The 72,089-nt window shown below is 36.9% G+C and overlaps 1 protein-coding gene and 1 pseudogene across 1 annotated transcript; both read right to left on the bottom strand.

The window, feature by feature from the left end:
- Positions 1-53,860: 53,860 nt before the first annotated feature.
- LOC131051795 (probable methyltransferase TCM_000168) lies at positions 53,861-55,464 on the bottom strand (annotated as a pseudogene).
- Positions 55,465-56,929: 1,465 nt separating this feature from the next.
- On the bottom strand, positions 56,930-59,949 carry LOC131051788 (probable methyltransferase TCM_000168). Its single transcript, XM_057986393.2, has 4 exons — positions 59,875-59,949; positions 59,356-59,793; positions 58,202-58,483; positions 56,930-57,109 (listed from the first exon to the last, which is right to left on the bottom strand). Exons 1-4 carry the CDS (start codon positions 59,947-59,949, stop codon positions 56,930-56,932), a joined length of 975 nt encoding a protein of 324 aa, XP_057842376.2.
- Between the last annotated feature and the right edge of the window lie 12,140 nt (positions 59,950-72,089).

Below are 72,089 nucleotides of genomic sequence, written 5' to 3'. Positions count from 1 at the left end.
GAATTCTTGATTCTTGTATGATCATGGAGAATTATTTGATTCATTATTAGGTCATAGGAGTCATAGATTGAGTCTAGATACAATTTGAGAAAAAATTATCATTATTGTCAAAAAAGTTGTCAAGCAACTTCTACATCGCATCGGTAGGGTATGGATCTCGACATTCCAGTGCATTGGGATGCATGAGAGGAGCATGCCTAGTGTAAACCTACCCACCCAGACACATTCATGATGTTGATTTGTGCACTAGATTAACGAAATCAATTCTAGCCTATCTTGCAACTTTGCATTGCATGCAACTGACGATTTTTACAGCAGGCAAAAAAATGCTACCAATTGAAAATCGTTCCGAGTCATCAAAAACCAAGATAGGCCATTGTACAGGAGCCTCACATGACCCCGCAAGTTCAAATAGATTGATCATATGTGTCTTGGATTGGAAGAAATAGTCCATCAAAGTTTGATAATTTTTTGGACTAAGGGCACTTGAGAGATCGCGTCGATAGGGTATGACTCTCGATGTTCTGGTACTTTTGAGAGATCGCGTCGGTAGGGTATGACTCTCGATGTTCCAATACTTTGGAATGTATGAGAGGATCATGCCTAGCATAAACCTACCCACTCAGACATGCTCGTGATGTTGGTTTGTGCACACAACGAACGAAATCAATTCTAACCTATCTTGCAACTTTGCATTGCATGCAACTGACAATTTTTGCAACAAACAAAAAAATGCTACCAATTGAAAATGGCTTAGAGTCATCAAAAACCAAGATAGGCCATTGTAGAGGAGCCCCACATGACCCCACATGTTCAAACAGATCAATCATATGTGTCCTGGATTGGAAGAAATAGTTCATCAAAGTTTGATTATTTTTTGGACTCAAGGCACTTGAGAGATCGCATTGGTATGGTATGACTCTCGATGTTCAAGTGCTTTGGGATGCACTAGAGGAGCATGCCTAGTGTAAACCTTCCCACATGGATGCGCTCATGATGTTGGTTTTTGCACATGACGAACGAAATCAATTCTAGCCAATCTTGCAACTTTGCATTGCATGCAACTGATGAATTTTGTAGCAAGCAAAAAAATGCTACCAATTGAAAATGGCTCTGATTCATAAGAAACCGAGATAGGCCATTTTAGAGGAGCCTCAGATGACCCCACAGGTTCAAATAGATCAATCATATGTGTTCTGGATTGGAAGAAATAGTTTATCAAAGATTGATAATTTTTTGGACTCAAGGCACTTGAGAGATCGTGTCGGTAGGGTATGACTCTCGATGTTTCATTTCTTTGGGATGCACAAAAGGAGCATTCCTAGAATAAAGATGCCCACTCAGCTGCACTCATGATGTTAGTTTGTGCACACAATGAATGGAATCAATTCTAGCCTATCTTGCAACTTTGCATTGCATGCAACTAACGATTTTTGTAGCAAACAAAAAAAATGTTACCAATTGAAAATGGCTCTGAGTCATCAGAAACTGAGATAGGACATTATAGAGGATCCTCACATGACCCCACAAGTTTAAATAGATAGATCATATGTGTCCTAGATTGGAAGAAATAGTTCATCAAAGTTTGACAATTTTTTGGACTCAAGGCACTTGAGAGATCGCGCCAGTAGGGTATGAGTCTCGACGTTTCGACGCTTTGGGATGCATGAGAGGAGCATGCCTAGCATAAACCTACTCACTTGAATGTGCTTGTGACATCAATTTGTGTACACGATGAACGTAATCAATTCTAGCCTATCTTGCAACTTTGACAACAACTGAGCAACATTTACATCTTTTATCCAAATGAAGCCAAACTTTGAAAACTTTGACAACTTTGACGACAATTGAGCAACTTTGACAATACTTGAGCAACTTTTACATCTTTGATCCAAATGACCCCAAATACGAGAACCAAAATTTGACCATTGTGAGCATGAGGGTGCTCTCACACCACACACATATTGTTGTTTATATTCATATTGTTGATTACATAGGCAAATATTCATTTAAATTTATAAAAGGGAAGCCACCAAATACAATGAATAGACAATAATGAACTGAATACAAGGCATTTTGTAGGGTTAATTCAACATTCAAAATTTTTTATTAAATCATATTCCATGATTGCAATGTTTTATATCATATATTTTTATCGTTTATATTGATATTGTTGATTACTGTGTAGGGGAAAAAGTGAGACCGAGTATGGAAACCCTAATCCCACTCTCATACACACTCACATAATACAAAAGAGCCTAGGGAGGTGACACACTTTGGGCTACTTGTTGTGTGGAAGAGAGAGTCAAGGATCACCTCTTAGGTTTTATATTCCTTTGTTGTAAATGAGAGAGAGGAATGATGCAAATATGCAATCTAACCTAGATTGCAAGTAAGAAAACAAACCATAATCTGAGAATGCAGATCAAAGGATAACTGATATCCTACTGAAAAGTATAGATCAGAAGGCAAAATTAGAGGTGCACATGTGTTTGAAATCTGAGCAGAAATGTCTGGGACTAGGGTTCCATGCCATAGTCCTGATTCTGCAATTCTTGAGCTGCAACTGATAGGATGGAACCTAGAGCCTGCAAGACATTGTTCTACCAAATCCTGCTGACAAAGGGTAGGACCATGGCACCATGCCACTATCCTAGGTCTACAACCAAGAATTGTCTCTGTGTTCTCTTTCGGTCCTAAAACTTTTGATGCTCGAATCCAAACCTGTACCTGAAGCTAAAAAATAGGGTTTGGGGTGGCTATATAGGGTTTTGCCTTAGTCAAACCCCTATGTTGGAGATTTACACCCCCACACATAGTCGATAATGTACTGAAAATGTGTGTGCAAGAACCTTCTGTACATGCAAGATCCTAAAATGAAAGCAAACAATCTAGAGTAAACCCTAATTGCTTGTAATTGACAAAGTAAATTCTCTAAATCCATGAGGCAAAGTGATCTAAAGCATGAATATGAATCAAAATAAAGATTATGAAAAGACATGAAAACAACATGAAACCATACCCAACCCCAAGGGAGAGGTACAAGCCAATCATTAGTCAGTGATCTCCTATTGTTCTTCTACATCTTCAAAAGCCCCCAATTGATAAAATGATGCTTGATGAATGTTTGATGGATGAATGTTGAATATTGTTGAAGACTTCAAAGATCTACTCTTTTGCTGTAAAGAAGGCTCTTATGCTCCAGATATCTGCTCTTAGATTCTTAGCCAAAGACCCCTTCAAATGAAGAAAGAGAACTCTTAAGTATGAAACCCTAGATCTTAATTTCATGTTTAGGCCGACCTAGCATTTGAATTTACTGCCGATCTTTTGGGGTTAAGTATTATTATATCATAGGATTGTGCTCTCAAAATTTTGGGGAAAAAGTCGAGGACCATGTGCATTTCGGCCACGGTCCGGACAACTTTTCACCAAATTTTTGGGGTTGTTAGATATGATGATATTAGAGCGCATCCCAAAGTTATAGTTGATTTCGAGATGTTTTGATATGTGAAATCGGGCCTAAATGGTTGAAATAAGATATAATTAGGGTTTATGATTAAGTGATTCATTGGAGGAATAAAATAGAAAGGGGCATGTCTAGGGTAAAGGGTCCAACTTTATAACATGTAAAGTGATGAAACATGCCTAAATTTAATTAAATTCTTAAAGGGGAGTTAGAAATGCAAGATGCAAGACACACTATGGTGGGTGCTAACCTAAGTGTGAAATTGTACCACCCTAGAAAGGGTGTACAATTTATGACACTACATTTATCCCACTTTAGCGATCATATGAAACTACGTGCATATGCAAGCTAAAGTATAGAAAAGTAAACATCTTTTGAAAAAGGATATAGTCATAAGTTGTCGGACGAAGCCCCCAGTGGTATCTCCAGTACACAGTTAGGAACCACACCCTACAAAGCCACATTTTAGATCACAAAATCACCTAATGCTTGCTAAGGAAGGTGATGAAATTTGCGGGTAGCTATATGCCCCACTGTTTCATCTTGCTTATTAGTGAGGTGAAAAAGGGTATCATGTTTACCACAACGAATTGTGATAAAGAGTTTGATGAAGAAATTTCACAACAAGGCTTGATTACTCATCCAAACACATTATGGAATTAATGCAGAGCAAGAGGGAAAACTCATGATTCCAACGCCTCCAACGGTGCGATAATCGAAGCTTCCTAGATCAAGATACGATAGATGGAAGAAAAAGTGCAAAAATTAGGGTTTTAACTTAAAAACATAAAGTGAAAAAGTTCATAACGCATAAATATGAAAGTGACATCTTCATTTGTCACTTTTTGTCTTTTTGGCACTATTCACTATAGAGGAGCCCACATATTAGCCATCATGCCTTGATGCCGACCCGAGCAACCTATGAGGATGGAGATCTTGCACCAATCTGTACTCGTCGACCGACCACTCGATAAGGTGAGTTGACCTTTCATTTACTCTTGTTTGACTTTTTTATGCTTTCACTGATTTAGGGATGGTGATGTCATCGCAAAGACCAGGTTTGTGTCACCTCTTCAGGCACCTTGGGGTCTTAGGGTGCCTTGGTCCTGCTAGGGTACCCTGGTCCCAAGGAGGAACCCTAGTCCCACCTGGGCACCCTAGTCCCAGTACGATTCCCTGGTCCACTCAGGGCACCTTGGTCCTAGTCCAGAGCGACTAGTGGCAACATGAGATTAGGTGATTGAATGTTAGAATAGATAGATTGAATGCTTTGATTAGATGATGATGATGATCGATTACTCATGATAGGATGTTTCTCTTTTTGCAGACATTGTCATACATCTGTGAGCATACTACCAAGCTCACCTTCTAGAGCCTTTGGGAGCAGACCCCAAGGCTGATAGTGGGGAAGAGGGAGTTGTTGTATACAATGGGCTTGTAGTATGCAATGACCATGTCGGCCGTCAGATTCCATTCTGTGATGTTGATGGCATTGATGGAGAGATGGGATGCAAACACCTCAACATTCTTGTTACCTGTGGGGGAGATGATGGTCACCCTCGAGGATGTATACCGCATCTTGTGCCTTCCCATCAAGGGGGATACCATGAGATATCGATCCGATCATACTAAGGAGGATTATAGGAGAGAGCAAGTGTATACTATTGGGAGAGTGATGCTTGGTGAGACAAGGGGTTGTATCATGGTCAGCTGGATCCTACACCCTATCGGTGAGGTTCCATTAGTGAGGTGACTCATGATCATGACCCTTGCATTAGCTGTGTGCCCTAATGGGCATGACACAAACATGCATGGAGGACTCATCTACACTATCTGAGTGATGGAGAAACATAGGAGGGTATAATCTTGGGATCGGAGCATGCTTGCACATCTCTATCATGACCTTGGGGAGTATGTATTTGGAAAAGGATGCAGCCTAATGACATGCATGCTACTATATGTGTGGATGTCTGAGCATATTACCTGCACTAGGCCTGATGGAGCCCCTATAGACTTAGTCCCAAAGAATCCTAGGGTATTTTCTTATCCACTTACCCATGAGTGGCGATTTGGTAGTTTCCTACATTGGAGGTTGAGCTTAGACAGATTGACAGTGAGCAGAGTCATATGGAGACCCTACCTTAGGATGCACATGTGGGTAGGGATACATAGGCAATTGTTTAGCATGTAGAGCAACTATCTACTAGAGGGATGGTACAGCCACATAGTCATTCCCTTCTACTTTGACTGAGTCCTGCGGTAGTCTGAGTTTGAGCAGTACATTCCTACTATTGTGCTAATGTACATCCGACACTCATGCATGATGCCAAGGCTAGGAGCCATTCCTAGGCCTACCACTAATGAGATCGACATCATAGAATCAGACAGGTTAGATCAGGACATTGCAACAGACTACAAAGATGATATGGGTGTGCACTAACAGTACATCAGATGGTGGGGGAGGACATACCCTAGAGCCATCTTCTTAGAAGAATTCCCTAGAGGGAACCCTATACCATGGAGATAGACAGGCGATGGAGAGGGATCTGATACATCCAAGGAGGGCTTAGATGATCAGGCTAATGAAACAAGAGAGCAAGAGGTAGGCAGAGATGAAGATGATCCTGACACTAGAGAGGGATATCAGGATGGATATGACGAGGAGGATCGAGAGGAGAAGGAGGAGGCGGATGAGGAGGAGAAGAATGAGGAGGAGGAGAAGGAGGAGAATGAGTCAAATGCAGCTCCTCATCCATCTGGGGAGGAAACCATAGCCCTAGACCCACTGAGCCTCCCATTACAATCGGAGAAGGACCCTATAAGGGGTTTTGATCCTAGTCTCAAGTGGTCTCTTTCCATGATCCCTAGTACCGAGAGGGAGATCCAGGAAAGGTGTCTTGTCATTGATTAATTTATGTATCTTACTTGTTCAAATTTGATGATATAGAATGCTACTGAAAAAATTCTCTTTCTTGCAACTACCATCCAAGAGTGGCATTCTCTTATTTAGAATGCAGTAATAGACCTCATCGTGACTGCACACATTCCTAGTACCTCACAGATAGTGCACAGATCCCAGAAGAGTGCAGGATGACATGAGGACCTTTTCTCCCCTATTCGGATGGAGATGGAGGTCCTACGAGAGAGATTACGATAGATAGAGCATGACCTAGAAGCGTCTTAGATAGAGGCAACCACCTACTATGAGATTATGATGGAGAGGGATCATAGGATCTCCTCATGGAGCCACTCATAGTTCATATCATGATACACCCCCATGGGGCCACCCCCATGGCCAGATCAAGAGGGGGCATCTAGCCACCATCCTCCAGCTACTAGTCCCAGGGATAGGAGATGATCTTGCTTTATTGATGTATATATTATGATACTCATGGATATGTTATTTTAATACTTAAAAAATATATGCATTTCTTAGATTAGAAGTAACATATTCAGTGATGAACATGCATGTCTAATTTAATTTCCATGTGATTGATCTCTCAATGCTTCATGATTAAATTGATACATGTGTGATTTAATGCTACTTTGACAGTGTAAAAGAAGAATGTATTAAGCCTAAGAACTATATGACTAATGTGATTTAATTAACTCTAATTAAACGCAACATGATATAATTCTACTAAACACATAAGAAATGTAAATCCATTACAATTTACTTAAAAGAATCCAAGACAAACAATAAATTAATGAAACATGCTTGTCAGGAATGAAGTAATGTAGACCAAACAATATAACATCATTTAATCTTACATACTTTAATGAAGACATGCTAACATATTACCCAATTTTTGAAGAAAGAAAAGAAGAGAATAGAAAGTAGACTAGAAAGAGAAAGAGAGAGAGAGAGAAAAATAGAACTAGGCATAGTATCTACAAAGGTGCATAACATTTATGGATTCCTTGGGAGGTGTACCTTCCACATCTTCTATCTTGTAAGCACCTGATCCATAGACTTTGATAGGAATGTATGGTCCAAGCCAATTAGGGCTGAATTTTCCTTTCACCTCAGGTAAGGCATTCACGTTATGTTGATTCTTGTAAAGGACTAAATCACCTACTGAGAAGGAACATTGAATAACCTTATCATTGTAGCTTCGTTGCAAATTTTTATGATATGCTTGAATATGATTGAGGGAATTTATGCACCATTCATCAAGCATCTCAAGTTGTTGAAGTCTTTTCTCTCTATAGGAATCATTATCCACTATACCCCTAAGAGAAACTCTCAAAGAAGAAATGTATAACTCCAAAGGCATAATGGCATCAACACCATAAACAAGATTATGAGTACAACCCGTAGAAACATGTACACTCGTGCGATAGGCCCAAAGAGCATACGTTAATTGAGTATGCCAATCCTTACCATGCCTGTTTATAGTCTTTTGAAGAATTTGTTCAATTATCCTATTAGAAGACTCAGCTTGACCATTTTATTGAGGATAATAAGGTGTAGAAAATTTATGTTGAATATGATATTTCTTTAGAAACTTCTTCACATCCTAATTTTTGAATGACGTTCCATTATCTGAAACTAAGGCGGAAGGTATCCCGAATCGAGAAATAATGTTTTTCAAAATGAATTGACAAATTACTTCAATGGTAGTGGATCAAAGAGTAACGACTTCCACCCACTTCGTAAATTAATCAGTTGCAGTTATGATGAAGGTATGTCCTTGAGATGAAGGAGGAGATATTTTACCAATGAGATCCAAACTCCATGTAGAAAAGGAAAAAGAGGCCACTTGAAATCGAAGTTCTTAGGAAGGGGCATGGATCAAATTGCTATGTTGTTGACACCGATGACATTTTTTAAGAAACACAAAGGAATCATTTTCCATGGTTTGCCAATAATATCCCATTCAAAGCAATCTATGAACTAAGGATCTACCCCCAAAATACCCCCCACAAGCACCTGAATGTGCTTCCTCAAGAGCATTAGGGATTCCAGCCTTGTTTAGGCATCGAAGGAGAAGACCATTATAACCCCTCCTATAAAGAACATTAGAAAGGATAATGTATCTAGCAACCAATTTGTGAACCCTATCCCTAGTATTCTTATTCATGGAGTTAGGAAAGGTACCATTACTCAAATATCTTATGATATGTGAGTACCATTCATCAGACTCTATCATGCAACAATACACCACATCACCAGAATTATCAGCATTAGCTGAGGTAGTGAGGCTGTGAATAGTGAATTTAAGATCTACCAAGGGGTCCTCTAGAGACACAAGAGAGGTAACACATGCCATCACATCAGCATGTCAATTATCTTTCGAGGAACAGGCTCCATGGTATAAGAATCAAATTTTTGCAAGAAGGATATAGCTAGATCTCTATATTGTGATAATTTGTCTTTCTTATCTTGATAAACTCCTGTCACTTGTCTTATGATTAGTTGAGAATCTCTATAAATATGTAGATGTTTCACATTCAACTCCAAGGCTGGTTTAATTATAGCTATAAGAGCCTCATATTCAACAATGTTGTTGGTACATAAGAAATTGAGATGATATGATAAAGGAATACGCTTCTTTTTAGGAGAGATTAAGACCACCCCTACCCTTGATCCTGTAAGACACTTAGAGCCAACAAAGTACAATTCCCAAGTCTCATCAACCTTAGTTGAAAAAATGTATTCGTCGGGAAAGAACTCTAGATTAGGTAGGGAGAAGGGTGAAGGGCATCAACTAAGTGGTCAGTCAACGCTTGACCCTTTATTGCCTTTTGTGAGACAAACTTAAGGTCAAACTTGGTCAACATCATAACCCACTTTGCTAAGCATTCGGAAAGGTCAGTTTTGGAAAAAAGATGTTTAAGAGGATCAAATTTAATGATAACATGGATCTCAGCATTCAAGAGAAAATGTCTCAACTTTTGGGTTGCGAAGACGAAAGCAAGGCACTATCTTTCTATTGCAGAATATCAGACTTCGTAACCGAGTAGAGTGCAACTTATCTAATAAATCGGGCATTCTCTACCATCCTTATCACATTGTGCCAATAGGGCTACAAGAGCTTGAGGGGAAGCAATGGTGTATAGAAGGAAAGGCTTAGTAGGATCAATAAGTTGAAGAATAGGAGGATTGGCCAAATAGGTTTTTATGTCTTCAAATGCTTGACGACAATCCTCATTCCATTGGAAAGTGATATTCTTTTTAATTTTGTGAAGGAAAAGGTATGATCTACAAGTTGAGAAACGAACCTACAAATAGCTTGGATCTTTCCTTGCAAACTTTTTAGTTGGGAGATATTCTTAGGAGGTGGCATGTTAACAATAGCATCTATCTTCTTCGTATCCACCTCAACACCATGATGTGAAACTATGAATCCTAATAGTTTTCCACTATTCACACCAAAAATACATTTTTGGAGATTCAAACACATGTTATACTTACGAATTCTCTCAAAGATATGACGGAGGATCTTAACATGATCTGTACAAAGAATGGATTTGGCTAAGATATCATCAACATAATCTTCTAAGGTCTTATGCATATAGTCATGGAAGATGAGAGTCATAGCACGCTGATAGGTTGCGCTTGTGTTTTTTCAGTCCAAAAGGCATCACAATCCAACAAAATGTACCCCAAGGGGTGGTAAAAGAAGTTTTATATTGATCTTGAGGATTAATGAAGATTTGATTATATCCTAAGAAACCATCCATAAAGGATAATAAGGCATGACCTGCTACCGAATCCACTATCGTATCGATATCCGGGAGAGGAAAGTCATCTTTTAAAGAGGCCTTGTTTAAATCACAAAAATCCGTACACATCCTAATCTTATTTTCAGCCTTGGCCACAACCACAATGTTTGAAATCCATGGGGAATAATCGATAGGATGAATGAATCTAGCATCCAACAATTTTTCAATCTCAACTTTAACAAGTAATGCCACTTTAGGGTAAATCTTTTGAATCTTTTGCTTCACAGGTTTAGCATAAGGAATTAGAATAATGTTATGAGTGACAACCTTAGTATATAAGCTAGGCATTTCAGAATATATCCAAGCAAATATCTTAGGGAATTCATGTAACAACTTAGCATATTATTTTTGCTCTTCTTCATCAAGACATTTCCCTATCTTGATGATTTTATCTTCAACACAAGGATCCATCTTGATATCAACGGTGTCATTTACTAGGAGACTACTTTGTTGAGGAGCATCTTTTAATTGGGGAAATTATTTAACTATCTCATCATTATTTCTTTCTTTCCCAAAGTAAGCTTCTGCATTTAGACAATAGGGAAAACTATGGTTATGGTGACAACGAGGAAGGTTGTCATAAGCTCCCAAGAATTCAGCTAAGGAATCATTGGTAGAAAAATCATCCAAAGCAAAGACACAAGAAGGGTCACAGTCAATATATTCTGGATATTTTAGTGAGGGAGAAGTAGAAATGACATTAACACTAATAGATGGTCTCTTAGAAGCTTTAGTACACTTGAAAAGATCATAACCAATCCTAAATGTCATATCACGAAAGTTATTTTCCAAGGGAACCTTAATCCCTTGTTCTTGAGCACCACATCCATTATATCCACACATAGCTAGAATGTGAAAACTAAGATCATAAAGGTTAGTCATTTTCGAAGAAGATGGAGGATTTTAATAAAGTGAAGAATCAAAATCCTCTAGACCAGAAACTAAGGGAGATGAAGTCTGAGAATCTGCCACAAAGTTATTACTCAATGGCCCAGATAAAGTGGATTGCTTTTTAGGTCCTTCTTCTTCTTTCTTCTTTTCAATCTTAGGTTCTCTAGGGGGAATTTTGTATTCCCCTACAAAAGTAGGATTGAAATAAAGGGATCTCCAATCATCTTCTGCAATAACCTTTTTCAAGATTGAAAGTGTCCTCAATAGTAGAGTCAGGCTGAGAAGACTCTTCCTCAAGAACCTTAGGTGCACTTGAGGAAGTATTGGGAATCGATTCAGATGTAGGAGATAGGTTTGATGAAGTGGTCACACTAATTGGAGTAGAAGCTTTATAGGAATTATCTAAGATATTTGGGGAAGAATTGGTTGAAGAGGATTTAAAACTTGATGTTTGTAAACAATCCTAGAATCTTGTGTCACCTAGCAAGGTATATGTTGTATTGTTGTAAATAAATTTAATTTTCCTATGCAATGTAGAGGGAACATCTTGCATGCTATGAATCCAAGGTCTCCCTAGCAGTAAGTTGTATGTCAATTCTCCAAACATGACATGGATAGGTGTAGGTAAAGTAATAGGACCTACCTTAACAAGAAAGGTGATGATACCTAATGAAGATTTAGCAACAGTATCTAAGCCACATATAGTGAGAGAATCGGGCTTAATAAGAGATGTATCAACATTGATCCTATGCAAAAAGTTAATTCTACAAACATTAAGGCCAAAACCATTGTCCACTAGTGTTCTTCTTATCACACTATCATTTATAATAACCACAATCATTAAGGGATCATATTTTTGTTGAATTTCATTAGAGGGCAGATCATCTTATGTAAACACAATCTGAGACTTGGGTGTTGTAATTGAGTTAATCAAGGAAGCCATACTATTGGATGTCAGTATAGATGGGACATTCAATGTTTTCAAGGAATCTTGTAGCATTCCATGATGAGTTGAGGAGGTTTCAATCAAATCCCAAAGGGATATCTTGGCAGGAGTAGCTTTAAGTTGTTCAACAAGATCATATTCCTTACCAAGGGTTTGTGTAATACGAGGTGCTTGAGGAAGAATGAGTTGAGGACCAGGTAGAGAAGTTGGAACAACCAGAGGAGGATTAGGTTTCCTATTGTTTCTCGTGTTAAAGGTATGGGCAACTACATTATAATTCTCCTTAGTTAGTTGTCTAGTATTTCTATAAGGAGTCTTAGTGGGATTCCTTCCTTGAACTGTAATGATAGGTTTGTTTGGAGTGCTAAAAGAATCGTGATTATATCCACCTTGAACCATGAAAAGAGGTTGATTAGGAAGAGGTGAAGTTGGAGAAGGACAAGCACCTTGGTCAACAAAAAGTGGTATTCTATGTTCATTCACATTGATCATATTGATTAACCTTGTGGATGCATTATTCTTGTTTGAAAGTTTAGGCAAATACATAAAGTCATCAAGGGCATCATCCAATAAAGCATGATCATAGTGATTGAAAGGATTATCTTTGGACTCAAAAGGAGACATAAACTCATAAAGGGAATTACGAAGGTCAACCATGTCATTAGATTAGTGGATGAATTGATAGGAATGTACCCATGAGAGGAATCATTCAACTTATCTTTCTCATCACCACGAAATGGCATAGTAACAAGGTTGATTAGTTTTCAGCAAAATGAGGGTTTAGAAGGCTTAGGGTTCAAAAACTCATCTATAGCTTCATCTATTTCATCCTTACTAAACTCATAATCAAAAAAATTGCATACATCATCAAAAACATGAACATCTTGCAAATAGAAATCTGACATTTTGAAATGAAAATTGAATGAAACTTAAACACAAAAAAATGAAAGAAATATATCTTCTTTTTTTTAATATTTTGAAAGAAAATGAAATAAACTATATCTAGATCTGACAATGCAATCCAATGAAAATGAAATTGGATTCATGTCAGGTTTACCAAAGATGTGTAGGGGAAAAAGTGAGACTGAGTATGGAAACCCTAATCCCACTCTTATACACACTCACAAAATACGAAAGAGCCTAGAGAGGTGACACACTTCAGGCTACTTCTTGTGTGGAAGAGAGAGCCTAGGATCACCTCTTAGGTTTTATATTCCTTTGTTGTAAATGAGAGAGAGGAATAATGTAAAAATGTAATCTAACCTAGAATGCAAGTAAGAAAACAAATCCTAATCTAAAAAATGCAGATCAAAGGATAATTGATATACTACTGAAAAGTACAGATCAGAAGGAAAAATTAGGGGTACACTTGTGTCTGAATCTGAGAAGAAATGTTTTTGACTAGGGTGCCATGCCACTGTCCTAATTCCGCAATTCTGGAGTTGCAACTGATAGGATGGGTTTTGGAGCCTGCAAGACATTGTTCTGCCAAATCCTGCTGATAGAAGGCAGGACCATGGTGCCACGCCATTGTCCTAGGCAGGACCAAAGTGCCACACCCCTATACTTCGAGTTTTTTTTGATATCTACAACAAGGAACTATCTTTGTGTGCTCTTCCGGTCCTGAAACTTCCAACGACGCTCGGATCCGAACCTGTACCTAAAGCTGAAAATAAGGTTTGGGGTGGCTATATAGGGTTTTTCCTTAGTCAAACCCCTATTTTGGTAATTTCCACCTCCACAAATAGATGATAATGTACTTAAAAATGTGTGTGCAAGAACCTTGTGTACACGCAAGATCCTAAAATGAAAGCAAACAACCTAGAGCAACCCTAAAGATTAAGCCCTAATTGCTTATAATTGACAAAGTAAATTCTCTAAATCCATGATGAAAAGTGATCTAAAGCATGAATATGAATCAAAATGAATCTCATGCAAAGACATGAAAACAACATGAAATCATACTCAACCCCAAGGGAGAGTTACAAGCCAATCATCAGTCGACGATCTCCTATTGTTCTTCTACATCTTCAAAAGCCCCCAATTAAAAAAATGATTTTTGATGAATGTTTTATTTTGTTGAAGACTTCAAAGATCTACTCTTTCACTGCAAAGAAGGCTCTTATGCTCCAAAAACCTGCTCTTAGATTCTTAGCTGAAGACCCCTTCAAATGAAGAAAGAGAGCTCTTAAGTATGAAACCCTAGATCTTAATTTCATGTTTAGGTTGACCTAGGATTTGAATTTCCCACCGATATTTTGGGTTTAATCATTATTATATCATAGGATTGTGCTCCCAAAATTTCGAGGAAAAAGTTGAGGACCATGTGCATTCTCACCACGATCTGATTAACTTTTGACCAAATTTTTGGGGTCATTAAATATGATGATGTTAGAGCTCATCCCAAAGTTCCAACTAATTTTGATATGTTTTGATATGCGAAATCAGGCCTAAACGGTCAAAATAAGACATAATTATGGTTTATGATTAAACGATTCATTGGAGGAATAAAATAGAAAGGCGCACGCTTAGGGTAAAGGGCCCAACTTTATAACATGTAAAGTGATGAAACATGACTTTAGATTCAATTAAATTAATTAATTAAATTCTTAAAAGGGAATTAGAAATGCAAGATGCAAGACACACTAAGGTAGGTGCTAACCTAAGTGTGAAATTGTACCACCCTAGCAAGGGTGTACAATTTACAAAACTACAATTATATAGGCAAATGATCAATTAACTCTATAAAAGGGCAGCCACAAAATACAACGAATACACAATAATGAACTTAGTACACATTTATTGGATCGAATATCAATATTTATATATATGTATATATAAAAAAAAGGCATTTTTGCCAAGTCAATACAAGTATTACAAAAATGTGGCATATACCATGTCCAAATCAATATATAATAAAAATGTAGAATATATCTACATGTATTAGTCATTCTATGACCACATTTAACACTAGATATGATCCTAAACTTGTCATGGATCATCAAAATTGAGCCTCTTTGATACAGTACACGACTTTGTAGATGGCTGCAAAACCACAATTCAAAAGCCAAGTTAGGATTATTTTGTAGAAAATAGTTCACAATTAACAACATAACTATGCATTTAACTATAATTTCTTTGCAATTGAAATGTATATTACCTCATCGGCTGATCTCAGATCTAATGTCTTCTCTCTCCTTGTCAGTCTTAGGAGTTTTCTTGAAGACAAACTTAAAAGGATCCACATTATGGTCGAACCGTGAAGGACGCTATTGTAGATTAAATGTATAATTAATACAATGTACTAACATAAATACATCAAAAATACTTAAAAGCTATAATATAGAGAACAATGATGTACCGATTCCTGAGATGCTTCTCCAATGGACCGAGGATGCCTCACCATCGATGGAGAAACTATTGCTATTACGTATACAAAAAATGATCAAAGATTAAATACAATTAATATAATGATAAGTATTGTAGGTTAAAAATAATTAATGTAATATATCAAACAAAAGTGTACCGGATCCTAAGATGCTTCTACAGTGCACAAAGGAGGGCTCACCATTGATGAAGCAACTATGGATATTTCATGTATGAAAAAATTGTAAGATTATAATTTATCACAAGTTGACATGTACACATGCATATAATCATGAAATCAAGAAAAGAAAGTAGAGATACATACCTCTTCCCTCTCTCGATCCATGGGCGAATCAGGTGCATTCAACAAATCCACATAACTCAATGGCCCTTGTACATGTAAAATAGACAAAAAACACTAATCAATCTACAAATCCCAACTAAGACAATTTCAACATTTTCAAACAATTGTACAACTAAAAATATGTTCAATTACCTTCTTCCCATGTTTTGGCATCTTTGAGGAATTCTTTTGCTTAGGACGAGGCCTAGACGTAGAGGGGGTACCCTAAAATAACAAATTAACATGAGATATTAGTACAGATAATATATTAAACATAATTTTAAAAATCTACAATGAAATGACTTGCATATTACATTAAAACAATACATAAAAAGGGTGTACAAAATATGATACTTTATAGCCTTGTAGGCCAAAATTGATTGTTGAGAGCGTGATGTCATGAATCTGGCACATTTGGTCCCTTGTCGACACCTACAAACCAAAAATTGGATCAAGCATTAAAGATAGTTAGTATATCTTGTAATTTTTTGGAATTCAAAGTGTACTATTCTATTTTAACATGTTACAAAATTTATACCTTAGGCATTGAAGTTGCAGCCGTAGTAACTGCAGGAGGAGTATAGGATATTGTTGTTGCATCTTGAATTGCATATTATTTGTATCAATTTAAATAAATGTATAGATGAAAATTCATTTATGTGCTTATAAATTTAAAGTGGCTGATAAATAAAATGCTATGAATTCAAATCAACACACCTGTGTCTGTAGCTGATGGCCAAACAACATGTCCATCAAATCATCTATCAGCACCACATCCTTAGCCATGTGGGTTTGACATCTACTCCTGCAAATCATGCACGAATGAGATTTGGATCCATCTGCAATGGCCTCGTCGTCTTTTGCTATGCATATCCCCAAGCAACTGACACACATATGTTGAATGGGCTCTCGGTCGCCACCTGGAGCAACTAATGGCTCATCATCTAGTATAAGAGGGTGTGCTAACTGTGTCCTATGCTAGATGATGGCACCAGTCAATATTGTGGCCACCTGAAGAGTCTATAGATCCATCGACTCTTTTAGCTATACTAGGATAGCCTGATGCACCTTGGGTTTGGGTGCTAGTGGGTGGCGATTCTCCAAGGCTAATCACTTACGGGCTCCAAGTCTATCTTGGGCAGAGCCACCACCTCTACCATGAAACTCTCTCATGTCAAAATAGTTTGGTCGCACATTGAGGACAAACTCACACTATACTTTTCTCAAAAAATACAATGGCACCTCATAATTATTACAAGGGGGATCATCAAAGACCATCCACTACCTCTACCAAAAAAGATTCTTCATCTACACATTGGTACACCAATGTATGGGAAACCTCTTTGCATTAAGAGGTAACGACTGACCAGTTTTAGGATCAACAAAAAGGGCACATATTTGTTGTTTACTAATATTTTCATTTTTCACTCCCTCGTATGATAACCCAGTAGCATAGTATTGATGACACATATCCCTAAAGTTTTTCCATTTTGTAATTTGTGTAGAAACGACTGTGGCACCACTAGATAATGTTTCTAGGCTAGTGGCGAGGGATTTATGATGCTCAAGCTCAAATATTTTCAATGAATTAATTAGTCTATTTATTTTAGACATGTTTTGCCTTAACTTATTAATCAATTGCTACTATGTATCAGGTGTACGGTCAAAAGGAGGAGCAGGAGGTGTATCTTATGGATTTTATTTGAGGTTTTTAGGAGGTGCATCTTGTTGTGGATTATCAGAATTTGGTTTTTGAAACAAAAAATTAAAAAACCTGATCAAAATAAATGAAATTAAATTCAAAACGTAAAAAAATTGAATAAATGAGAAAGAAAAACAAAAGTTAAGAAAAAAGTAACCTTGATCCATAGAGTTTGGTGGAGAAATGTGGGAGCCCGTTCGCAGTTTCATGGGGAAAGTGAAGAAAAAAAACTACGGTTGCGGGGAAAATAAGACCCAGTCATTTTTTTTATAAATTGACAGGTGCCACGTATGCGGTCACTTTCCTAAAAATACCACGTATGTGGTATCTTTGTTTTAGGCTCGGGGACAAAGGACCTAAGTGAGTAGGCAGTGATTTTAAATTTTAATACCACATACGCTGCTTGTTTTTTCATGGTTTTTTTAGGTGGTGTCCACTTTTCTGACCAACATCTTTGTGCACATACCCTTCACTCTTTTGTCAGTTCTTCTCTTCTCCAACTGGAACTAAATATTCATTTCTTCTCCTCCTTAGGCTAATATATTTCTTCTCCCCAATCATATATCTTATTCTCCCCTTTGACAACAATGCCAAAGCTACATATGCATCACCAATCATCAAATCTATTGTTTCTGTCTTCCACATCTCTACAAAACTCATCTCAATTGCTCCCTCTGTGGAGTAGCCATCATTTCATCAATCCACAGGGAAAAATTATTCATTAATCCCACTGGATTGATGCATCTCCTACATCTTAGTTCTTCTTATGTAGGGGTCTGACCCCTAATTTACCTCTGAGGTACTCAAAGGTAGTCTTCGGCAATGGTTTTGTGAAAATGTTTGCTAGCTTCTCTTTGCTTGTCACATACTCCATTCTGACTTGTTTTTCTTGTACTCTCTCCCTTAGAAAGTGATATTTCAATTCTATGTGTTTAGTTCTTGAATGTAATACAATATTTTTTTGAAATATTAATTGCACTTGAATTGTCACAATAAATTGTTATGAGTTCAAATATATCAAGTTTAAAACCTTCTACAACATGTCTCATCTAGATTGCTTGCATGCAATTCATTGATTCTGCAACATACTTTGCCTCTGTTGTTGACTATGATACATATGTTTTCTTTTTACTTGTCCAAGAAACCAATCTACCTCCAAGAAGAAAAGCTCCACCGGTAGTGTTTTTCCAGTCATCAATGTTGCCTACCCAATCTGCGTCAGTAAACACTTCCAAAGAAAAATCATTTTTATAAGGATACCATAAGCCATAATCTAATGTGCCTTTCAAGTATTGGAATATCCTTTTCACTGCTACCAAGTGAGTCTCCTTGGGATCTTTCTGAAATCTACCAACCAAACTAGAATCATGTGCAATATCAGGCCTACTGTGAACAACATAACACAACTTACCAATCATGGACCTGTATTCTTTTTCATCAAAAGAGGGTGAATCATCCTTTTTAGACAAATTACAATTGGTCACCATCGGAGTACCAATCGGTTTACAATCCTCCATGCCAAATGTTTTCAACACTTCCTTTACATACTTACTCTGACAGATAAATATTCCACCATCCAATTGTTGGACTTGCAACCCAATGAAAAACTTAATCTCTCCAATAAGAGACATCTCAAATTCTTTCTTCATCTACTCAGCAAAATCCATACATAAATCATCATCACCTCCAAAACTTATATCATCTACAAATACTTTAGCTATCAACACTCTGTCTCCATCGGTCTTAAGATATATGTTATTGTCCTCACTGGTATGTTGAAATCCTATCTTGATCAGGTATCCATGCAATCTTTCAAACCATGCTCTTGATGCCTGCTTCAATCCATACAGTGCCTTACGTAGCTTGCAAACCATATCTTTATCCTCAGACAAAAAAAATCCATCCGATTGTTCTATGTACACTTCTTCGTAAAGGATGCCATTAAGAAAAGAAGACTTCACATCCATCTGGTAGACCTTAAAGCCTTTAAATGAAACATAAGCAAGTAAAATTCTCACTCCTTCCAATCTTGCCACCAGTGAAAATGTTTCTCCTTAATCTTCTCCTTCTTCTTGTGCATAGACTTTGCATACCAACCTTTCTTTATTCCTCACAACATTGCCTTCTTCATTCAACTTGTTTTTGATGAATACTAAGAGGGGGGGTGAATTAGTATACTGAAAAACACTGCACTTAAACAGTCTAAAGATAAACCGGTAAAATAGTTTAACAGACAGACTGGTTACCACACATGCAAACCAAAATGCAAATAAAGCATTCACCCACAAAAGCAATACAACCATAACACAAGATATTTGACGTGGAAACCCAAATGGGAAAAACCATGGTGAGATGGAACTCACAAGCCACTATCTGTAGAATAGAAACCAGACTGGTTAAGGTCTTACAACGTTCTTTACCAGAACAGATCTTGTTAGGAATCTCAATCTCTGTTAGGAGATAAATCCGATCAAGGACTACCTTGCTAAAGGATTTTACATTCATAGAGGTGAACCACCTTGTTAGAGGATTTTACAAAAGGCTTTTGGGCCTACCTGGTTAAGGGCTACAGACTTGTCAAAGATGTGAGTAATCAACAAGTGTTTGATCTATCTAATAGCATAGACTGCTCGGTTAGATCCTTGATAGCTCGTTCTTAATGTACTCCTGCATTACTTAAGTCTTCTACAAATTCATATTCTTTTCAACTCCTCAACCACCTTAAATCCTAGCAACAACATAAACCCTTTTTGCAACAACCTAAAACCCTAAACATGATGTCCTTTTAAAGGAATTTGATTTCATGTCGGTCCAATAGGATTACATTTCAATTTCCTAGGTTCAATGAATCTAGACATACTCAGTAACACGACACAAGAAGCACCGCCAGTGTGTTGGCACCATCAAACAATCAGTGGATTGGTAAATCATCACAAAATGCTAGTTGGTAACTCATCACAGAGTATTACCGGTCCATACAAAATACCAGTTGCCGGTTTATCAAAAATGAAGACTGGTAAGAATGTGTTATGTCTCTTTGCTCCCTCCTGTCGCTTGGTATCCACGAATCGCTTGGGGTCAACATGCCGCTTTAGACCGGGAAACACATTCTGCAAAACATCAATAATCTAAAAACTATAATACAACATACCAGTTGGAACAAATACTGGTTGTGCTCTAACTCATACATATAAAGAGGATCTTAATGCAAGTGTGTGTCCATCAATGACAATCACAACATGAACATCAAAAATGCCAACAATCCCCCCTTTGGCATTGATGGCAACACTTAGGAAAATAAAATTTTGACATCTAAGTGTTTTACAACAAAATCATGCCATTAGCAAAATTGCTCCCCCTAACCATATACACTATCCCTTAATCAATGCAATGTATAGCAATTTTGCATACAGAGCATAAACATTGAGATATCAGAGCATATATCATATATCAAAGCATATAGAAAAATTTTAAGTACCAGATACTTCTCCCCTATACTTCTCCAAAATAGAATACTTCTCCCCCTTTGCCAACAATGACAAAGTACCGCTAAACAACCCTGTGTCCATTTGATATATAAAAATAATAAAATTTTATGACAATAAGGAATAGTACTTGTCAAAAATAGATTTATAGTCCTGCAAGAATTGCTTCATTGATAGAGACCAAGACTCAAGTAGGGAGGTGGCCACTTGTTTCTCTGTTTGCATCTAGGAGACCTGTTCTTCCATGGCATCAACTGTGCTCATCTCCTGTGTAACTGTCAAGGCATCTAGGTTCAGATAACACTTCTGAAGAATTTGCAAACGTGGAAGTAAAACCAGTTGAAGCTCCTGCAAATCTCTAGACTGTGTGCAAATCTCTTGCTCCATTTTGGTTGACTGGATATGAAACTGGTGAACGGTTTGCCCATAAGTTGTAAAGGAATCATAAGGCGGCTTGAATGTGCTCAAGTAGGACTGCAAGTCTATTTCAAGTTTTTTCTTTTGAGCTAGCACATCATCATAGAACAGATGGGGTTAGCAGATCTTGTTGAGTAGCATATTCCCCTCATCTAGAGCGTCCCTTATATCCTTTTTCTCTTTCTTTAGTTCAGACCGGAGCTCATTCAACTTCTTCACCAGAGCTATATTAAGAGCCTTTTGATGCTCCTTCTTGACATTTGCCTCAGCTGCTTCTTCCAGGCTCTGCACCTGATCATCCACTACTGTGCATAGTAGCTTAAGCTTTGCTAGTGATGATTCAGTGTTGGGAAGATTTGTATTGGGTATCAAACCGGTAAGTGTGTCCACAACCACTTGAATTATATCCTGCTCCTTCTTCCTTCAAATGATTTCAAGGCACTCTTGAGCAACCTTGATGCTTTGCATTAGCTCTGATTCACTTGCAGACTGGAGATCTATAGGACTAGAGAGGTCAGCCAGTTTGGCTTGAATCCTGGTTGCCTTCAGAGTCTCTATCTGGGTGCTCTTCACCGCTTCTCCTGCCTTGTCCTCTTCCACTTTCTTCTTCTCTACTTCTCTCCTCTTCTCTGCTTCCTTGTCCTCCTCAGCCTTTTTCTTTTCTGCTTCCTTCTTCTTCTCCTGTTCCTTATCTTCTTTTTCCTTCTTCTTCCTCTCTGCTTCCTTCTTTTTCTCATGTTCCTTATCCTCCTCTGCTTTCTTTTTCTTTTCATCTTCTTGCTTCTTTTTCTCCTCTTCATCCTTCTTCTTCTACTCCTCTTCATCTTTCTTCTTCTTCTCCTCTTCATCTTTTTTCTTCTTCTCCTCTTCATCTTTGTCGCTTCCTGTCTATCCTCACCTTTCTTCTCTTGTTCAACCTATTGCTCTTGACCTGTTGCCTTAGATGGTATCTCCTGGGTAACATCTTCTCCATCCAGGGCATTGACATCAATAGTGTCGACCGGTTCATCAACCAGATTTCCTTCATCATCAAATGCATCATCCGATTTGGATATAACCAGTTCTTCTTTAGCTTGTCAGTTGGCCAGATGTGCTTTGTGAGTCTGGACAATGGTTTGCATAACCAGATGGGTGTCTTTTTTGACATCAGCAACTCTGCCTTCTAATAGCCAAAGTCTTCTTTTTCTAGTGAAGAAGTGTCCTTTATTTTGGTCAATAACATCATACAATTCAGAATTTGACAGGTCAGGAAAGTACTGTGCAAAAACTTTCTCCCTAATTTCCTATTCTTTCTCTATGGCAATGCGTCATCTATTATCTAATGACATATATAAAGAATTCGGTGTCTGAGACTTAATCTCTGAGGGTGACTGGTCATTACTACATAGATACTAAATTATTTCCTTTTCAACTGCTTCCTTTTCATCCTCATTGAAGTCATCAAAACACTCAAGTAAATCATTTAACACTTTTCTCCTAATATTCATTATTGTTCTTTGACAATGTGTCAAAGGTTTATAGGAGGAGATATCTATATTTACCGGTGCAGAAGATGTTGGTTCATTCTTGGTCTTCTTCTTTGCTTGACGTGTTTTCTTTGGCTTTTCCTTAGACACAGTTTCCTCTGAGTCTGGAGAGGTGTTCCTTGTCTTCCTCTTTCTTTCGAACACTTTTGCTGGTGCAACTTCTGGTTTCTTTGTGGCTGGTGACTGCTTGGTCACTTTTGGAGTTATAGTAGTAACCGGTGTTGATGCTACAGGCACTGCCAATTCTTTCTCTTTTGCTACTGGTGGTTCCTTGATTGGTGTTATCCTCTCTAGGTAGGTGTTGGTTCTTTTTGCCTTAGGATCAAGCGGTGAGGCAATAAGGGTAGACACATACCCTTCTAGCATGTTGTATATCACCTCATAGCCCATTGGCTCCACTTCTTCCATTCTAGGCTCAATAGCCTCCATTATGCATTTGTCCACCTGGATGGTGAAATAGATGCCATCTTCATATTTCTTGATGATATCACCTGAGATCCTCATCCTTTGGCTCATTTTTCATCTGAACTCATCAAAATACTTGTTCAGAACTTCAGGGTAACCGGTTCCCACTGCTTGCAAACTTTCCTTTATCTATTTGGTAACCGGTTGGTCCGCAGACCACTGAATGTCTCCCACTCCCGGGAAGTATCCTTGAAAGTAAAAGAACAACCCAACCAATAGTTTTCCAAACATGAACCTTAATGCATTATCTTGTTTGATTGATTTCAGGTTCAATAGGAGTTGCCTCTGCATACCGGTGCATAGGTCAAATGATGCATCCTCCTTTATCATCTGGTAAGCAGCATTTACCGCTACAGTAGATACAGAGTTAATCCTGTTGGCTGAGAATGTTTGGTATCCAATCACCATACACGCATACTTCACCAGATCATCCTTGATTGAATTGACTGTCATGCCTCATGAGTCACTCACTGAACTGGTGAGCTTGGACATTTTAGTTTTGCTAACAGTCCTTAGGGCTAGTACTTCCCCTGTATTGCAGAAACTGGTGACTACATGAATTGTCTGTGGCGTGATATCATGCGTCCTCTCTAGGTACATTTTGTCACCATGGACTCTGCTCAAAATGATCCTTATATGATCCTCTGTAAAGTCTTCCAGGAAGTAAACAACATTATGGAGTTTTTTCTTCTCCAAGATATTATACTCCGGTTTGATTTTCTTATCCTTTCCACAAAACAGACCTAGTTGGGAGTGGATGGCTAGAGACCCTAGGTCTTCAACCTTGCAATCTATGTAGTCAAAAATTCCATCTTCTACTATCACTCCAGCCGGAACTTGTGATAGGGCATTATACTTTGACTTTCGTTGAATAAAACTTTCAGACTCAATAGATGCACTAGAACTGGTATGAGATGCGGAAGCCATTGTAGAAATTTTAAGAACTCAAGAAATACCTTTTAAAACATGTGAATTTAGGGCTTTCCGATTCTCCTTCACTCCTCACTTCATTGATAGCTGAATCACCGCTTTGTGTTCTCTAGTTGACTGTTTGCTATTTGAATTTGAATCTCCTTCGTGATTTCTCAATTTCTCCAAATCTCTGCTCAAATCACCTTTTCGTCGCTTTGCTCTTTGAAAAACTTTTCTTCGCTCGAAAACTGATAGTGAGAAATGATTTCAAAAATGCTTTTAAACATAGTCCTCACCTACCATCATTAATGCTCCTCCATTAGGGCATAAACCCTAATTTTCCTTTTTTCCGTTTCCAGTCTTCTACCAAGCGACAGGTATCATATATTGGTTAAGGTCTTTTGTCGGTATAAATCGGGGGTTCGAAAACATTTTTTTGTTTGCTCCCCCTAAGCCTTTTGAAGCTTAGTTGTTGGTTCCAATATTTCCACACTAGGTGTAGAAACCGGTTCCTCTTCCAACATTATTGGTTTCCTCTTCCAGGTTTTTTTCATGTCCACTTGAACTGTTTCAACATCAATTCCTCCTTCCAGAGTGACCGGTATATCATCAGATATACTCTTTCTGCTTCTACAGAATCTTGCAATGTGACCTGGTTTGTTGCAGTGATAGCAAACCAATCCAGGTGCTCTCCAAGCTCCATTGTTCATGTTTCCATTCTTCCTTCTGCATGTTGCAGCAGTGTGACCATGACCATGATAGATCATACAATTTTCTCTCCATCCAGTTGCTGCTTGATAGCCACCACTTCTTGGCTGATGATTGAAGACATTAAACCGGTTGTGATTCTAGTTTACAAAAGGTTCAGGACCAACTCCTTGGGTCCTCTGAGGATATCTTCCAGTGTCATTCATGACAAACCTGCATTCAAATGCTCTATGCCCATACTTGTTGCATGCATAACAATGACCATTGAATTTATTGGATCTAGGTACATTGTTAATAAAGTAAGGAAAATTATTGTAGGCTTTGCTCCTACATACATTAGCAATGTGTCCTTCTTTAAGACAGTTAAAGCAAACAGGTTTGAATTTTTGCTTACCTTTTCCTTTGAATGCCGGTTGCTTCTTTGATGCTTCAGCATTTGTTCCTGAGGATTCTCCTTCCTCATGTCTAGAGAAACCAAGTCCATTGGTATTCTTTACGGGTCTAGCCGACTCAAGCTTTTGCTCTAGCTTGACAGTACTTTTGCTAAACTTACCAAGTATTTCCTTTGACTCAGAGAGTTATTTGGAAATAGCAGCATTTGTTTCCAAGAGATTTTCATTCTCAGAGATGGCAGTGTTCAATTCTCCTTGCATGTCTTCCTTTTCCACCTTGCTTGCATGGAGTTGAGCATTTAGGGCACTCATCTCTTGTTTCAACTTGGAGATCTCACAATCTCTTTCTTTCATTAGGTCTTCAGTTTTTCTCTAGTTCTCAAGCTCTTGACACATCCAAATAGTCAGTCCTTCCAACTCCTTTCTCAGGTTGGAGTTTGATTCATTCAGCTTATTTACTTCTGTAATTAGGGCTTCCATATCTGCTTCATCTGCAGAACTATTTTCAGATAACTCCATCAGCTTTTTTGCATGTTCTCTCCTTTTTGCTTGAGATGCCTTATATTTGACCATAAGATCATCATAGGCTTGCTCGTACTGAGTGAGCCATTGAGTAAGTTCCCTCAAGGTGTATTCCCCCATATCTCTTTCCAAGTGGTTAAACTTATAGAAAGGTATGCTCTAATACCAATTGATGAATACTAAGAGGGGGGGGTGAATTAGTATACCAAAAAAATACGGCACTTAAACACTTAAACAGTCTAAAGATAAACTGGTAAAACAGTTTAACAAACAGACCGATTATCACACATGCAAACCAAAATGCAAATAAAGCATTCACCCACAAAAGCAATACAACCATAACACAAGATATTTGACGTGGAAACCCAAATGGGAAAAACCACGGTGAGATGGAACTCACAAGCCACTATCTGCAGAATAGAAACCAGACCGGTTAAGGTCTTACAACGTTCTTTACCAGAACAGGTCCTATTAGGAATCTCAATCTCTATTAGGAGATAAATCCGATCAAGGACTACCTTGCTAGAGGATTTTAGATTCACAGAGGTGAACCACCTTGTTAGAGGATTTTACAAAAGGCTTTAGGGCCTACCTAGTTAAGGGCTATAGACTTGTCAAAGATGTGAGTAATCAACAAGTGTTTGATCTATCTAATAGCATAGACTGCTCAGTTAGATCCTTGATAGCTCATTCTTAATGCACTCCTGCATTAATTTAGTCTTCTACACATTCATATTCTTTTCAACTCCTCAACCACCTTAAATCCTCGCAACAACATAAACCCTTTTTGCAACAACCTAAAACCCTAGACATGATGTCCTTTTAAAGGAATCTGATTTCATGTCGGTCCAATAGGATTACATTTCAATTTCCTAGGTTCAATGAATCTAGACATACTCAGTAATATGACACAAGAAGAACCGCCAGTGTGTTGGCACCGTCAAACAATAAGTGGATTGGTAACTCATCACAAAATGTCAGTTGGTAGCTCATCATAGAGTATTACCGATCCATACAAAATACCGGTTGCCAGTTTATCAAAAATGAAGACTGGTAAGAATGTGTTATGCCACTTTGATCCCTCATACTACTTGGTATCCATGAACCGCTTGGGGTCAACATGCCGCTTTAGACCGGGAAACACATTTTGCAAAACATCAGTAGTCTAAAAACTATAATACAACATACCTACAACATATCAGTTGTTCTCTAACTCATACATATAAAGAGGATCTTAATGCAAGTGTGTGTCCATCAATGACAATCACAACATGAACATAAAAAATGCCAACAGTTTCTAAAGACCCATTTAGTGCCAATCACATTCTTGTCTTCCGGTCTGGGAACAAGTGTCCATGTCTTCTTCTTCTCTATCTGATCTAATTCCTCATGCATAGCATTAATCCAATAATCATCCTTCAATGCCTCTCTTACTATTTTAGGCTCAATAGTAGAAATCAGGCAGGAGTTTTTCTCTGATTTTCCTTCTTGTTTGTACACCAACATTTTTATCTCCTATAATTTGTTCTTTTGAATGACTTAATCTAACATACCTTGGTATTACCGATTTTGGTTTTGTTCCTTCTTCATCTTCTTCATCACTTTCTTTATTTACCGGTTGAGCACCTATTTCTGCATTTTCCTGCTCATCATTCTTTTGTACTTTTGGTTTAATAAACACAAGTTTTTCTTCATCTTTCTCAGGTTCAGATTTGTCGGTCTTATCATATTTTTCAGAGAGTTCATCTACCTTCACATTTACACTCTCAACGTGATGAATACTAAGAGGGGGGGGGGGGGGTGAATTAGTATACCAAAAAATACTGTAAACAAACTCTTACACAGTTTAGCAGATAACCAGTAAAATTATTTTACTAATAAACTAATTAAAATAAATGCAAACCAAATAGAAAATAGAGCATTCACCCACAAGAGCACAATCACCATAACACAAGATATTTGACGTGGAAACCCAAATGGGAAAAACCATGGCGAGCAGAAACTCACAAGTAACTATCTGCAGAATAGAAACCAGGCTGGTTAAGGTCATACAATGTTCTTCACCAGAACAGATCCTATTAGGAATCTAGATCTCTGTTAGGAGATAAGTCATGTTAAAGACTACCTTGTGAGAGGATTTACAAAGGCTTTTCTCGGCCTACCCTGTTAAGGGTTTCAGACTTGTCAAAGATATGAGTAATCAAAAAGTGAGTGATCTAGCTAATAGCACAGTCTACTTAATTATATCCTTGATAGCTCATTGTTAATGCATTTCAACATTACTTTAGTCTTCAATATCTCCACACTTTGTTTCTTCACACAGACCTAATCTTCTCTTCAATGATCGCACATAACCTTGTCTATCTCACATACACATATATCTCTCATAAATCATACATGCAAACCCTAGACATGATGTCCTTATAAAAGAAACTGATTTCATGTCAGTCCAATAGAATTAGACTACAAGTTCCTAGGTTCAATGCATCTGGACACATTTGGTAACACAACACAAAATCACCGCCAAAGTGTCGATGGATGATAACTCATCACACATTACAGAAATACCGGTTAATACAAAATACCGACTATCGGTTTACAAAAATGAAGACTGGAAAATGTTAACTACCACTTAGGTCCTTTGTACGGCTTGTGATCTTCAGACCGCTTGAGGTCTCCATACTGCTTGAGGTCTTCAGTCAGTCTGTGATCGGTAAACATCTTTTGTAAAATGCTGCTAGTCTAAAGACTATATATACACAATAATACACAATACCAGTTGGAACAATTACCGGTTGAGCATAACTCATACATCAAGAAAGTGTGTGTTCATCATCTAGAAAGTGTGTGTCCATCAATGATAATCAAAACATCATCAAAATGCCAACAATCTCCCCCTTTGGCATTGATGGCAACACTTAGGGAAATTTTGACATCTAAGTGTTTTACAACAAAAAAATATTGCCATAATCAAAATTACTCCCCCTAAGCATATATGCTATCCCTTTTTGTAGAAATTACAATAAACACTACTTCCCAAAATGAATATACATGAAATGGTAACATTCACCAAAATTTTACTGTTTATTACTCCCCCTTTGCCAACAATGTCAAAGTAGTGCAGAATAGCCCCTATTTCCTTATATATAAAATAGAGTAAATATTTATGACAATAAGGAATGAAACTTATCAAAAATAGATTTAAAGTCCTACATAAAATTTTTCATGGCCAATGCCCATGACTCAAGTAATGAGGTAGTAACCTCACTTTTAGTCTACATCTAAAATACTAGTTCTTCCATGGTATCAATGGTACTCATCTCTTGAGTTACTGTGATGGCTTCCAAATTGAGAAAACATTTCTAAAGAATCTGCAATCTTGGCAATACGACGAGTTGAAGCTCCTGCAAATCTCTGGTCCAGTTGGAGATTTCTGATTCCATTCGAGTAGTCTGAAGTTGATTCTGATGACTTGTTTGCCCATATGTAGTGAATGAATCATATGGCACCTTGAAGTTGCTTATGTATGTATGTCTGTAACTCCGATTGGAGTTTATCTTTCTGTTTGAGCATGTCATCACAAAATAGATGGTGTTGGTAGATTTTACTTAACAGTAACTTACCCTCATCCATAGCAACACTGATATCCTTCTGTTGTTTCAGAAGTTGTGACCAGAGCTTATTCAGTTTCTTTACTAAGGCAACATTGAGTGCCTTTTCATGCTTCTTCTTTACATTTGCTTCAGCAACATCTTCTAGGCTTTGTACCTGGTCCTCCATAATGTTACACAGAAGTTTAAGCTTGGACAAAGAGGAATCAATACTGGGGAGGTTGGTACCAAGAATCAGACTGGTAAGGGTGTCAACCGCAATTTGTATGGCATCCCTTTCCTTCTTCCTCCACAACTCTTCCAGCCTTTCCTGTGCCAGTTTGATGCCTCACAGCAACTCAGACTCATCTATTGATTGGAGGTCAATCGGACTAGTGGTGTCAACTGGTTTGTCCTAACCACCAATTGCCTTAGGAGTCTCTGATTGGATGTTTTTCTCTGCTTCCTTCTCCTTTTCTACTCTTTTCTTATCTTCTTCTTTCTTCCTTTTCTCCTCTTCTTGTTTCTTCTTCAGTTTTTCCTTCTTCTTCTCCTCTTCCTTCTTCTTCTCTTCTTCCTGGTTTTTCTTCTCTTCCTCCTTCTTCTTCTCTTCTTCTTTCCTCTTCTCCTCTTCTTTTCACTTCTCCTCTTCTTTTCGCTTCTCCTCTTCTTTTCTCTTCTCCTCTTCCTTCCTTTTATCTTCTTCTTTCTTTTTCTCTTCCTCTTTCTTCTTCTCTACCTCTTCCTCTTTATTTTTCTCTTCCTCTTTTCTCTTGTCTTCCTCTTTCTCCACTTTCTTAGCCTTTTCCTTGTCCTGTTTCTCTCTTTTTGCTTTTTCTTTGTCCTATTTTTATCTCTCTATGTCCGGAGTGACATCCTCAACTTCTAATGAATCCACATCAATGGGATCATTTTGCTTTGTGACTCTTTCCCCTTCACTATCAAATGCTTCATCTGGTTTGCCTGATGATAGGCCCAGTTCTTGTTTAGCTTGCTTAGCAGCTTCAGATACTTGGTGCATATTGACAGCAGCTTTTGCATGTATATGAGTATCCTTTTCCACTTCAGAGGCTTTTCCTTCTAGTAGCCTAAGTCTTCTCCTTCTCATGAAGAAGAGGCCTTTGTTCTTGCCCATTATCTCAAGTAATTCCAAATTAGAAGCATCAGGAAAGTATTGAGAAAATTTTTTCTCCTTGATCTCCTGTTCTTTCTCAATGGCAATGTACTATTTATTATCCAAAGAATTATACAAAGAATTTGTTGTAACCGATCTAATTTCTGACGGCGATCGGTCATTAACACACAAATATTTGATAACTTCTTTCTCTACTTCTTCTTTCTCACTATTAGAAAAATCATCAAAATACTCTTTTAAATCATCAAGCACTTTCCTCTTTATATTCTTTAAAGTCCTCTGACAATGTGTCATCGGCTTATAAGAGGAAATATCTATGTTTACCGATGCAGAAGTTGCAGGAACATTATTGGTAGATTTTGCCTTTTTGCTTGATTATCTTGTCTTCTTAGGTTGAGCTTCTCGTTTAGTGACCTCTAACTCCAGTGAGCTGGTTTTGGTTTTGCGCTTCCTCTCAAAGACTTTAGTAGGAATAGCCTCAGCTTTCTTCTTAGCTGGTGATCGCTTGGTCACTTTGGGACTGGCAGAGGTAATCGGTGCAGATGTCGATGGCACTTCTTTGTCCTTCTTCTACTTAGGTTCCTCAAGTGGTGTTACACTCTCTAAGTAGGTGCCAGCTCTCTTTTTTGTTCGCATCTAGTGGAGAGGCAAGCAGGGTAGAGGCATACCTGATCAACATATCATACATCACTTCATACCCCATTGGTTCAACTGCTTCCTTTCTCGGTTCCACCACTTCCATTATGCATTCATCTACCTTTATTGTGTAGCAGATGTCATCTTCATATTTCTTCACAATATCACCAGATATCCTTATCCTCTAGCTCAGCTTCCGCTTGAATTCATTGAAGTATTTGTTTAGAACCTCAGGATGTGAAGTTCCCACTACTTGAAGACTTTCCTTCATTTGTCTGGAGATTGGTAAGTCAGCAGACCATTGCACATCACCTATTCCAAGGAAATAACCTTGAAAATAAAAGAATAGGTCGACCAGTAGTTGTCCAAATCTGAACCTTACAGCATTGTCCTATTTGATGGACTTTAGATTTAACAACAATTGCTTCTATAGACAGGTACAGAGGTCAAATGAAATGTCTTCCTTGATAATTCTGTAAGCGGCATTCATCATAGTAGTAGGGACAAAATTCATTCTAGTGGCATAGAATATCTGGTATCCAATTACCATGCAAGCATACTTCACCAGATCATCTTTGATGGTGTTAACTGTCATCGCTCGTTGGTCACTTATAGAACCAGTGAGCTTAGTCATTTCAGTCTTGATGACCTTCCTTAGAGCTGGTACCTCTCCAAGGTTACAGAAATTGGTGATGACATGAATTGCTTCTAGTGTAATGTCATGCATCCTCTCAAGATACATTTCATCACCATGTACTCTGCTTAGAATGATGCGGATATGTTCTTCTATGAAATCTTCCAGAAAATATACCCCATTGTGTAGTTTCTTCTTCTCAAGGATATTAAATTTAGGTTTGATCTTCTTATCATCCCCATAGAACATACCTAGCTAGGAATGAATCACTAGGGATCCTAGGTCTTCCAGTTTATAGTCAATATACCCTGAAATATCTTCTTCAACAATAACTCCAGTGGGTATTTGAGATAGGGCATTGTATTTTTCTTTCTTTTGAATAAATTCAGTTGAATCTGCAGGTGCACTAGAACTAGAGTGTGATGCAGAAGCCATGATAAGAAATAAATTTGAGAAATACCTTCACAATCCGAAATTTAGGGTTTTGCAAATGTCTCCCATAATACACCACTTCGGTTGCTAGATTACCACTTAGTGTTCTTCACTGATAGATTGAAAAAGATCTCTGGATTCCTCTGCAAGATTTTTGAATTCACTTTGAATCACTAGACGAATCACTCTTTGTTGCTCTGCTCTTGAAAATTCTTCACTCAAAAACAAATAAGTGAAAATGACATCGAAAATCCCTTTTAAACAAACTTCCACCTACCATAATAAATACATCACCTTTAGGGCACAAACCCTAATTTTACCTTTTACCACTTCAAAATCTTCTGCCGATTGACAGGTAACATATACCAGTTAAGGTCTTTACCGATATAAACTGAGGGTTCGAAATATTTCACCGATATGTTACTCCTAATCTTTTCTAAGCTCAATTTACCAATTCAGAGACTTCTACACTTGGTGCAGAAACCGGTTCATCCTGTGACAATTCTTCTGATTTCTTTTTCCAAGTTTTATTCATTCCCGCTTGAATGGTTTCAACATCAATATTCCCTTCTGGAGTGATCGGTATATCATCTGATAGGTTCTTTCTCAATCTGTAAGTTCTGGCAGTGTGTCCAGGTTTGTTGCAAAGATAGCATACCATTCCAGGTGTTCTCCATGGTTCATTTTTCATACTTCCATTCTTTCTTCTGAATGTTGCAGCAGTGTGACCGCTACCATGACAAATCAAACAGATTGCTCTCCAACTGGTTGCCGCTTGATAACCACCTGACCGATAGTCATAGGTATCATATCAGTTGGGATTCGAGTTCACAAAGGGTTCCGGGATAACTCCTTGAGTCCTAGGAGGATATCTCCCAGTGTTGTGCAAGACTAACCTGCATTCAAATGCTTTATGCCCAAACTTTTTGCATGCATAACAATTTCCATTGAATCTATTGGATCTAGGCTTATTGTTTAGAAAATAAGGAAAATTGTTGTAGGCCTTGCTTCTACACACATTAGCAATATGTCCTTATTTGAGACAATTAAATAAGATAGGTTTGAATTTTTGCTTACCTTTATCCTTGGATGTCATTTGCTTCTTTGATGCCTCAGTTTTTGTTCCAGAGGTCTCACCTTTCTCATACCCAGATAATCCAAGTCTAGAGGTATTCTTTACCAGTTTAGTTGATTCCAACCTTTGCTCTAGCTTAGCAGTACTCTGATTGAATTTGGCAAGTATCTCCTTTGACTTAGTAAGTTCCTTGGAAATAGCAGCATTGGATTCCATCAAGGTTGCATTCTCAGAAATAGCCATGTTTAGATCACCTTGCATTTCTTCTTTTTCCACTTTACTCTCTTGGAGGTGAGCAGTAAGGGTACTGATTTCTTGCTTTATCTTGGAGATCTCATGATCTTTGTGTTTTACCAGATCTTCAGCTTTCCTCCTGTTCTCAAGCTCCTGACCTATTTTGATAGTCAGTCCTTCCAACTCCCTTCTCAGGTTGGCATTAGATCCATTCAATTTTTCAACTTCTTCAACTAGGGAATCCATATTTGCTTCATTCGAAGAGCTATTTTTAGTAAGTTCCATCAGTTTCTCAGCATGCTCTCTTCTTTTGACCAAAGAGGCTTTATACTTGACCTTGAGTTCATCATAGGCTCTCTCAGTCTGAGTGAGATGATGAGTAAGTTCCCTCACACTATATTCCCCCATATCTCCTTCCAAGTGGTTAGACTTATAGAAAGGTTGGCCCTTATACCAATTGATGAATACTAAGAGGGGGGGTGAATTAGTATACCAAAAAATACTGTAAACAAACCCTTAAATAGTTTAGCAGATAACTAGTAAAACTGTTTTACTAATAAACCAATTAAGATAAATGCAAACCAAATAGAAAACAGAGCATTGACCCACAAGAGAACAAACACCATAACACAAGATATTTGATGTGGAAACCCAAATGGGAAAAACCACAGTGAGCAAAAACTCACAAGTAACTATCTGCGGAATAGAAACCAGATCGGTTAAGGTCAGACCAGTTAAGGTCATACAATGTTCTTCACCAGAACAGATCCTGTTAGGAATCTAGATCTCTGTTAGGAGATAAGTCCTGTTAAAGACTACCTTGTGAGAGGATTTCAGATTCACATTTGTGAACCACCTTGTTAGAGGATTTACAAAGGCTTTTCTCGGCTTACCCGGTTAAGGGTTTCAGACTTGTCGAAGATATGAGTAATCAACAAGTGAGTGATATAGCTAATAGCACAGTCTACTTAATTAGATCCTTGATAGCTCATTGTTAATTCATTTCAGCATTACTTCAGTCTTCAATATCTCCACACTATGTTTCTTCACATAGACCTAATCTTCTCTTCAATGATTGCACATAACCTTGTCTATCTCACATACACATATATCTCTCATACATCATACATGCAAACCCTAGACATGATGTCCTTATAAAGGAAATTGATTTCATGTCAGTCCAATAGGATTAGACTACATGTTCCTAGGTTCAGTGCATCAAGACACATTTGGTAACATGACACAAAATCACCTCCAAAGTGTCGGTGGATGATAACTCATCACACATTATAGAAATACTGGTTGGTAACTCATCACAGAGTAATACCAGTTAATACAATATACCGATTACTGGTTTACAAAAATGAAGACTAAAAAATGTTAATTGCCGCTTGGGTCCTTCGTACCGCTTGTGATCTTCGAACTGCTTGAGGTCTCCATACCGCTTGAGGTCTTCAGTCAGTCTGTGACCGGTAAACATCTTCTGCAAAATATTGATAGTCTAAAGACTATACATACACAATAATACACAATACCAGTTGGAACAATTACCGGTTGAGCATAACTCATACATCAAGAAAGTGTGTGTTCATCATCTAGAAAGTGTGTGTCCATCAATGACAATCAAAACATCATCAAAATGCCAACACAATGATCATTTTTGTTCTCTTTTTATAACATTTGAAAGCCCTACTCTTTGTAGAGTAACCAAGAAAAATATGTTCATCACACTTTGCATCAAACTTTCCAGTGAAATCATCACGTTTATTGAAACATTTACTCCCAAAAATTTTAAATTAATTTACATTAGGAGTCTTGCCATGCCATAATTCATAAGGTGTTTTTTTGTTACCTCTCTTGACAAGTACCTGGTTCAAAGTGTAAACAGTAGTGCTAACTGCTTCTCTCCAAAACATTTTCAGTACTGTACCTTGAATCAACATGGTTCTAGCAGCTTCAACAATTTTTCTATTCATTCTCTCTTCTATTCCATTCTATTGTGGAGTTCTAGGAGCTGACATCTACCTCTTGATTCCCTATTTATCACAAAACTTCACAAACTCAACAAAAGTAAATTCTCCTCCCTGGTCAGATCTCAAACATCTCAAATTCTTCTTGGTTTCTTTCTCAACTAAAGCTTTGAATGCTTTGAATTTACTGAATGCCTCAGAATTTTCTCTTAGAAAAGTTACCCACATCATCTTGGAAAAACAATCAGTGAAAATCATGAAATATCTATCACCAAAATAGCTCTTACTCCTCATAGGACCACAAAGATTAGTATGAACCAAATCTAGAATATTTTCTAAAGAGAAAGACTTACTCTTAAAAGATATAGAAGTCATCTTACCCATCTGACTGTCCTTACATAACACATTATCTGGTTTAACAAGCTAGGGCAAACCTCTCACAATACTTGATTTACTAACCTTTATCAAATTGTCAAAATTCACATGACAAAACCTCTTGTGTCATAACCAACTATCTTCAATCTTTGCCACCAAACAACTATTCACATTAGTATTCAGATGAAAAAGATTACCTATTGTCTACTTTCCAGTAGAAATCAATTCTCCATTACTTCCAAAAATCTTACGCACTCCACTATTAAAATTCTAGAAGATATCCCTTATCATTTAATTGACCAACACTCAAAAGGTTATGTTTTAATCCATCAACCCAAAAGACATCATCTACATTAATTTTTCCATTTAATGAAATAGTTCCTTTACCTTTAACCATGTAGGGTGAGTTGTTACCAAACCTTACCACACCGCCATCGGCTTCTTCAAGAGAAGATAAATTGTTTCTATCACCGGTCATGTGGTGTGAGAAACCATTATCTATTATCCATTCATCACTACTATACATGTGAGACAACAATGCCTTTTCATTAGTTAGATCTTCCTTCACAGCAACAAACACTATCTCCTCATTGTCATCTTCTTTTGATTCTTCACCTATCACATCTTCATCCACTGCAACATGCCAATGTTTTTGTCCTTTTCCTTTAAATTTCCTACACTTTTCCTTTTTATCACCATTAGGGCAGTTTGTAGCATTGTGTCCAATTGTATTGCAAGAAAAACACTTCAAGGGTAATTTACCTTTATACTTACCGGTGCCTCTAGGAAATCTTTTAGCCAATAGTGCCTCAATTCCATAAGATGGTCTTCATTATCATCCTCACCTCTTCTACTGCCATGACTAGACCTGCAATCATGATTATGATAAATATCCTTTCCTTTCTTCACAAATGTACCAGTTACAGAAGCTTTAAAAGAAGATTGAGACAGTTTTGAAACACTATTATCAAAGTTGTTTAACTCAAACACAATCAGCTTTCCAAGAAGATAATCAACAATGACTTTATGTTTAGAAATAGATCTCATTTCTTGAATTGTAGAAACTCTAATAGCATATTGTGGTAGGAGAGTTCTAAGCATTTTTACTAACAACAATATCATCATCAATCTTACCTCCGGCACTCTTAATACCATCTACAACTTCTTTAATCCTTTGACCATATTGTGCAATGTTCTCACCATCAACCATTTTCATGTCATCAAAATTGCCTCTTAAACTTTCTTCTTTTTCTCTTTGAACATGTTCATCTCCTCCATAAATCAATTCTAATTTCTCCCATACCTCAAATGCAGTTTCTAATCCATGAACATCTATATACTCAGAATCAGATAAAGTACTTGCAATTACTTCCAAGGCTTGAATGTTTTATTGTTGTTCTTTAAGCTCATTCGGTGTCAAGGGGCTAGTAGTAGGAGCAACATACTTGTTTATCACATGATTCCAATACTGGGCACCCAATCCTTTAATGTATATCTTCATCTGGTCTTTCCATATCCGGTAGTTGTGCTTGGTAAACTTGGGACACTCCTTCTTCATCATATTTCTTCAGGATCTTTCCCTCAAGCCGTTAAGCTTTCTGCACATAGAGAACCAATGCTCTGATACCAATTGTTAATCTTAGTGGATCCGATTAATACTGAGATGGGGGGTGAATCAGTATTAACAATAATTTCAAACTTAAAACTTGAACTTACATAACTTCACTAAATCAATCATAAACCAATAATAAACTCTTTACCATGGTCGGTAATCACTGATAACTAACTATTAAATTGGTTTATCAGAAATTCTCATTAAGTGTTCATCAACATGCATAAACAGAAAGTAAAACATAACAACACATAAAAATATTCACCATATGAACACCATGTTTTTCACATGGAAACCCAAATAGGGAAAAACCACGGTGGGAATTGGTACCCACAAAAATTGTGCACTCTTTCGAAATGTGCCCTGTTAGGAGCCTAGCTTGGTTAGAGGCTTACAAAGATGCCCTCTTAGGAGTCACCCGGTTAAGGGATTTAGATGATGAATCCTGTTAGGAGATTTGACCTGTTAGGATCAACCTCGCAAGAGGATTTAACACTCATATGTTGAGCTACCCGGTTAAGGGTTTTACAATGTAAGACCTGTTAGGACCTACCGGTTAAGGGATTTTGTTGCTTTAACTATTAGGATAACAACAATGAATGATCTGGGTATAGCACTTAACTTCTTGCTTGATTAGATCCAATTCTACTTCAAATCTGCTACACTCTAGCAGATCTCTCACACTCTGGTTCAGCTTCACACTCTTCTCAAAAACCATTGACACAACAAACATCAACTGTATCGACCTAAATAACCTATACATTTTAGTCGGTTACAAAAACCTTAGACTTACAACATATATCATCACATATCTTTACAACTCATTACAGATCATCATTGATCATCATATGGATAATTACAATCAATTATAAGACAATTACAATCATTGAATGATCATTGTATCTCGATCTAATACAAAGTCAAACCCTTAGAACACTCTTCTAAGTGCTTCGCTGTTTCCCAAGAAATTCCATCTTCAAACATGCTAAAACATCATTCAAACACTTCACGTGGTTTGTGCCACATCACCTCCAACATTTTAACTTAATGTAGATCACCGCCAAACCAAAAATAATTACTGGTTAAGAGAATTCTATACCGGTCCTTAAACCCTTCTTAAACCCTAGCAAAAATACAACATAAATCATAAACATGACATCCAATAACCAAAACATGATGTGGTTCCAGTCAGATACATATTACAATGATACAAACTCACATTCCAAACTGCAACACTTCAATCATCACCAATCGCCTAATCAAAACATTTCCTCGTTTACCGGTTAAGGTCCTAATTCCCAGTTCACTGTCTTCAATACCTGTAAGGCATTTCTGGTAGACCAAAAATACTTAGATGACAAAATATAACATAGTAAACATCAATTTCCATCAATGACAACACAAATAACTAATCAAAGTCATCCAATCATGCAATCTCAATCTCTTCATCACAATGTCATCACAAACAATCCTTTACCAATTCAGTCATCATTCTTCATCTGTATCAGTTATGCCAATCATGCCAACAAATTTCATGATCAAGATATATTGTTCATTTTAATTTAGATATTCCTTTCTCTAGTGGAAAAAAGTGAGTCTCTTGATAGCTTTCTATATCTGAGGCAACATTGTAATAGATTATATTCATAATGTGAGTGTGATTCTCACCATGGTTTTTCCCTACATAGGGTTTTCTACGTAAATCTGGTGTTCATGTGTTTGTTGTGTTTTGTTCTTTTGTGATTTATTGTTGTAGTAATTATATAGTTGTGATTTGAAGTTTAAACGATCAGAAATTAAGTCTAGTTTAAGGTCCAGATTGATTCACCCCTCCCCTTTGTTGTGTTCAATAATCTTGAGAATGATATTATAATGATTTATCTGAGATAAGTATTACTAGTTTAGATCCACTTTAGGATCATTATGGCCTACAATTTACCCCGTTCATTTTGATTACTCATTTCTATTGACTCTTATTAGGATAGCATGGGCCTTCACAATCCATAGATCCCAAGGTTTAACTTTAAAAGTGTATAAATTGACAAAAAATGTAGATATATAACTTCACATTTAATGTTGTATGATGAGTTTAATACTAACCAATTTACTCATCTCCTTAACCCTCACCAACAAGAAATAAAAAGTATACAAGATAATATATATTCATCCACAAGAAATAAAAAGAAGATTGTCTGAATGCAATATTGATCTTATTATTTCTATCCTTTTTACAATATATTACAAACTTAGCAACATATAATATACACAATGGCTACTATTTTTTAAAATTAATATAGACAATTTCTTTTATTCTTCATGTTAATTTAAAACTGCATGTTTTGTCAATCTTATCAAGTTGCCCATGATTGCTAACTAATGCATTGTTATTTTCATTTCTTAACTTGGCAATTTGAGAAAGAACAACTATATTAGAACAACTCGAAAAAATGGCTCTCATTCTTGTTCCTTCTATTCACTATATTTTACATGTATATATCATTTTATTAGTTATCCTCTTTTTGATGATGGATTGTTTTTTATTAGGATAAAATGAGTTTTCAAGGGGCCCTGAAACCCTTACAATCATAAAGCTTCCATCGAGAAATAGGCTAGACTACCTGACAAAAACCATAGGTTTTAGAAAGGACCTGAAACCTTCTAGACTTATGAGCGTCCAGATCCCAAAACACAAAGGTTGCAAAAAATAAAAATAGAAAAGAGTAGCCACAACCAACCAAACACTAGCCAAACATTAAATGAAAGACATTACAAACCAGGTTGGCAGAAACAACAGGTCTAAGTCAACACACCATAGACCTCTGAAAACAGAGAACGAGGGTTTTAACAGGAACCCTCATCCAACAAGAAGGGTTTTCCCAAGATCCCATAACCTGTAACAGAATCTCCAAGCCACAAAAAGAAAATCTTGAACCTAACAAAAAACAATTACTAGCCAAACTAGGCCCTTGAAAACTACCATCATCTAACCTGTCCCTGAGAGGAACAAAAAACATAGGGTTTTTCTAGGCTCCCTCAACCTTGAGAGTGGGTTTTGTAAGGCTCCTACAACTTGAGAAAGTGGGTTTTGCAAGGTTCCCACAACCAGTACAAGCCCAAACACCATCCCAGAGGGAAAACTACTCAACCAGAGACAAAAACCCACCAAAAAACCTTCAGCAAAGTCCATAGGGCACATAAATCTCCAATTGGTGTCACAACAAATGATGGAGAAGAAGCCCACTAGGCTCACAACAACATAAGGCTCTCCCCAAGACAGCCCAAGAAACAACCTCAACAAGACCTCTAGAACATAACAGGGTCCCACCATAGAGAATCCGTAGGCCAAAGGACCCACCAAAGAAACAAGACCCCCAACAACGGTGAAATTGGTGAGACCCAGAGAGATCAACGCACAAAGAGGCCCAAGCAAGAGATCTCGCAGCAAAAAAAGAGCCACAAAAACCCTCCCACCATATGTACAACATGTTGGCATATTTGCAGAGTGTGATGACATGATGATATTGTATGTTGTCATTGATGTCAATATACTGAAGTATGAACCAGTATATTGAAGTAAGCAAACTGGCAAGAGAACCGGTATGATGATGTGAACCGGTATATGTGAAAAAGTGAAGCGGTATGTTTGTTCAAGTGAACCAGTATGTTGGAATGTGAACCAGTATGTGGAAATTTTTGTATCGGGGTTTCATTTGGTATGACTACTGGTTGGTAGTCTCAACTTCAGGGTTTCCGGTTGATGCATTTCAACTCTGTGTGATTTGACCGACAACATCTTGTGATGGGTTAGCATTGAAATGAAGATCAGATCATGTTGCCATGTCAGCCTTGTGCGTGTGAAGGATTTCCTTGAGGATATTGCATGAAGAAGATTGATCCTATCTACCTCAGGAATGTGCGAACTCTCAGTAAACGGTGGAGAACGCGTGATGGGTTATTAGCTTCTAGAAGGGGCATAGAACGAACAATGGAGAACATCATGAGATTTGTTCAAGACTGTTTTATTCAATGCAATGTGTTTGAATGGTTAGGATTGGACCGACTGTATTGATAACATGAATGTTTAGGGTTTAAGGTTTATGCTACTGACCTATCTGTTTCCTATAAGGTCGATGATGATTTTCATTGTGAAGTTGTTGGCAAATGTTATGTGTGTATCCACATGAAGAGATACTTGATTCTTGCCAGACCGGAGAAGTGTGTTGATACCTGCAGAGTGTGATTGCAGAAGCAAAGGATTTAAAGTGGATCTGCCTTGGCATTGTGTGTTGTTATAGATCAATGTATTACCTGTTGACTTCTAACCATTTCAGCAGTTGGAAAATCCCTTAACCGAGTAGCTTTAACAGGGTGACTCAAAATCATTGAGTTCTTCAAATCCTCTTGCGAGGTAACCTTTAATAGGGTTCTAACCTTTAACCAGGTATTTAGCTATCCCTTAATCGGGTGATCCCTAGCAGGATCGGTTCCTAGCAGAACCTATTGTATATTCCTTAACTGGACTAGGGTCCTAATAGAGTGGACTTTGGAAGAGTTCAAAGAACAACTTGTGGGTATTCATCCCCACCGTGGTTTTTCCCAGTTGGGTTTCCACGTGAAAAATCAGTGTGTCATGTGTGATGTTTTTTCATGTGATGATTAGTGCTTTTCGTTAAGTGGTAATGCATGTTGATCCAGTGGTCTTTATATTTCTGATGTATTACTTGTTTATGCATATGGGTGAAGTGGAAAGGAGAGATTAGGTTTTGTGAAGATCTAAGTGTTATCGGTTTATGTGTTTTATAGTCTCACTGTGTTTTACCGGTAGTGCCCTGTTTTAGATCGGTGACACTGTTTACCAGTTTGTGCAGTCTTTACAGTCAAGGTGGTTTAGAGAAATTTTTGTCTATATTGATTCACACCCCCCTCTCAGTATCTATTGAGCACTTACTATTCATCATTATTCATCAATTGGTATCAGAGCATCCTCCAGGTCCTCTATGTTATAAGCTTAACCGCTTGAGGAAAAGATCCTATTATAATGATAAAGAGGGAAGGTCCTAAGTTCAACAGAGATAACTTTAAGATATGGAAGGACAGAATGAAGATATACATTAAAAGAATGGGTGCTCAACACTAGAGCTATGTTGAGAATACTTATGTTGTCCCTATCGGTACTCTCATCGATGATCAAAGAAGAGAAATTCAGGAGAATGGGCAAGTAATGGAAGCTCTTATCATCAGCCTGTCTGATGTTGAGTTTATAGATGTTCAGGAAAAAGACAATCCCAAAGATGTATGGGATACTCTGGAGTCTAACTATGGTGGTGATGAGCATGTGAAGCAAGCTAATGAAGACAGCCTTAGAGGAAAGTTTGAAGACATGTAGATGGTTGAAGGAGAGACCATTCAACAATATGATATAAGGATTAAAACTGTTGTTGGAGACATCAAGAGTGCAAGAGGTACAATGGCTGATTCCACCATTGTTAGCAAAGTTTTGAGAACCTTATTATCGGTCTATGCAATAAGGGTTGCCGCTATTCAGGAGTTGAGATCTATTGACAAGACAAAGGTGTCCGTAGATTCTATCATTACTAAGTTGACCGCATATGAGCTAAACAGTTGTGATGGTAGTGTTTAGAAGACTGATTCAACCTTTAGAGCATCTACTGCACTATCCAGAAAGGGTAAAGAAGCTAGTACCAGCTGTGAACCTAGACAAAGCAGAGATATGGATGATGAGGAGATCTTGATGGAATTTGAAGCTCTTTTGGCCAAGAGACTTCCTAAGGGAACTGGAAAATACAGAGGTAAGCTCCCTTTGAAATGATTTTCTTGCAACAGGATAGGACACATTGCTGTAAACTATCCTAATGGTGATAATAAGGACAAACCGGAGAGGTTCAAAAAGTTCAAAGGAGGAAATAGGAGAAACTATCTTGTTGCAGTTGATGAAGGTGTCACTGATGATGAATCAAAAGATGAAGAAAGTGAAGACATAGTATTTGTAGCTGTCAAGGAAGATGTGTCAGACAAGAAGGCTCTTGTCTACCGCTTTGATAATACTAATGAATGGATTATTGACAGTGGTTGTTCTCACCACATGACTGGTGACCGGAGAAAGTTTCTGTCTCTGGAAGAGTATGATGGAGGTGTAGTCCGATTTGTTAATGATGCACCTTGTATGGTAAAAGGAAAATGTTCCATCTCTCTAAATGGAAAAAGCAGTGCTGATAATGTGTATTGGGTAGAAGGTCTCAGGCATAACCTTCTGAGTGTTGCTTAGCTGAATGATAATGGACTCACTTTGGAATTAAAAGATGGAGTGTGCAAAATAAAAGGAAAGAGTGGTGAACTGATGGCCACTGGTATGCAGACCAAAGGTAACTTATTTTAGTTGAATGCAAATATCAGTCAATGTCTAATGGCTAAGTTTGATGACAGTTGGATATGGAATAGGATACTTTGCCATGTAAATTTTGATAATATTGTGAAGGCCAGTAAGATCAAGGCAATTAGAGGATTGCCTGTTCTGAACAAACCGGAGAATCCTCTATGCAAAGAATGTCAACTAGGGAAAATGTCTTCCTCAACCTTCAAAGGTAAATCTTTCACAACAGAAAATTTACTTGATCTTGTGCATACTGATTTGTGTGGTCCTATGAAAACTAGGAGTTTTCAAGGAGATAGGTACTTTATGAATCTTACTGATGATTTCTGAAGAATGATGTGGGTCACATTCTTGAAAGACAAGTCTGAAGCTTTTGGAAAGTTTAAAGCCTTCAGAGCACTAGTTGAAAAGGAAAGTGGTAAGAGGATCAAATGCCTTAGAACCGATCAAGGAGGTGAGTTCACCTCTAGAGAATTCAATAAGTACTGTGAAGAAAATGGCATCAAGAGGCAACTGTCTACCCCTCGGACTCCACAGCAGAATAGCCTAGCAGAAAGAAATAACCGAACTATAGTTGAAGCATCCAGAACAATGCTGATTCAAGGGAAGGTTGCTCACACCTTTTGGAGAGAAGTGGTGAGCACTGCAGTCTACACTATGAACCGGGTACTCATCAAGAAAGGTAAGGATAAAACACCTTATGAGTATTAGACCGGTAAGACTCTTGTAGTAAGCTACTTTAGAGTGTTTGGTAGCAAATGTTATATCAAGAGGAGTGAACACCAGAGCAAGTTTGAAGCAAAATGTGATGAGGGAATATTCTTAAGATATTCCACCAAGAGCAAAGCTCTCAAGTGTTTTAACAATAGGACTCAGAGAATAGTTGAAAGTATCAGTGTTAGAGTTGATGAAACCTCTAAGAAACCTGAGGAAACTGGCAGTGAGCAAGTGGTAGATGAACCAGTTGTAACCTTTTGGGAACTGGTTGCAAAACAATCTAGTACCAATAATAGTACTCCTACACCGATAGATGTTGATGCTGATGAAGATGAGGATAAAGAGGAAAAGCAAGAGGAAACAGTTAAGATCATTCCTAGGTATGTAAAGCTAAATCATGATCCAAAGCAGATCATAGGAGATAAGGATGCAAGAATTCTTACAAGAAGAAAGGTCGGAGAAAATTCTTGCATGATCTCTGAATTTGAGCCTAAAACATTTAAAGAGGCACATAAAGATGAAGACTGGATCAAGGCTATGGAAGAGGAACTTGACCAAATAGAAAAGAATGGTACATGGTCTTTGGTACCTAGACTTGAGCATAAAAATTTTATTGGCACCAAATGGGTTTTTAGAAACAAGATGAATGAAGATGGCACAATGGTAAGAAACAAAGCTAGAATCGTATGTAGGGGATATGCTCAAGAAGAAGGAGAAGACTATGGAGAAACCTTTGCTCTAGTAGCTAGATTGGAAGGAGTTCAAATGCTTCTTGCATACGCAGCCTTCAAGTGATTCAAAGTGTATCAGATGGATGTAAAATCTACATTCCTGAATGGAATACTTGAAGAGGAAGTGTATATAGAGAAACCAGATGGGTTTGCCTTATCAGAAGATAGTGATATGGTGTGTAGGCTACACAAAGCCTTGTATGGATTGAAGCAGGCACCTAGAGCATGGTATGAATGTTTACACTCCCATCTTGTGAAGATTGGATTTGAAAGAACAAGTGAAGATAGCAATATCTATCTGAAGTTAGAAGGAGATTAGATTCTAATCTGTGAAGTATTTGTTGATGACATAATTTTTGGTGGAGATGACAAGATGAGTCATGATTTTGCAGATGAGCTGAAGAAGGAATTTGAGATGTCACTAATCAGAAAGATTAAGTTCTTCATTGGACTACAGATACAACAAATGAAAGATGGTATCTTTATCACTTAGTCCAAGTATGTCAAAGAGGTGTTGAAGATCTTTGGCATGGAAGCAACAAACTGGTTGGTACACCGATGGTGACCGGTTGTAAATTGTCAAAAGAAGATGACTAAGCTTTGGTAAATGAGAAAGAATACCGACCAATGATTGGTAAGTTGCACTATGTAGTACACAATAGACCAGACATTGCACATGCAGTGGACATTACTGCATGTTTCCAGAAAAGTCCAAGAGAATCCCACTTGGTAGTAGTCAAGCGGATTCTTAGATATCTGAAGGGAACTATAGACTATGGATTGTGGTATCCATATAGTAATGATTTCAACCTCAAAGTGTTTACATATGCCAATTGGGCTGGTAATGTGGATGACTGGAAGAGCACAACCAGTGGTGCATTCTTTCTTGGTGGTAGACTAGTCTCATGGATGAGTAAGAAGTAGAGTTGTATCTCTCAGTCTACAACATAAGCAAAATATGTAGCAACATTTATGAACTGTACTCAGACAATTTGGATGAAGCATGTACTAAGTGGTTTCAAAGTCCCTGTATTTGAACCAGTGAGCATATTTTTTGATAACACAAGTGCAATTAATATTTTCAAGAATCCGGTATTGCATGCTAGAATTAAGCACTTCGAGCTAAAGTATCATTTCTTGAGGGAGAAAGTTCAGAACAAAGAGGTTGTATTGGAACATATTTCCAGTAAGGAGCAATTAGCAGACATATTCACCAAGCCTCTACCAAAGGCTACATTTACCTATTTAAGAGGTGAATTAGGGGTGCTGCCCCTTCAAGAGGTGAACTAAAGGTATGTGCTCCACATCAGTTAGGTATTGCATTATCAAATCTTTTTAGGATTGGTGTGTTGAAGGATGCTACTCCTCGGGGGGAGAAACATAGTGGAACATACCTATCTGTGCCTCCACTTTGGCATTGTTGTCAAAGGGGGAGAAGATGTGAAGCAGAGAAGATATCTGCAGTATTAAGGAGAAGATGTGAAGCAGAGAGATATCTTTATATATTGCCATTAATGCCAAAGGGGGAGATTGTTGGCATATGTGCAAAGTGTGATGACATGATCATATTGTATGTTGTCATTGATGTCAATATGCTGAAGTATGAACTAGTATATTGAAGTAAGCAAACTGGCAAGAGAACCGGTATGATGATGTGAACTGGTATATGTGAAAAAGTGAAGCGATATGTTTGTTCAAGTGAACCTGTATGTTGGAATGTGAACCAGTATGTGGAAATTTTTGTATTGAGGTTTCATTTGGTATGACTACCAGTTGGTAGTCTCAGCTTCAAGGTTTTCGGTTGATGCATTTCAAGTCTATGTGATTCGACCGATGACATCCTGTGATGGGTTAGCATTGAAATGAAGATCATATCATGTTTCCACGTCAGCCTTGTGTGCGTGAAGGATTTCCTTGAGGATCTTGCATGAAGAAGATTGATCTTATCTACCTCAAGAATGTGCAAAGTCTCAGTAAATAGTGGAGAACGCATGATGGGTTATTAGCTTCCAGAAGTGGAATAGAACGAACGATGGAGAACGTCGTGAGATTTGTTCAAGACTATTTTATTCAATGCAATGTGTTTGAACGGTCAGGATTGGACTAACTGTATTGATAACCTAAATGTTTAGGGTTTAGGGTTTATGCTACCGACCTATCTGTTTCCTATAAGGTTGATGATGATTTGCATTGTGAAATTGTTGGAAAATGTTATGTGTGTATCCAAGTGAAGAGATACTTGATTCTTGCCAGACTTGAGAAGTGTGTTGGTACCTGCAGAGTATGATTATAGAAGCAAAGGAACTAAAGTGGATCTGCCTTGGAATTGAGTGTTGTTATCAGATCAATGTATTACCTGTTGACTTCTAACCATTTCAGTAGTTGGAAAATCCCTTAACCGGGATGCTTTAACAGGCTTTGTGTAAATCCTCTAACAAGGTGACTCAAAATCATTGAGTTCTTCAATTCCTCTTGCGAGGTAACCTTTAACAAGGTTCTAACCTTTGACCGGGTATTTAGCCATCCCTTAACCGGGTGATCCCTAGTAGGATCGGTTCCTAGCAGAACCTATTGTAAAGTCCTTAACCGGACTAGGCTCCTAATAGAGTAGACTTTAGAAGAGTTCAAAGAACAACTTGTGGGTATTCACCCCCATCGTGGTTTTTCCCAGTTCGGTTTCCATGTGAAAAATCAATGTGTCATGTGTGATGCTTTTTCATGTGATGATTAGTGTTTACTGTTAAGTGGCAATGCATGTTGATCCAGTGGAGGTTTTGTGAAGATCTAAGTGTTACTGGTTTATGTGTTTCACAGTCTCACTATGTTTTACCGGTAGTGCACTGTTTTACATTGGTGACACTATTTACCAGTTTGTGCAATCTTTACAGTCAAAGTGGTTTAGAGAAATTGTTGTCTATACTGATTCACCCCTCCCTCTCAGTATCTATTGAGCACTTACTGTTCATCATTATTCATCACAACAAACCCAAAGGCCCACACTGAAACCACACACACAGGAGCTACATGAAAGGGTAGAGACAGAGAAGGGGATCTACTGATCCACTTAGGCCCAGATAACATAAAACTTCCCTTCTTGAGCTAGAGCACCAACGATCACCCCGCAAAACACCCCTCCTGGGCTCAAGTAGCACCAAGCTTCCCATCCAACTTGGAAATGATCCTCATAGATTAACTTATAGGTAGCCATGAGAAAGGAGGGGAGGGAAAGTAGGGGCCACGTAGGCCACAACCTTTCAAACCCCGATAGGGTCCACCCCAAATAGGCTGCCAACCGCCTCCCATCATCATCATCTTCATTTTCGTCGTCGTCCTCTGTAGTCTCCCCTACCATGCAATGTCCTCCCGAAACCCTAACACCACACCCACACCTTCTCCATTAAATTTGAAACATCGATTCAAAAATTCATACACAGTTTATCAAAAAGCACTACATGACAACACTCCATGGACTATGTAAAACTCATGCTAACACTTTCCTCTTCCTGATGATGAATTGCTAAGTACATACACAATTTGTCCAAAATGACTACATAACAATACTCTATAGATTGTGGGAAACTCATGCCAACAATAGCTATGTGTTATTTGCCAATACTATTTTCCATGATTGTCCTTTCTTGGCATTTTTTCTATTAAGAATTCTTAACATGTTCTATTTATACACTACAATGTTCGTTATGCTCTTCAATTTTAGTCTACTACACTACAATATCTTGTTCTAATGAGCCATACTACATACAATACCATCTTGAGCCTATCTCATATGACCTATGTTATTTGATTCCAATTCTCTTATATTTAGAGATCAATTTGAAACACGTGGTTGAGTCCTTTGTGTTGTAGTAGTACTTCATTGTGATCTTGTATTTCAAGCTCCTCACTATTATTAGCTATAAAAGATCTCTATATTATGCTTGGGAATACTATATTATATATTATTATCCTAGTAATGTTAGCTACAAGTAAGCCTATTTGAAATGCTATTCACTCTTTCTTCTCTATTGATATGGCAAGTTCCAAACAATTCTATAATAATGAAGTTAAAATGCATGAATATTCTTTATATCTTATGAGATATCATATTCCATTCATTTCATTTTTGTCAAGAATAGTTGTACGATAACCTCACAACACTTGCTTCTTAGTGACTATAAGACTTGCTAGTAGCAAGCTTCCTAACCATTTGATGCGCTTTAATTTATCCCTTTGCAATATATGATGATTTTAAACAAGACGTTAACAACATTTTAATATAATTGTAGCATAGGAATTCAGAAATCATCACAAGCAATTCAATATTAGTCATAGCTCAATCACAAAAGCTCAAATGCAATGATCAATCCTAATTACATCCAATAGAGATATGAAAACAAGATATTCAAGATCGAAAACTTAAGCAAACCAAATGCAGACTTGAATGTCTCCTTCATGTGGCTCCATTGTTCTTCTTTCTTCTTCAAATAGCTTTGTTGTGGATCTCACCTACAAGTGCATACACATGAGATGAAAGCAAGTAGACAAGATAGTAGCGCAAGAATACTCGAAGCGTGATTGATTCGACAAAGTGATTCGTTCGATAATGTGATTCAAAAAAGTGATTAGTTCGATAATGTGATTCATTCGATAATGTGATTAGTCTTGATTGAAGAAATTCATCCAATTTATAGACAAATTGGAGAGATGATCAAATTAGCATGAAGGGATTCAAATGGAAATTGCAAATCAAGAATGTCAATTATGACAAATTTGCACTTTCTATGCAAAATTGATTGATTGATAATTTATGACAAAACTATGACAAATTTCTATGTCAAAATTGATTGATTGTCAATTATGACAAATTGAAATGTCATTCCCATGAAATTAGGAGAAAAATAGGAGGAAATTGAATTAGAAATTAGGAAAATTAGAAAATTGGAAAATAGGAATTAGGAAATTAGAAAATGAGGAAAATAGGAATTTAGTGAATTAATTAATAATTTTTCATTTATTAATCAATTCACAAAGAGGGAATTTAGAAATTGATGAAAAATTAGGTAAATCAATTAATAATTTGTCATTTATTAATTAATTCACAAAAAGAGGAATAATTAGTTAGCCAATTAAATTAAACATTTAATCGTGACACGAAGACCTAGGATAAATAAATAAATTATTTAACCTAGAGGGAGAAATGACAAATAGGGTTAAATGAATAAAATCATGAAACCCTAAAAGATGAATTAGAAATGCAAGGATGACAATTAGGTCTTGACAAAAGATAATTGATGTCGATTCAATTTGATCATGATTCTGACTTGATAAATGATTTGATTGATGAATGCACCAATTGATGAGGAATAATGACTAATTGATCCAAATTGACATGATTAAGAAGGACAACGATCGATGTCAAATCGATCGCAAAATGACAAAAAACGACAATGATCGATGACAAAATAGATTGCAAAACGACAAGATTGAAAATGATCATGATCGATGACAAATCGATCGCAAGATGACAAGATTGAAAATGACAACGATTGATGACAAATCGATCGCATGATGATAAGATTGAAAAGAGGACAAAACCCTAATTAGGATTGACGATGTCCAAAATGATGACAAATGAGCTTGTACATTGATACGACAAGATAAGATTGACCAAAATCATGACTGAAGATTGTTATCGACAAGACCAAATTCAAGAGCGAGATAAATGAAGAATGGAGAAGAAGGACTCGATGCTCGCAAATGATAAAGACCAAGTGCGTGACATAGGAGAAATGTTAATGCGACGCAAAAACCCTAAAATAAGGCAATGCGCAAATGTTAAAGTATGATTCCACAAGCATTGACCATTTTTAGACGTCTACAATAATCATCCAAGTTAATTACCCTACTTTGACGTTTATATTAGGTACACCAAATACGAAATGGCTAGATTTAAATAGCATCATATTTAAACTACCAATTTCGAAATAAAATTGTGTTTCATGGAAGATCCAAAACATTATTAATAATAAATATTTAATTACATTGTAGATGTATAATGGTTATCTAGTCCTCTATAGGAGAATACTAATAACATTGCAGAGTTCAATGCTTTGAAGCTTGGGCTTCTTTTATGTAAAGAAATGGATATTGACAAAGTAGAGATTGAAGATGATTCAACTTTAGTGATTAATGTTGTGAGGATAGGATTCATATTCAACTAGAAATTGAAAGCATTGTAAGAGACAGTTTTAGCTTTGCTAAAACACTTTAAAGAATACACAGTTAATCACATAAATTGTGAACGAAATAAAGAAGCAGACATCTCGGCCAATAAAGCAATTGAAGGTTTGAAAGAAGTCTTTAAGAGGAGGAAGAATTAACCCAATATTGAGTAAATGAGGATATTTAGAGAAAGAAAATAAGAGGAGTAAGAATTAATGGTTAAAGGAAAAGGTTGGACAATGGCTATTAAGATATGAGAATTTGAATTTGAATGTGGTGGCAAAACTCTCTAGGGTGACATTAGAGTTTTTGGTTGATGCAACTGTAATTAATAACACTACCCTTTGGCAGGGATGTAGTTTAGTCACTCAATGTCATGGATTGTTAGCTATACAGTTATATCCATGGTGGCATGATCGTTGTGTATTTGAGTTTGAATGGGTTTGAGTGGAAGAGGACGGGTGGTGGTTTCAGAGTTGATTTTAATAGGAAAAGTTGGATACGACCGGTTAAACCAGAGATTTGAATGGATACTGCAGCGTGTGGAGTTATTGATAGCATTAATGATAGAATTCTCTCGAGAAGTTGACAAAATAAGGGTGACATTAAGAGTATTTTTTTGGGAATGTCTAGCATTCATATCCTTCTCTGCCTTCTGCAAGCATTTCTCTCCAAATTTCTTTGTTGTTCTCTACAAGCATTCCTTTCTATCTTCGTGGATTCTCCAACTAGACTAGTGGCCAGTAAGAGGAAAATGGGTTTCCTAGGAGAAATAACTCAGAAGCGTCTGGGTGAAGTGCTTAATTATTCGCATAGGTTGTTTATGCATGCAGTGAAATATGTCTTGGGTCTAGAATTTCTCCATGTCGATCACCGTCAACATGGATATTCCAGCAATGTTTTAGCCATAGCGATAACCATGGGTGAAAAGAAGGTGGTAGCAGAGGAATTGTGTCATTACATCTTCAAAGCTATTTAATGGGTGAAAAGAAGGTGGTAGCAGAGGAATCGTGTCATTACATCTTCAAAGATATTTAATAGGTGATTTGGACAGAGTTTTGCTCCCGGTGGATGAAAGACTCACTATCACGGTGCCAGGGTAGTAATTTGTTGTTAAAACTAGAATAGGGGAGGTGCCACGGTTTCCAGTTCTCACTATATGGAATCAACAAAGCTTAGATGCAAGGGAATTGGAGATTAAAAGGGGATCGACTTTTTTTAAGAGATTAATGGGGCTCACTGAGAAGGGTTGGGCAAAAAGAGCTATAGGAGGTGATGATGTGAATGAAGATTAAGCATGAGTTTGGAAATACATATATGATGAATGCTTAGACAGTTTGGGCAGTCGAATTCGAGTGATGATGAAGAGGAACTGAGTCTAGAACAGGTGGAGCGACTATTAGAGGCCATTGAAAATGTTCAACAGAAAGCATTTGCAGATATTCAAGGTTCAAGGCTCTCTAATGTGGGTTGAGGCAAGGAAAATCTATGTTTTCATTGTCCATAAACTTGTTCTCGGTTTTCGTTTTTCTTTATCGATTGTTTTTTTGGCAGATTATCGGAAAGGCTTTGATTATATGCTTGATACTTTGAACTTCTAGGGGAGTATTATATAGCAGGCTCCATTGTTTTGTCTGTTTTTTCCCAAAACTCTGTGATGGTTATTTTTTATAATATTTAATAAATATTCTGATTTTGACCCTTTATTGAAAAATAAATAAAAAATAAATGAGGTCTTACATAAGTTTTTGGATGTAGAGGACAATTAGTATAAGTGAACTATTTTATTGTTCCACTCATTTATACTAATTAGTATTTTGCTTGGTTTTCGCTCATTCTAATTTGTATGCCCATCTTGGAATCTATATGGCTCACAATTCATATCAATTGTTATGAATAGATATAGCCAACTCTCAAATAAGATGACACGAACCTTAATAATCCACAAATATCAAGATAAAATTTGAAAACATCAATCTTTAAGACCTTACATAAATTTAAGATCTGACTAATTTACTTATCTCCTTAACCTACAACTCTTAAAAATACACAAACACATAAAACAGTATATATATCAGTTGAAACATCCACAAAACGTAAACTTTATGATATTGTGTGAATAAATTGTTCGTCACAATCAAGAATCTTAAACAGAAACTAAACTTTTTTAAAGGAAATGATTGAAACATAGCAATACGATTCCCTTTCATTCCAATCCAATTACATGGAACTTAAACTATTTTCTTTCAAGAACAACTAATAACTCGCTTCCTTCGCTACTGGAGAGTGACACTGGGTTTTCTGCAATTCTCCCTGCAAAACTCTCTAATAGCGGAGCAACAACTTCTTCTCCAAAAGAAGCCGAAATCAGCCCTTCTAAAATAGCTCTACAGTGATTGGCAGACCTCCTTCCCAAAGCCTCACGATTGCTTATCTCCTCCTTAATTGCTCGTTTATAACCTTTTATAATTCCTCCTTTTATAACTCCCTGTCAAATCAAAAGGAAAGGTTATAAACACTTAGATATTTCTGGACTACCCAGAAGATGTTTATTTTAGAAATGTAACAGCAGTTGAACTGAAGTTATATTAGTTTGGGGTACCTGAGTGACCCTGTCATTGAAGGCAGAATTCAGAGTATCCCAAACTAACTTAAGCGGGCCTTGGTCTCTGGGATCATCACAAGCATCAGGACGCCCTGCTATAGTTAGAGACATACAACCTCCTCCCACCACTTCTCTCGAACGGGCTCTCAGGAAGCTGTGGAAATCTTTCTCAAATTGGCCTAGATATGCCTGCCCTGTTTCCACTGGCCCTTCCTTTGATATATGCACTCTCCCACCATTCCATTATTTCGACTTCTTATCTTTGATTTGTCGAGGGATCTGTTTGGAGCAGTATAACGTTTTGACTTAAACAACACATTCTAAATTTTAATTAAATAACACATTCTAAACTTTGATCTATATAAGCAAGTGATCCGCAGAAATCAATTACCAATTTTGATATCTTATAATGAAGACTCATTTTTTAATGTTTGTACAACATTTTTACTTTAACAGAACACTCTAAACTTTAATATATTTAAATGATTTAAGGACAGTTGGAGACTTTAACCCTTCGTTGCTTCTTAATTTAAGAGTTAAAAATAGAGAGGATCTCAACTTACTTGTGAAAGCCAGTGTAAACTGAACGAGGAGTGAACAAAGTGGAGAGACTTTTTGGTAAAAGACGGTTGTAGAAGGACCCTGCAACACCTGCTGCAAAGTAGTTACATCTAGTTATTTCTGTACTATTCTTGTTATCAATATCTTCTCCCTCTTCTTCTTCTTTCTCTTCCACATTGGGAGGCAGGGGTAAGCTTTGGAAAAGAAAATTGAAGTCGTTGGAGGGCAGATCTGAGAAGAATACTTGCAACTCTGGCATTGGAGAACCCATCGCCATGCATTTCTCTTGAATTGCCTTTGAGATTGCCCCTGCAATGAAAAGTGTGTTGGGTCCAGCAGAACAACCCAGATCTGCTATGCAAAACCTTTCAATTGGAGTAATCTTCATGCTGGAAATACACTCGTTCAGAAATGGTTCTGAAAAATGGAGACACTCGCCCTGTAACTTACATAAAAACAAATTATAATACTATCAAACTTCAAGAATTGAAAAATTATTGTATTGGTTTAAATCACATTAAGTTTAGATTTCGAAATTTAAAAATGTTAAACATTCAAAATTGACTGACATTCTCTAGACTTATATGTTACTTAAATGCAATGAATTTTGTGCATAACTGCCTTGTCCTCGCCTTGCCCGCCATGGCCAAAACCTTTTCAATTTTCATCTCCATTGTTGAAATCAATTTCTCCCACCAACTCACAGAGCAACTGACATGCTTCACCGATTTCTTAACCGCCTTTGTTCATCATGGAATCTGTTTAATGTTGATTTGACTGTGTCTCCAGCATTTATTGCAGATGATAATCCTATTCTTACCTATTCCTCAGCCGACATTCTCTAGTGATCAACAAATTTACCAATGTAATCCGCCTCACAAAAAACTATAAATAAGTGCTCATTGGAGCTATTATCTATTGTGTGCAGATATGTGATATTTGAAGAACTCTTAGAGTTATGTATCTGTTTTTGTAGTACTTATGAATCAATACAAATGATGTATTGTTGTTTGTTATCAATATTTCTTTAACGGTATAATCATAAATGTTTCTCCATCCATTGCAGAATAGATTCAACATTGTTACAAGGAAGCCTTAATGGTTTGAACACACAAAACAATTAATAACAAAAGACCTCAAATTTAATGGTATTGGACTCTCTTACTATGCAAACCAGTCGCATGGTACAATTGTAAAAACAATAAATTGTATATTTCATAATTTTAAAAGATTCTAAAACATTATTTATAATTTATGTTTGATTACATTGTATATGTATAATAGATAGTTTTCAAAAAAAAATTTGGGTGTAGAGGACAATTAGTATAAGTGAACTATTTTATTATTCTTCATACAAAACAGCACTTGATAAAAAAACACAAAGCTGTATTATACAATTATTTTTCATCAAATATTTTATATTTTTACAACATTGAGAAGACAGATAAAAAGGATCGAACCAGTAGAAATCACGTAAAAATCCGTTGTGTTGAAGATTTCATGTTTTTTATCAGATGTTGTTTTGTATGAAGAATAGACGGCTCCATTTTATTGTTACATTCATTTATAGATCAATTAATATGTTACTCGTTTTTTACTCATTCATCTTGAAATTTGTATGACTCACAATTCATATGGATTGTTTTAGATGGATACTACCAACTCTCAAATAAGATGACACGGATCTTAAATATCCACAAATATCAAGATATAATATTTGAAAGAGAATCAATTGAAATTAAAACATTAAGCTTTAAGACCTCGCATTCACCATTATCTCATAACCTGATAAGTTTACTCATCTCCTTAACCTACAACTCCTAGAAAACATAACGATATTGTGTGAATAAATTGTTCGTCACAACATAGAAACTTCAACAGAAGCTAAACTTTAATAAGGAAAAGATTGAAACATAGCAATAGAATTCCCTTTTATTCCAATCCCATTGCATGGAAGTTGAACTATTTTCTTTCAAGAACAACTAATAACTCACTTCCCTCAGGAATGGAGAGTGACATTGGATTTTCTGCAATTCTCCCTGCAAAACTCTTAAATAACGGAGCCACAACTTCATCTCTAAAAGAAGCCGAAATGAGCCTTTCCAAACCAGCTCTACAGTGATTAGCAGACCTCCTTCCCTAAGCCTCACGATTGCTTATGTCCTTGTTAATTACTCCTTCATAACCCAATCCAAATAAAGACTCAATCTTTTTCACAATGAATGAGCCTTCTTTCTCAACTTGAGCTCTCAGCTCCTTTGGAGAGGGAGAATAAATAGGCAAGTTGAATGAGTCTCTTTCCTCCTCCTTTATCATTCCCTGTAAAATCAAAATATGGGTGGTGTCAATTTTTTTTTAATAAAAATTAAAAATGTTAAATTTGATATGTTTGTGACATTTAAATGTATGAAAAAAATTCATTTAATTATTATTTTTATTAAGATTAATGCGTTAATATCTTTAATCAATATATTAACACAAAAATATGTTTCTACATTGTTAATATATAATATAATAGTAGTATAATAATATTTAATAAAAATAATATTATTAATTATAGAGAATTGAAAATGTCCAACATAAAATCCACTTTTTTTCAAGGATAAGAACAAATATAAAATAAAAATACAATGATATGATAATATAATGATAATTGAAATAAAGGAGGGGTTAAATTTTTTTCAAAACTAAAGAATAACAAAGCAAGGGCATCAAACAACCCTGTCAAGATCCATTAAGTGATCCAACTGATGAGACAAATCCAAGGGTAATTGACACTTATCCATGTGCTCAAAAGCCCATTTGGCCAGGCAATCGGCAACACCATTCCACTCCCTAAGGATATGCTTGAAAGAAACAGAAAATAAAGAATCACTCAAATGAAGAATTTGGTTAACAACTGTATATTTTTTGTTTAGCCAAATGGGCATCAGATCATGTTGAGGGTTGGCATATTGTTGATAAGAGACAATTACCTCCTAATATGTCTCAGGTGTTAGATCAACTAGAGGATAGGGACAAGGTTTTGTAGTGCTCTCTTTGTTGGGCATTCTACTCTTTTGTATCTTTCTTGTGTTTAAATAAATTTTTACCCCCCTTTTTATTTAATAATTTAGTACTAAAAGTTTTTTTGCTTTTGTAAGGAGTTTAATGGAATTGTTAAAAAATAATAAGAATATAGCAAAACATAATAATATAACCTTATATTAATAATAATTTATATTAATTACAATATCATAATATAATAATGATTTAAATTTATTACAATATAATAATATAATGTTTTTTTAATAGAATAGTGAACAAATTTGATATCTTTCAATGCACTTTATCTAAATTCCTTTAAAAATATGTATGCTAGCATTAGAAAGGCAACAACACTTGGACAAGAGTTATATTAGATTTGGGTACCTGTATGACCATGTCATTGAGGGTAGCATTTAGAGTATCTCGAGTAAACCTAGATGGGCCTTGGTCTCTGGGATCGTCACAAGCATCAGGACGCCCTCCTATACATATAAACATGCAACCTCCTCTCACCACTTCATCTGAACGGGCTCTCAAAAAATTATGGACATCCTTTTTAAATTGACCTAGATATGCCTCCCCAATTTCCACCGGCCCTTCCTTTGATATATGCACTCTCCCACCATTCCACGATTTCAACTTCTTATCTTCAATTTCTGGAGGGACCTGTTTTTTAATGTATGTACAACATTTTGACTTAAACAACACATTCTAAACTTTGACTTAAACAATATATACTAAGCTTGACTAATTTAGGTGAATGATTGAAAATCAACTATTCAATTACAACACTGATTTCACCTTCTTAGGAGGCCCTGTTTTTTAATCTATGTACCAACATTTTGACTTAAACGACACACTCTAAGCTTTGACTTATTTAGGTGACAAAGATAAGAAATTAACTATCCAATTACATTTCTTATGAGGATCAATATTTGAATGTTTGCACAACATTTTGACTTAAACAACACACTATAAGCTTTTAGCTATTTAGATGATTCATCGAAAATCAATTACCCAATAACAACATTGATTTTGACTTCTTACATGGACATGTTTTTGAATGTTTATACAATATTTTGACTTAAACAACACACTCTAAGCTTTGAGTTATTTAGGTGACTCATAAAAAATCAACTATCGAATTACAATACTGATTTCAAATTCTTACATGGACATGTTTTTTAATGTTTGTACAACATTTTGACTTAAACAAAACAGTCTAAGCTTTGAGTTATTTAGGCATCTTGTCAAAACTCAGCTACCCAATTACAAGGGTGATTTTGACTTCTTACATGGACCTGTTTTTGAATGTTTGTATAACATTTTGACTTAAATAATACACTAAGTTTTGACAAAAACAATACTCTAAATTTTGACTTAAGCAATGCACTCTAAAATTTGACTCATTCAAACGACTCATCTGAATTCAACTACCCAATTACAACACTGTCGTAGGCTTTAACCAACTGATTCACTAATCTACCTTCATTGTTTTTTAATTTAAGAATAAAAAGGCATAGAGGGTATGAACTTACTTGTGAAAGCCAGTGTAAACTGAAAGAGGAGTGAACAAAGTGAAGAGAATTTTTGGGGAAAAGACGGTTGTAGAAGGAACCTGCAACACCTGCAACAAAGTAGTTACATCTAGTTTTAATTCTACAACCATTCTTCTCATTGCTATCTTCATCCTCTTCTTCTTCCTTGTCTCCCTTGGGAGGAGGTGGTAAGCTTTGGAAAAGCAAATTGAAGTCGTTGGAGGGCAGATCTGAGAAGAATACTTGCAACTCTGGTACTGGAGAACCCATCACCATGCATTTATCTTGAATTACCTTTGAGATTGACTCTGCAATGAAAAGTGTATTGGGTCCAGCCGAACACCCCAGATCTGCTATGCAAAATCTTTCAACTGGAGTAATCTTCATGTTGGAAATGCATTCTTTCAAAAATGGTTGTAGGAAATGGAGACATTCGCTCTGTAACAGAACACAAACACAAATTATTATAATACAATCAAACTTCAGGTGCTATACAGTTAGGAATTGGATAGAAATTACTTGATGCAATGAATTTTGTGCATAGCTGCCTTCTCCTTGCCCACCATTCATGGCTAAAACCTTGTCTATCTTCATCCCCATTACAGAATAGATTGAAGATTGTTAGAAGGGAAGCTTTAATGGTTTGAACACACAGAACAGTTAATTACAGAAGCATATATAATACTTCCTCTTTTGTTTCTTTCCTTTGACCTCTAATGGTATGGGACTCTTACAATGCAAAATTCGATACAAGAAGAGGAGATAAGCCGCCAGTCGCTTGGTGCAACTGTAACAAGGAAATGAGACATTGGTGCAATTCTAACAAGGAAATGAGACATCATATTAGAAAATTAAACAAAAAATGATCTTAGAATAGTGTGATGCTGAAATTAGTTGTCATATTCCACTGATACAGGAATACAAGTGAATATGCTGCCAATTGTATGGTACAACTGTAATAATTCCATTGATAAAGGAATACAAGTGAATATGCTGCCAATTACATAATAGAATCGTAACAAGGATGATTAAACAATAAATTGTATATTATTATACAATAGTGTAATGTTAAAATTAACTGTTTTATTCTATTTTTCATTTAGTTTTGTGTTAATTGCAAGGAAATGTTTTGATATATGTATATAATAGTATAATTTTATGTTAGGTTGATTTCATCATTTTAACTATTTTATATTCTTAAATATACATCCATTATTATATACATAATTTTAATAGTATCCTTATATCCATATTGCTTTATAAATTTACCTTATCTGATTATTTATGTCACTTATATATACAATCATTCTCATATAGTCACCATGTGTCTAAATATGATTGCTTGATCACCCGTGGTTAGTTCTATCTATTGACTATCTTCTAAAAAGTTTAGTATAGATGATGAAGAATATAAAGAAGGCAATATGAATCAAGATTTGAAGTTAGTATCATTCTTGAAGATGTGTTGCAATAGTAGGGTTTCACAAGGTATATTTAGAAGGAAATTGAGTATTTTTGACAAATGTGGATATATTTCAATGAGATGGAAGACTATACTGAGTCACTAAGGATTGCCAACTCCCAATTGCATTTTATCTACATGATTTTCAAGCTTAGACTTTCTTCTCAGCAAATCATTTGCATGTTTGCAACACATAATTTATTGGATTTAATAACTTCCATACAAAGTTAGCAATACAGAAATTGATTCATATGTAGCCACACTACTGGAATTGCCTTGAAAAGACTGCAACACAACTTGTTTTACCACATATAGAGAACTTATGGACAATTTGGCCAAGGAAAAACTAGAGGAGCATATAAACAAGAATAGAGAAAAAATGGGACATTCAAAATCAAAATTGAAGGACGAAAGTACATCAAGTTTGTAGAGATCCAAGATGATGCACATGGTCTTATCACTAGCTACATCAACACAATGTAGGGGACATGAAGAAAAGAAGGGTAGAGTGAAAATGAGATTACTCACAACACCAATACAAAGTGAAGCATTAATGGAACACGGGGGCTTCACTGGCTAGGCAATATTATATCACGCACATTCATATTGGGAGGTTTAATATCCCAAAAATGAGGGTGTAATATATTGTCAATCGATGAAAATAGGGGGGTTTTTAATCCCGGTTATGAAAAAATTTAATATTTGGTGAAAATAGGAGGGCTTTTAATTCGGGCTATGTATTGGGAGGGGGTGACAAAAAAGGAATTTAGGGCAGGGTGGCTGCAAGAAGTTGAGTCCCACTTTTGGGTAAAAAGTGGAAGTGTTTTCTCTATTTTTCAAATTTTATGTCGATTGATGTCAAAATTTGATGCACTTAGAGATTGAATCTCAAAAAACTTCAGTAATAGAAAATGTAGTGCTCAGAGTCTACTTTTCAAATATGTAATTTATTTTAATACCCATATGGTAGAAATCCCTTTTTAGTAGGCATGTTTAAAAACCCTTTTTTCAAAATGCCTATTTCAGGACCATACCACACATGTGTATGACCACCCTTTTTTGATGCAAATAAATGAATTTTTGCAAATCCTTCTGGGAAATGATACCGAAGACACCAAATATTGATGAGAATATTTTTTCTTATTTTTTTATTGAATATATTTTTTTTTAACTAATTTTTAACTGACAATAAAGTATATTTTCAAAACATCGGGTGTACGACCACCATAATTTGATGAAAATTTCATATTTTTCCTTTTTTTTTTAATATTCAAAAGAATTGTATGTAGATTGATGCCATATAATTGATTTTTCTAAAATCCTAAAAAACAAAAAGTTATTAAAGTTTTAGTGAACCTTGGTATTTTAGGTTTAGGTTCCACTTTTGATTAATAAATAATACAAAAATAGTAAAAGTAATCTTATCACTATAAAATTTACATTTCTGAATTCAGGACGCTGAAAACTCTAATGGGTTTTTGTTTCGTCAAAAAATTCAATCAGAAAGGCCCTCAAAAAATTAGGCCAAGGTAGAAATCTGATGTCAATTTACCTTAGTCATTTTTTTGGAGGTCCAAGCATAGGCTTGGTGAGACCAAGCCTATCCCGAAGCAAAAAATAAATCTAAGGAATGTTTCCCGCCACTAAATTTAAAAAACGAGCGCCTGTTTTTTAAATTCAAAAAACGGGCACCCATTTCACTCTGTATCGTTGAAAGCGAAATGGGCGTCCGTTTCTGAAAAGATCCATTGGGCCAGAGTCTGGCCCACAAGCACAAATCCCAATGATTGAATGATTTTTCAATCATTGGCTGACAAGTACGATTTGCAAAGAGAATGTTTTGATTAATCATTCTCTTTGTTTGTCTTATTGTCGATTTGGTAAGGAGATTGATTCGAATTCAAATTTTGGTGTAGCCATGGGATCAAATCAATGCAGGAAGAGGCAAAGGAAGGTTCTGACAACTGAGGAGATTGCAGCAAATAGGGAGAGGGAGGCAATGCATCAACGAGAGAGAAGATCAAGAATGAGACAAGGAGCTTCAAGTTCCACAATCATTTTAGAAGAGGAGAACATCAATGAGACCATAAATGCTGACGAAGGTGTGTAGGGGAAAAAGCGAGACTAGGCTAACATGCCCTAATCCTACCTTTTGACACACATTGCGGAATACAAAAGAGCCTAGAGGTATCACACAATTGGCTACTTCTTTTTGTGGAAGAGAGAGCCACGGGCTACCTATTAGGATTTCTATTCCTTTGTTGTAATTGAAAGATAAAATGATGCAAGTTCAACTCCTAACCCCAAAGTGCAAGTATGAACTACTAACAAGATTGTAGAATTGAAACTAAACAATGGAAAGCTGTAAACACAAGGACAAGACAAGAATGCAAATGCGTACCCGGAGTTAAAATCTGAGTGGAAATGTTCGGGACGGGGGCGCGGACGCCACTGTCCTAATTCTGCCCCTGAAACTGCTGTTCTGCCACCTGAAAAGCTGTCTGAAACTTGCTATTTGACAGAGGGACCAGGGCGCCCAGCGCCCCTGTCCTGGCAGGACCAGGGCACCCCATGCCCCTGTCCTAGTCTTTTGCTCTGAAATTTGGCGTGTTGTTCTGTCTCGGTCCGCTTCCGTCGGATCTGCAACTTGCGGCATCATCCGAATCTCAAAACCTGCACTTATATCTGAAAAGGTATGGTGGGCGGCTATATAGGGTTTTGCCTTAGTCAAACCCCCACTTTGGTGATTTCCACCTCCACGAATAGCCAATTTGTATTGTAAAAGTAGTGTGTGCAGACCTTGTGTGTGTGCAAGATCCTAAAATGCAAGTAAGCAAACTAGAGCAACCTAGAAAGTAAACCCTAATTGCTTGCAAATGATAATGTAAATGCTCCAAATCAAGATGCAAAGTGATCTAAAGCATGAATACAAATGATATGATGAAGCTTATGCAAAGACATGAAAACAACATGAAATCATACCCAACCCCAAGGGAGGGGTACAAGCCAATCTTCAGTCGGTGATCCCTTATTGTTCTTCAATGCCTTCAAAGCCCTAAATGGATGAATGAAATTGATGGATGCTTGATGGATGGATGTTGAATGTTGTTGAAGTCTTCAAAGATCTGCTCTTTCGCTGCATAGAAGGTCCTTGAAACCAAAATTCTGGATCCTTTCAAATGAAGAAAGAGAGCTCTTATATATGAAACCCTAGGTCTTAATTTCAACTTTTGGCCGACCTAGAGATAGAATCTCCCGCCAATTTCTTGGGGTCGAGCTTTATTTTATGATTGGATCGTGGTCCTAAAATTTCGGGAAAAATGTCCGGGACCATGTGCACGTCGGGCGCCATGGTCCCGACAACTTTTCACCAAATTTTCAGGACCATCGGATATGATGATTTTAGAGAGAATCTCGAAGTTACAGCTGATTTTGAGATGTTTTGACCCCGGAAATCAAGCCCGCAAGTTCAAAATAGGACCTAATTAGGGTTTTTGATTAAATGATGTATTGGAGGAATAAAATGAAAGGGGCACACTTTAATGAAAAGGGCCCAACTTTATGATATGGGAGATGATAAAATAGAACCCTAGACCTAATTAATTTAATTAATTAAGTGCTAAAGGGGAAATGCAATGCCAAATGCAAAATGCGCCAAGGCGGGTGCTAAACTAGGTGTGAAATTGTACCACCCTAGCAAGTGCGTACAATTTATGACGCTACTTTTAGCCCCCACTTTAGCGGTCATATGAACACTATGTGCATATGCAAGCTAAAGTACAGAAAAGTAAACATTATTTGAAAAAGGATATATCCATAAGTTGTCGGATGAAGCCCCCAGCGGCATCTGCAGTACTCAGTTAAGAACCACAACCTACAAAACCACATGTTAGATCACAAAATCACCTAATGCTTACTAAGGAAGATATCAAAAATTCGAGGGTAGCTATATGCCCCCCCCTGTTTTGGCTTGCTAATTTTAGTGAGTTGAAACAGGGTATCATGTTTACCACTTCGAATTGTTAAAGAATATTGATGACAAATGCTCACAAGAAGATTCGATATGAGATCAAAAACTAATGGAGAATCATTTGGTAAGAAAGAGGACTAAATCTCAATTCCAACACAACAAAGAGTGTGAGGATTTGAGAGTTCTCTAACACAAGATGAAGGATGTAAATGGAAACAAAATGCAAAGAGAAGAAAAGATAAGAAAAAGCAGCATGAATACACACATTGGTGATCCATGAGAAGAATAGTGAGAGAGAAAACATGGACTTCTCGCCCCTAGATCTTGTCTAGGTGATCCATGGGAAAAAGGACATGGAAAACTAGCCCCTAGAGTCTGTCTAGGTGATCCATGTAAGGGAGGAGAGTGAGAAAGTCTAGCCTTATGCCACTAGTTCCACTCAACCTCGTGCATGTGTGTGTAAGGGAGGTTAGAAGCACCTCATAGGAGTCTATGCCCGAGTATGCTACAACCTGTATATGTATAGTACAAAAGCGTGACATCTCTCTCTAAGAGTCTGTGCTCTGGTTCCGAGAATAATCATCTTGCATAAAAGAAAAATGGAGACATCTTGCTCTAAGAGTCTGTGCTCTAGTTCCAAGAATGACCCACTGCTCAAAAAGTGTAATGTTTATGTCATAAGAAAAGTAGAACAAGGATACCTACCTTCATCACAAAAGAAGATACCCCAAAAATGCAACAATGTCATAGATCCAAGCAAGGGAGTTTTTGCACTCTTTAAGCAAGGATAAGATAGTTGAAAAGGGATATCTTGTAGTATGTGTAAAGGAGATACTTAGAGGAGAACAGATCTTTGTACAAAAGATACCTATCCCCGAGAGGAATTGTCTAAGAAGAGAATAAGAATGCAATACTTCCTTCTTTTGTGAGGTGAAAGTGATTCTTAATGAAGGATGACGCTCTTTTTAACCCAATTGGGAGAGTGAATTCATTATGGATGTATTTTACCAAGTGCAAAAGAGGTTGTAGTCAAGGACTTACACCTCTTGTAAGAGAGAATCCTTGAACAAACAACAACAAATGCATACAAGGAATAACATCAAGTAATAAAGTTCACACCATCCACGAAATAGGAAAAAGTGGATCCTTAGATAAAAATAAGGAAAGATCATTGCCTGAGAAGAACTTACACAATCTTCTAGGGAGAGATTTAGACATAAGAAAAATGTACTACATACTCACATGAGTTCATGCAAGCAAGACATTAGTGTATGTAAAATGCTCCTCACAAGACATGGGTAGGATAAGAAAGAGAATACACATCTTCTCCCATATCTAGGAAAAGAGGATTCTAAAGAAAAGATGATCAATATTTCCACATTATTACCCCATAGGAACAAGAGATAACATAGAAAAATTAGGCTATTATGTTGCTTCAAAAATATGATTGCACTTGAAATTGTACCATCATGAATGACAATGAGCCCCCAGTAAATGAGCTACCAATGTCACATAATGATGAGCAACATAATAGCCATTAATGTTATTTAAAGACATGATAGATTGAATGAGGTATTTGAATATGACATGCCAAATGCTCAACTATAAGTGAGATCAAAAACATGTATAAAATGATAAAAATTGAAGAAGAAAAGTCACAAGAAATCTTAGAAGAAGGATGAGTGTAATTTATTAGAGCCTTATCCCTGAAGGAAAGGAATTTATGATGAATAGGAGATAAAGATTCATAAGTGAATTTAGAAATTTGAGGGGATTCATAAAGAGATTTGTTCATTGCCAAGATTTCCTTATGAGGGGAATGAGAGTTGATAGAAGTAGAAGATGATTTAGTTGAAGTAAGATCATCATCACTACTAAATATAACATTCACATTGAGAGATGGTCTTTTAGATGCTTTGGTGGGCTTAGAAATATTATATCCAAGTCCAAATGAATATTCATGCATGTTATGTTCTAAAGGAACTTTAATTCCTTGTTCATTTGCGCCACAACCATTTCCACTATAGCCACTCTTAGCCAAAATATGGAAACCACGACCATAACGATTAGCCATTTCAGAAAGAAAAGGTGGTTTTTCATAAGACAAAGAATCAAATCCTTCAGAATTAGAGGTGTGAGGAGAAGAAGTTTGAGAAGTAGCCACAAAATTATTGCTCATAGGTTCAGGTGACTGATTGATCTCTAGTTTCTTCCTCCTTTTTAACTTTAAGCTCTCTAGGAGGAACCCTATACTCACCTACAAAGGTGGGATTAAAATCAAGAGATCCCCAATCATCTTCTGCGAGAACCTTCTCAGGATCAAAAGCCTTTTCATGTGTAGATTCAAGTTGAGAAGAATCTTCTTCAGGAGCTTCAGACTCATCCAAAGAATTTTGATTATCAGAGGGTGATGATTCATCCATAGGTATCTTGTTTAACGAGTCATCACTAGAAGAGGAAGGCTTAGAAGAACTCCCTTTGGAAGTAGATGTTTGCAAACAAGCTTGAAAATTAGTATCACCTATCAAGGTATATGTCTTATTATTATAAATAAATTTAACTTGTCTATGCAATGTAGAGGGGACAGCTTGCATACTGTGAATCCAAGGTCTCCCTAATAACAAGTTGTATGTTAGATTTCCTGACATAACATGGATAGGAGTAGGCAAAGTAACAGGTCCCACTGTGATGGGTAAGGTGATAATACCTAATGAAGACTTAGCCACATTATCAAAGCCTCGAATGGGACGAGAGTCAGGCTCAATAAGGGATGTATCCACATTCATCTTATGCAATAGATTAATGCTACACACATTAAGGCCAGAACCATTATCTACCAGTGTTCGTCTTATAGCAGTGTCATTTATGATAACCACAATCATCAAGGGTTCATATTGATGTTGAATTTCACTAGTAGGCAACTCATCTTGAGTAAACACAATTGGAGCTTTAGGATTCATCACAGAGTTAACCAAAGACACTATATTACTAGATGTATTAGGTGGAGGAACATTCAAATCTTTCAAGGCATCTTGTAACATTCCATGATGAGCAGAAGAAGTTTGGATCAAATACCAAAGGGATATCTTAGCAGGAGTAGTTTTAAGTTGTTCTATGAGATCATAGTCCTTACTAAGCATTTGTGAAATACGAGGAGCTTGAGGAAGAATAGGTTGGGAAGGAGGAAGTGAAGTTGGGATAACTGGAGGAGGATTAGGTTGCCTATTATTTCTAGTATTATAAGTATGGGCAACCGCATGATAACTCTCTCTAGTCAGTTGCTTAGCATACTCATAAGGGCTCTTGGTAGAATAACCTCCTTGCATAGTAATAATAGGTTTCTTAGGAGTGCAAAAAGAATCATCAGCATAACCACCTTGGACCACTAAGATAGGCTTATTTAAAGGTTGAAAATTTTGAGAAGGACAAGCCCCTTGGACAGTGAAGAGAGGTTTGTTAGGTGTTTCATTCACATGTATCAAATTGATTGAGGATGGTTTAGAGGAATGAACAAAAGTGTTGGAAGAATTATTGATAGTCTTATCTTGCACTAAAATCTTATCACGGATTAAATCAATTTTAGGAGAGAGACAAGGGGTAGGCATTGATATTCCAGTAGGAAGAGTAATACTAGGAAAGGTCATATCATCCTCTATCATCAAAGGATCTACATGGGGAATAAACTCTCTAGGAGAAGGATCAACATTACTCTCTAAAGTCTCACTTTTGAGATGGAGATCTTTGAAAGAGATGTTAACCATCTTGTTTTGAACTAGGGTTTCCTTATGAGTAGAACCAAGTTGAGGAGAGGGAGATGCTTTATTTTTAGAGGGATAATGATTGAGATTCAAGGAAGGTGAGAAACTATCAAGGGAGTTTTCAATCTTGATTTCATCCCCTTTGGCTAGGGTTCTCTCATGGGGAAGAGAATAATCTACACCTTCTTCTAATGGTTCATCCCAAATAGTGAGGTTGTTGAAAGGAGTGTTTGAAGTATTATCAATTTTGGGAGAGGAGATAACATTGTTTATTAATTCCTCATCCTTAGGAGGGAGAGAATCAATAGATTTTTTAAACTCATCCTCTTTCCTCAAAATATGTTCAATATGATCTTTAGGGGAGAGAGAATTAAGGAAATTGCTTTTTATTTCATCTTCTTTCTCTAAGGGATGCTTATGGGTAAGACAAACTTTAGGAGAAGGGTAAGCATTTATCATTAATTCATCATCCCTAGTGGGAATTTTGTTGGAAAAGGAAATGCCGTCACTAGGAAATGTAGGGATAATGTCATCTTCTTGCACAAAAGGATCCTCATGAAGGGAGCGTTTTTTAGGAGTCACAAAGTCATCAAGGCCATCATCCAACAAAGCATGATCATATCTATTAAAATGTTTATCTTTTGATTCAAAAGGAGATATCTCTTCATAGATGGGATCATTGAAAACAACCATGTCACTGGATTTAGTGGAAGAGTTGATAGGAATGTACCCTTGAGAGGAATCATTCGACTTATCTTTCTCATCACAACGAAATGGCATAGTAACAATGTTTATGAGTTTTTGGTAAAATGAAGGTTTGGTATCTTTAGGTTTCAAAAACTCATCTAAAGCTTCATCTAACTCATAATCATCACAAATATGAACATCTTGCAAATAAAAATCTGACATTTTGAAATAAAGATTGCATAAAACTTAAACACACAATGCAAAGAAACCAAAACACACTCTTTCTTTTCCTTCCCCCCCCCCCTTTTTTTTTTTTTTTATGAAAATGAAACTTAAATGAAACACGCTAAATCTAGATTTAAATCTAACAAATGTAATGCAAGAGAAGGCAATAATAAGATTCACGTCGGGTTCACCAAAATGTGTAGGGGAAAAAGCGAGACTAGGCTAACATGCCCTAATCCTACCTTTTGACACACATTGCGGAATACGAAAGAGCCTAGAGGTATCACACAATTGGCTACATATTTTTGTGGAAGAGAGAGCCATGGGCTACCTATTAGGATTTCTATTCCTTTGTTGTAATTGAAAGATAAAATGATGCAAGTTCAACTCCTAACCCTAAAGTGCAAGTATGAACTACTAACAAGATTGCAGAATTGAAACTAAACAATGGAAAGTTGTAAACACAAGGACAAGACAAGAATGCAAATGCATACCCGGAGTTAAAATCTAAGTGGAAATGTTCGGGACGGGGGCGCGGGCACCACTGTCCTGATTCTGCCCCTGAAACTGTTGTTCTGCCACCTGAAAAGCTGTCTGAAACTTGATGTCTGATAGAAGGACTAGGGCGCCCAACACCCCTGTCCCAGGGACCAGGGCGCCCAGCGCCCCTGTCCTAGCAGGACCAGGGTGCCCCACGCCCCTGTCCTAGTCTTTTGCTCTGAAATTTGGCATGTTGTTCTGTCTCGGTCCGCTTCCGTCGGATCTGCAACTTGCGGCATCGTCCGAATCCCGAAACCTACACTTATATCTGAAAAGGTATGGTGGGCGGCTATATAGGGTTTTGCATTAGTCAAACCCCCACTTTGGTGATTTCCACCTCCACGAATAGCCAAGTTGTATTGTAAAAGTAGTGTGTGTAGACCTTGTGTGTGTGCAAGATCCTAAAATGCAAGTAAGCAAACTAGAGCAACCTAGAAAGTAAACCCTAATTGCTTGCAAATGATAATGTAAATGCTCCAAATCAAGATGCAAAGTTATCTAAAGCATGAATACAAATGATATGATGAAGCTTATGCAAAGACATGAAAACAACATGAAATCATACCCAACCCCAAGGGAGGGGTACAAGCCAATCTTCAGTCAGTGATCCCTTATTGTTCTTCAATGCCTTCAAAGCCCTAAATGGATGAATGAAATTGATGGATGCTTGATGGATGGATGTTGAATGTTGTTGAAGTCTTCAAAGATCTTCTCTTTCGCTGCATAGGAGGTCCTTGAAACCAAAATTCCGGATCCTTTCAAATGAAGAAAGAGAGCTCTTATATGAAACCCTAGGTCTTAATTTCAACTTTTGGCCAACCTAGAGATTGAATCTCCCGCCAATTTCTTAGGGTCAAGCTTTATTTTATGATTGGATCGTGCTCCTAAAATTTCGGGAAAAATGTCCGGGACCATGTGCATGCTGGGCGCCATGGTCCCGACAACTTTTCACCAAATTTTCAGGGCCGTCGGATATGATGATTTTAGAGAGAATCTCGAAGTTACAGCTGATTTCGAGATGTTTTGACCCCCGAAATCAAGCCCCCAAGTTCAAAATAGGACCTAATTAGGGTTTTTGATTAAATGATGTATTGGAGGAATAAAATGAAAGGGGCACACTTTAATGAAAAGGGCCCAACTTTATGATATGGGAGATGATAAAATAGAACCCTAGACCTAATTAATTTAATTAATTAAGTGCTAAAGGGGAAATGCAATGCAAAATGCAAAATGCGCCAAGGCGGGTGCTAAACTAGGTGTGAAATTGTACCACCCTAGCAAGTGCGTACAATTTACGACGCTACAGAAGGAAACACAATAGAACCATTTAATTCAGGTGCATCTTCTAATCCATTATTGGATATAGGTATGTCTCCACAGCCCTATGTTTTTTCTCATGAAGAAATTGGTGATTTAGTAGAAGCAGGTTACTTATTGAATGAAATTCTAATTGAAAATCAAACCCCAAATGAAATTAGAAGTCAAGTTGAAAGTGAAATTGAAATCCAAATTGAAACCCCAACTGAAACTAAATCTCAACTTGAAACTGAAATTGAAACCAAATTTGAAACTCCAAATGAAATTGAAAATCCACCTGCAACTAAAACCAATAATGTGTATGTAGACATGGAAACACCAATTGAAAATGAAACATGTTTGAATGATAATCAAATGAATGAAAATTTTGAAATTAAAAGTGATGTACTAGACAACCTTCCTGGCTTGGTTTCATGGAGACAGATTAGGACACATGCAAATAGATTGTTTAGACATTTTTTTTATAATAAGAAATGTCAATTAATGGTACAACTAATTAAAATGACTAAAATGTGAAAAGTGATGAAGAAGTTAGGCTTTTATGTCAAACCCAAGAAGAAGGAGGAGTCTTCAAAACAAGTTGTATCGACTGTCGCTAGCGCCTTTGATACAATTGGAAAGAAAAGTCATTCTAAAGATAAAAATGTAGCACGATGGGCAATAACAACAGCTTTAGTAAGCCAAACAACTTCTAATAAAAGAATAATGAGTAACATAAGTGGATATCTTAATATTCATCGCAAAACTTTGTCAAGAGTTGTAAAAAGAAGAGTTA

This window comes from Cryptomeria japonica, chromosome 2, assembly GCF_030272615.1.
Source record: "Cryptomeria japonica chromosome 2, Sugi_1.0, whole genome shotgun sequence".
Taxonomy (NCBI): Eukaryota; Viridiplantae; Streptophyta; class Pinopsida; order Cupressales; family Cupressaceae; genus Cryptomeria; species Cryptomeria japonica.
This window is presented reverse-complemented; position numbering and strand designations above follow the sequence as displayed.

Coding starts and splice junctions, on each gene's coding strand:
- LOC131051788 (XM_057986393.2), bottom strand. CDS start 59,949: ATGAAGATAGACAAGGTTTTAGCCATGAATGGTGGGCAAGGAGAAGGC. Junction 58,484..59,355: donor GTTTACACTGGCTTTCACAA/GTAAGTTCATAC, acceptor ATTAAAAAACAG/GTCCCTCCAGAAATTGAAGA. Junction 57,110..58,201: donor TCAATGACATGGTCATACAG/GTACCCAAATCT, acceptor TTGATTTTACAG/GGAATGATAAAGGAGGAGGA.